The sequence below is a fragment of the Melospiza georgiana genome, chromosome 5, assembly GCF_028018845.1.
Source record: "Melospiza georgiana isolate bMelGeo1 chromosome 5, bMelGeo1.pri, whole genome shotgun sequence".
Lineage (NCBI taxonomy): Eukaryota > Metazoa > Chordata > Aves > Passeriformes > Passerellidae > Melospiza > Melospiza georgiana.
Window position 1 is genome coordinate 15,722,444 of NC_080434.1, and position 71,257 is coordinate 15,793,700.

General features: G+C 45.0%; 3 protein-coding genes across 5 annotated transcripts in view; 1 reads left to right on the forward strand and 2 right to left on the reverse strand.

Annotated features, from left to right (window-relative positions):
• TRMT10A (tRNA methyltransferase 10A) overlaps nt 1-5,128 on the reverse strand; it is a 7,402-nt gene extending 2,274 nt beyond the window's left edge. The window contains exons 1-6 of one of the 3 annotated variants that reach the window (XM_058025110.1): nt 5,083-5,128; nt 3,650-3,953; nt 2,492-2,654; nt 1,994-2,065; nt 1,509-1,583; nt 383-532 (exon numbers count right to left, since the gene is read on the reverse strand). In XM_058025110.1, the coding sequence (XP_057881093.1) occupies nt 383-532; nt 1,509-1,583; nt 1,994-2,065; nt 2,492-2,654; nt 3,650-3,924 (735 nt within the window). In that variant the 5' untranslated portion in view covers nt 3,925-3,953; nt 5,083-5,128. The other 2 variants (XM_058025108.1, XM_058025109.1) reach the window with 2 other exon arrangements.
• A 3,971-nt stretch (nt 5,129-9,099) lies between these two features.
• Nucleotides 9,100-34,433, forward strand: MTTP (microsomal triglyceride transfer protein). Its single transcript, XM_058024717.1, has 18 exons — nt 9,100-9,160; nt 13,430-13,617; nt 14,183-14,326; nt 16,317-16,424; nt 17,179-17,295; nt 18,345-18,484; nt 19,351-19,501; nt 22,814-22,971; nt 23,842-24,010; nt 24,602-24,709; nt 25,613-25,825; nt 26,837-27,048; nt 27,638-27,735; nt 27,837-27,958; nt 28,726-28,953; nt 32,728-32,852; nt 33,203-33,373; nt 34,265-34,433. The coding sequence occupies exons 1-18, from the start codon at nt 9,100-9,102 to the stop codon at nt 34,431-34,433; spliced, it is 2,682 nt and encodes an 893-aa protein (XP_057880700.1).
• Nucleotides 34,434-46,414: 11,981 nt separating this feature from the next.
• Nucleotides 46,415-50,830, reverse strand: C5H4orf54 (chromosome 5 C4orf54 homolog). Its single transcript, XM_058024282.1, has one exon. The coding sequence runs from the start codon at nt 50,828-50,830 to the stop codon at nt 46,415-46,417; it is 4,416 nt and encodes a 1,471-aa protein (XP_057880265.1).
• Between the last annotated feature and the right edge of the window lie 20,427 nt (nt 50,831-71,257).

A 71,257-nucleotide genomic window follows, 5' to 3' on the forward strand; every position in this document is an offset into this window, starting at 1 on the left:
ACCACTGGAAAACTCACTACTTTATATGTATTTCACATTGTGACCTGTGGTCAAAAGGATTGTAAATGAAATCTGTTCATGCAGCCGCAGCTCTAGAACCATCAGCTGTTGGCTGTTTTAAAGGCGAGCTTATGTTAAAGTACAAAGCTATTCAGGTTGTAGTCACTCAATATTTTTTTCAGAGGAAGAGTAAAGAATAAGAAAACTCTGGAACACAAGACACTGCTCCCACCACAATTGTTTTTCACATTTCTTCAACATTTTTTAAAATTCTTTTTTGAAGAAGATTTCTCATTATTAATTATGTTAGTTTACACATGAATAGCAATAATGTCAAATAAGGTGCCAAAAAAAGCTGCAAAGGAACAGACCCACAGCTTACCTTGTGGTGATTGTGATCCACCAGTCCTCCAATCACATAGGCTTTCTTCTCATCAAGCTCGCTGAGAACGTCTGGGGAATCTGAGGTAAGATATACTAGGTCTTCTTTCTTTATTAGCTCACTATAGTGCTCTGTTCTAATTTGGATATCCTCAAAAAAAGGTAGTCAAAAGAAGTTACATTCAACTGATGAATTGCTGGCCAAGCTTTACAGACCCAAGATGGGACTGGCAAAATAAATCCAACAGTATGTGGTCATTCCAAAGTCCTCCTTCACGTTCAAATACGTAGCACAGTGCAGACTGATTTTCTGTGTAAACAATCCAGTCTCTAGAGCACTGATTTGTAAAAATCAACATGAAATTTTCTGAAACCCAGAAGAACTTTACAAGTCCTTAAGTTCTTGTGATTCCCGTCAAATGTTGCCATATTTCTCCTATGGAGCCAAGTAGTTTTCAAGCCCATTAAAAAAGTGAACCCAGAAGCAAACGCTTAGTTAACATTACTTGTTCAGTAAGAGAAGTTTCTGCTAAGCTCTCATGGAGAAGCTATTGCACAAAAACTGCTGGAAACAGCACTGCTTTTATTTGTTCTAAGTGCTCCTCCTCTGCAGCTGTTGGAATAGTGGCTTAACAGGGAGTCACAAGGAAAACCAACAAGAGCTTGACCACAGGAGAAGCGACTTCTCTCCAGAACGCTTCAGCGCTGAGAGGCAAGGTGATGAAAGTGAAAGTGCCCACCAGAGAACCACATCCCAACTGGCTAGTCTTGTTTTGGACATGGATAAAAGAGCACTGCCAAGACAGACAACTGCTGGAACTGCCTAAATCAAGGAGTCCTGCTTAGTCTATCAAAAATGGAATTTGTTTAATAAAAATGAGTGAAAATGGATCTGTGTGTAGCTTTTCAAGCAAAAATCAAATCTAGATTCCAGAGAAGCAGTCTTTGGCTTATTAAAGTTAAATCAATTAAAAGGACAAAAAGCTACACTTTTTCAAATATGCTATTGCTCACATGTATTATTACAAAAACCCATGCGGAAAAAAATAATGTTCTTCACAACTAACAATATAGTTAACAACTACAATCAAGACTTTAACTTTTTACAGAAATACTCAAATATTCACCTTCCAATTCACCCATCCTTTGTCATTTTCATTCATGTTGGTCTTCAGCTGTCCCCCATGGCTGGTCAAGTAAAACTTCAAACAGAACAAACAAGAGGTACAAAATATAGAAACGTCAATTTGCCACAATCTGTTTCCTCTCTTTCTACCCTTAACTGTTAGCTAAAAGTCTTAATATTTTTAGATGGAAGTGGCACTAGGGCCATATTCATATAGTTACTGATACATTTAAAAGACAAATTCAGTGACTTTTTAAAAAATTTGCCAGAGCTAAAACCAAGAGTCTCTTACTGGCACACCTGGATCTGGCACTTTTCATCTGCTTGCACATACTGTTCTATATATAGGTGTATCCTTATAACATGTGGGTGTTACAATAGAAATAATTTTCTTATGAAAGAGGCAGCTCAAATATTTTCTTTTCCTACTACAGTTCTCATGTTTGGTACTTGGCAACAGTCAGCGTTCAGTTTGTTCAAACTCACCTGCACAGGATGAAATGCCTTGCGGTTTTCTGCGTAACATCTCTGAATCTGCTTGTGAAGCTTCTTAACATCCTGTACACAACACAGTTTGTTTTTATTTAGTCTTTTATACAGACCATCACAAAATGCTTTATCATGAGCCAGTCAGAAGCCAAAGAGAGAAAAAGGAAGCTTTTAACTGGCTAAAGTGACTGGAGAGTATGGGCATCAGATCCTGAGAGGAAAAGCACCCATTGTGAGGGGATTATGCTGACAAGGAGAAACACACATCTTCCACACAGGTGTACTTAGACACTTCTATGCATTGTGCTTGATTTACATTATTCTAGGGGAAAAAAATTCACGGGGATTTAATGAACATACAGAATTAATCTGAGGAATCAAACAGGTTTATCTCTGTGACAACACTCAGTCTGTAACCCATGGGAAAATCCTGAGAACATACAGTCTATATTTAAGAGAATTAAATATACCTAGTTAATCTGAAGTTTCTTTTACCTTTAACACCATCAGGTCATCAAAGCTGCAGTCCACGATGAGGCGAAGCGTGCTAGGAACAACTTCCCTGCGCATGCACTTTCTGCCATTCCCCTCACTACTGGAATCCAATTTTGACTGACGTTCTAGTTTTCTCTTCTGGCGTTTTTCTTTTCGTTTCTGCCTAAGTAAACAAACAAATCAATCCTCTAAAAGTGCTGCCAACTCTGCTGAGGTACTGTGTTGTGCACACAAATGCAGACTTCCAGGGCCAAAGTGGTTGTCCTGTGACTGTGATAGTTTAAACTCAGCCTGTTGCCTGCATTTGTGCCACACTGAGACCAGCACAAAACACACTCCCCCCACCTTTGTGAAGTTCTGTAAATATCTATAGACATCTGACACAAATTCAATTTGCTTAATTAACCAAATACTGGGAGTCTCATGGATTTAAAGGTGTTCTGAGTCAAGTCTCGTAACAGAACTAGCCAAAAAGTAGTTTACACATGAACAGCAATCACAGTATCAGGATCAGAATGAGGAAGACAATTTACATCCCGTTTCACTGCACAGTTTTTCAAAAGGCTTCTGAAGAAATTGTTCCATCCTCCTGTCCTCCTGACAGAAGCAGGCAGTTGGGAGATCAAATTTCAGAGACAGCAACAACCACTGTCTTGGGAAGGAGGACGTGGCAGTCAGTGGGATAAGAATAAACCACCATCAGCACACCTGCAGATACACTTTCTCTCAACACATCAAAACAGAAGCTCTATATAAGTCAGCGTAACTTGTAGCACAGCACTTCATGTCTCAAATGCGGCTACTTTTATTCAGTGTCTTTGTAAGAATCTCAAGTCTGACAGCACCAGGAAAAGAGGAACAAGGCCACACGTTCTGTCTCCCTTCTAACAAATAACAACATGCACGTTTGAATCCCCCCTCACATCCTCCTGAAGCCGAGGAACAATTCTAGTATGAGGAGGGGACGCTTACCTCTACAGCCTCTTCCAGTGCAGACCAAGTAGCCTGGGGCTACTGCTTTAAACCTGGTGTGGGAGAAAACTGGTTCAACTGCCTTGATTTGATGAAGCAATTCACAAGCACATTCTGCTGACACATCGTTATTATTAGCACTAAATATTACATGGGAACCATGGGAAGCTGCTTTGCAAACCATACCTCCGTAGATCTTTCTGTTCTTCCCACTGCTTCTGCTTCAACAGCTTCTTCCTTTGCCTCTTGGACATGGACTCAAGGCATTCTTCCTTGCCTGAGCCTGCCTCCAGTCTCTCTACTGGATTGTCATTTGACTTCACCTTTCCGTCCACATCAGGAACTTCAAGGAATGGGGTATTTTCCATTGGCACCTCTGGACTCTCTGTGGGTGACTCAGATGACATTAGCTTTTGGCTGGGTTTTCTGACTTGTTTGTCAGCACATGCCGGATATTTCATTAAAAACAATTCTTCTGCTCACCAGTTCTCTAGGAAACAAAGTGATATAAGTGTCATTAACAAGATGCTTAACTAGAATAAACACCACTCAACACCTACTATAAGCCTGAATAAAGAATAAGAGAAGGCCTTTTTTGTTTGTTTAAAGCCTGTGCAAATAATAACATGGAACATTCTAAAAAGATTGTAACCTATATTCTGAGAGTCTAAAATTCTGCCTGCTAGATCTGCAGGTGGTGAATAGCTTCTGATTAAAAACTTTGCAAAAGAACACCAGCATAAATTTAGGGAATCATACTGAATCAAATGCAATAGAACAAAAAGTATTAGCAGGACGTGTACACAAACACAAAAAATTAAGGACGTGTCTTACAATATAACTACAGCAGCATATTAGAGAAATATGTAATATAGAAGTATGTAATTTTAAAGTGACTAAAGCCATTTGGGGGGGAAAAAAAGAAGTATGAACGAGCTGTACTCCTTCAAAATTGATTTTTATTTCTCCCGAAAACAAAAGACACTGGCCACTAAAAGACACTGGCCACTGTCAGAAGACAAACACAAGTAAAAGGATGAACAACTGTTATTCAGCAAAATACTCTCAGTTCAAGCCAACTACAGTTATAACCACTCCTTTCCCATGGCTAGCACGATTTTTCCGCACTAGCAGCTCGTCTGTGCTCGACACTCACACAATTCCCCAAGGACAACTTCACCGGAGAACGCTGCATCTCCACCAGGCAGGAAACAGCAACCCCCTGCTGCCTGCAGCGGCAGCACAGACAGGACACACAGCGCAGCAGAAACCCAGCGGAGCTTTTGCTGGCACATCCCCATTTCCCTGTGTGAGGGCGTTCGCACACGGAGTCCTGCACACCTGCGCACACCTGCGTGCCTGCATACGGGCGCACAGACACACAGACACGCATACGCATACGCATACGCATACACACACACACACACACACGCAAGCACACGTGTATCTACACACGGACACGCCATACGGCCCTCATGACTGCAGAGGGCAGGCCGCAGGCCCGCGGAGGGCCGTGACCCACCCCGGCGGCGGGGCCGGGCCGGGCGCGGTGCGGGTCCGCGCTGAGGGCCCCTGGGGGCCGCCATGTTCCCCCCCGCCCCCGAGGGGCCGCAACGTACCCGCGAGCCGCCCCGCGCGCGCCCGGCGTGGGAAGGGGCGGAGCCGCGCACGCGCAGGCGCGCGCGAGAGGGAAGCAGAGCGGCGTCCGCGCGAGGCCGCCGGGCTGGGCGCCCCCCAGCGGCGGGCGGTGTCAGGGCGCGCGCCACCTCCCTCACACCCCCAGCCGTGGCTCTGGGGGCTCCGTGGGGATAAAGGGCAGCGAAAAGGAAGAGAAAAGCTTATTTTTATCTGATGGTTTGAGTTCAGGCAGGGGCCAGCGAAGTATTTTTGGCTGGTGGCATTCCTCCGGGCAGATCTGTAGCTGTCCCCGGCAGTGCCGCGCTCCCTCCGCCCCCGCGGGAGAGGGCCGCGCCTTCGCGCTTCCTATTTTTAAAGGCCGCCGACAATTAGGTTTTTAAACTCCGGTGTCAATGTCCAGCGAAGGCAGTGAAGTTCTTTCACTGCCAGATAACTTTACGAAAGAATGCTGCCCTGTTTCAGGAGTCGGTTTTGGAGACTGGGATGATATTCTACGGGAACAATGTATGTTGGGCAGCCTGAGTATGTAGATGTCTGTTTGCCCCCGGTTAACGAGGCACACAAAGTTAGCAAACACACGAGCGTGCGCTGCCATAATCCCCTTTCCGTGTGCATCAGTGTTTAGCTCAGGTTTCATGGGTGCCACATATACACACTCGGACAGTTTTAGTGCTGGTTTCGGGTTCGCCACAGCTGTGTTGCACTCACAAAACTGCGCGGTGTCACTATAGTGAGACACTGACCTTTCAACTGCTGCTGGAATTTAATATTTGCTGTAGTATTTGATCTAATTTGTGATTCCTGTTCAGTGCATTGCTTTAAAAATAGCTAGATTTGCATTTGCTGGGGTCTATTTAAAACCTCACTCACGTTACTATTAATATCTAGCTTGACACGCCAGCATCATAAAAGCCCAAATGCTCCAGTCTCCCTGTGGAGAATCCTTTGGTGTTTTTTGGTCACTGAAAGGGAGCAGATGAGTTACCAATAGAAGCCCTTTTTTTTGAAAAAAGCAAAAGACATCTGACAAAGTCATGTAATACTCAGATGTGCTTTTTCCTAGAATGAAGAAGCTGCTTACGCAGTTTGTTTTTCTCATAGTGCCCTCTGCAAAGCGTCAGTATTGCTCATCCAGCCCCCTGTGTCCTCAGACAACAACAGAGCATCATGCAATGTTTTCCAAAGTCTGCCAAGTGGTGACAAAGTGAAATGAAAAACTGAGCAGTCGCAAATATTGGGAAAGAGCTGTCTGTCTAAATTTCATTATTTTTATAGGGCCTTAACGTGACCTTTTCAAGATGCTGATCCCAATGGTGAGTCACCCTCTCTCCCAGCAACAGAAAGAACTCAATATTCCAGAGCTCAAAGCTGCAGCCCAAGAGGCAGACTATGGAGAAGAAAAAAGATACTCAGGGGAGGCTCGGGTGTGGGCAATGTCATTGCACCCTGTGGGCTGGGCCTGACTGCAGCACTCTTGAGGAAGGCTCAGGTTGCAAACTGGCTTTGGCCAGTGGCTTGGGTGGGCATCTCTGACCCCCTGCCCCCTGTGGCAGAAACAGGGGGTCTTATTCACCCAAAACCTGCGAGCTGGGGGCACATGGGCAGCAGCTGAAGGGTAAGGATGCACTGAGGTACTTTGGTTTGAGTTGAAGGGGTACTGAAGGTTTGAGTTGAAAAGCAAGATCTTTGTGCTGTTGCTTCAGAAGAGAAGGCAGAAAGAAACATTTTGTTGACTCAGAACACGGGAGGAAATCTCATTAGTTTTATTAGGCTGTATAAAGATATGAGCCCTATAGTTTGGACTCTGGAAAATGTGCAGCAGCAGGAATACTTTGACCCCAGTCTGTATGCCAGCATGGCGTGAGGCATCCATGAGGGGCTGAGCCCACAGCCTGTACGTGGAGTGGACTTTGGTGGGCACAGCGCCGTTTGCACGGGTGTAATCTGCCTGAAAGGAAGTCACTGCTGATTAACTCTGGCCATAACTGGGGTGAGGCTCAGGCCTCCTGTTTCTAAGATGTCTGAAGAGCACCCCAGCTCTGTGTTACAGGAAGCCTGTGGGTGTATAAATGTGTGTGCACGTGGAAATGTATGGACAAAATTCCTCTACGTGGCAGTTGTGCCCTTAGCTCTGCAATTGACACAGCTACAGTGGTATCCAAAGAGAGATGTGGATTTACATCAGCACGAGATCTGGCTAGGGATATTCTAACAGAGGCCTTTTTTTAAAAAAAAGTATTTTATTTGAAAGAAGAAATAAATTTCCTGTGTCTCAAGAGCACAGAAAGAGGACAATTGCTCTTCTTCAGATTTCAAACCAACGTCACCTCCCCCTTCTGAGTAAAATGTCAATGCTACTTTTCTGAAGCAGGACCATATCTCTGGTCTTTCTCTAGATGGAGTTGGTTTTGCACCAAGATAGTGTCCTTATTTTTTTCAAAACAGCACAGAAAGCCTGGAAAGCTCTTTGTTTACTAAATGCAGCAAAAGGAGGCCTCTGCCTCAGCCCCTTGAATTCGGGAGCATGCCACAACCTGTGCTGAGAAAGCAGCATAACCAACCACAAATGGGGAAGAAGCAAAGGCAGACCCTGGGGTTTCCTAATCTCCTCCCTCCCACGTGTGCACACACAACCAAAATACAGGAAGAGGCCCAGGGGGAACTTCACAAGGTGCAGATGAGCATGGGGGAGAAGCAGTGGCATGGGCCTGTTGTTTCCCACTGCTGGGCAATGATTGACATCCACAGGGTTTGCTCAACTTCTCTTTACCACAAAAAAAAAAAAAAACCAGAGGAGGCACTTATACCCCTCAAGGTGAAGGCTGCTCTCACTTTACCATCCCTCACAGAGAATGGGGCCCTCTGGGAGCGTCTAATTGCAGCCTGGGGTGGCACTTGCTCGGTTGGGGTGTGTGTAGATCGCAGTCACATGAAATCAACCTGAGGAAGTGAAGTGGAAGACTGTGTGGATGGCTCCCTTGTGTGTTTCATTTGCTGGCAGGAGCAGATCCTGCTTCCTCCCAGAGCTGGGAAGGCTTTGTGTGCTGGGGAGAGGCATGCAGCCTCGCAGGGCATGCTAAGAAACACGGAGGGTTGGCCTGCTGCCCCACTGACACCTGAGGGACAGCTGAAGGACATCCTTTAACCAGCCCTGTGGCCATGAGGTTAGTGTCAGAGGGCCTGGGATTTACGGTCAGAGCAAAAGGGAGGCATGTGGGTTAGTCAGGCAGGGCCTTTTCAAGGGAGGTGGTGAAGGAAGCACAAGAAAAAGGGGAAGGGCTTGGTTTGCCCTGCTCCCAGACCTTGCCAAGCTGGTACCCTTCATGGAGATGGGACAAAATGTCTTGTTTTATCTCATCTTTCAGGCTCTAACCTCTGCCACTGCAATGATATAAGATGGGGGCTGGGGATGCTGAAAGAAAGAACATTGATTTAGTATGGTGCAGTGCAACAGGCACTGACATCACATCTGAGTCTGTAATGAAGTAGGATCCATTTTTGGGATGGCACTGATAAATCCCATGTACTTCTGCTTCCTGGAAGACCCTTAAAAAACCTCTGCTTCTGTGGTTGCTCAGGGATGATGACAGATGATGCAAGACAGTGGAACCAGTGGTCAAGATCTGGCCCCTGGCAGAAACAGAGCTGATGGTCCTTTCATTCAGAGAGAGGAGTGGTGGCAGGATCTGGTTCTTCCAGCACTGGAGGTGGGCTCTGCTGCTCAGAAATGGGTCTGTGTGGGCTCAGTATTCAAAAATGAAAGCCGGGGTGATTGATAAAATGGGGTAGAAACTGCCAGTTACCTTAGTTCTTAATAATTAACTGGAAGTCCTTTAATGAACTTAGTACCTGAGTGTGGAATTTGGAATCTGACCTTTACTACATCTAGATAAACAGTGTGGCCAAGCCTGTGGCTCTCTCTGCAAGCTCCACTCTCAGCTCACTTCTTGGAGGTTCTCACACTTCATGCTGCAGTCAGGAGCTCGGCAGAGTCCAGCATGATTCTTCTTACCGTGCTGTTCCTTTGCATAATTTCCACCTACTCAGCCTCTGTGAAAGGTAGGTCTGTACTGGGCTTGGTTCAGCTTCTGCCTCAGCAGAGGCAAAACCAGTGTGTGTATGCAGATCTCTGTTTTGCTTCAGAAAATTATCAGCTTTACTCAGACATGCTTGAGTAATACAAGATGCATTTACTAGCTAGGTTTAAGTGCTTGTGGCATTCCTCTCAGCAGAGGTGATGGAGGAGATGATGTTTTCAAGTGCACAGGGCCAGTGGTGTGACCAGAAGATCAGAGATCTTGAACTTGCTTAATCAGGACATACTGTGGGGGCACTGACTTCAAAGGGACTTTTCACACGCTCAGAAGTTAAACACATGGAGTGTTCTGTGGAGCAGAGCCAGGAAGTGCTCAGGGCTGCCCAGGTTTCAGCTTCTGAGCAGTTGACTCAGCTACCACTGAAGTCAGTAAGAAGCATCCTGTTAATTTCATGAGAACGTTGCTCTGTAGTAAGTCTTGAAAGTCTGGATGTCTGCAGAAACCCGGTGAGCAGAGCTTTACTCAGGTGTCCTGACAAAGTCAAGGGTATGAAATCTTGGAGACTGTCTGCTTCAGCAGAGCCAATGTATGAAAAGGAAAGGTGTCTGTAGTAGTGACTCTTCATGTACAACTTCCCATTAAATTTAGAGGAGCAGTAACCTTATAAAATAAGCTGAGTTTTTTGGTTTAATGAGGATGTCTTCATCATGAAGGGAAGCAGGGGGAGCACAACATCCTGGGCTAAGCTCTTAAAAGGGCTGTAGAGATGTTCTCATGGGTGCCACCTCCTGCATTCTGCAGGGAATCCAGGACACTGTGTAAGCACTGAGAGCAACCTTCCTTCTTCCCTGCCTCTATACACCCTCATGACAGGAGTTATAAAGGAGGGAAATTTGCAAGCAGTGCCTTTACCTGTCAGTTTATTTCATGAGACTGCCACATTCTGTTTATGGCTAGGTACCAATGTGCCACATTTCTGGTGTCTGATCTTCCCAGCTTCCCCTTAATATCAATTAAGCAAAGCTTCTTGATGTGAAGTAGTATTTGCTTGTCACATTCCCCAGGATACTGAGCAAGCATTTTCCCTTTAATTAGTCATCCCTTCACCTCTGACAGATTTCCTCTCTCTTGTGCAGAGGGATTGAGAGCTAAATTACTGGCCCAAAGGCCACTTAGGGCCTCAGGATGAGAGCTGGGATTAGGATTAGTGTTTTACCTTTTCATCAGGCCACGCTGCCTTTTGGAAATATTGAAACATTATTCTGTTTGATTCAGGTAGGTCAGCACACGTAAAACTTTCCTACTGCAGTTCCACTTGAAAAATGTTTTCAAATAAGCGGATGGGGTTTGCTTTTTAAAGCTATCTGGTGTCAGAGATAGTGGCAAATATGATTTATGAAGGTAGAGCTGGCAAGTAGTTAGAGACACACATGCTGTGCATGCCATATGTATTAATAAAAGGCACAGGACTTGACAGCTGTCTCTGCTCATGCAGTGTAACCTTCTGTATTATACAGTATCATGATTTAATTATAGACTTGGCATGTTACCCTTAATGACAGACACTTAACGTTACTAGTCAAACTATGTGTTATGCACTCCACCTTGGAAGCAGCACTTCTGACCCCCAGAGAACTTGGCTGGGCTGCTGGCAGTCTGTGTGTCCGTCTCTCCTCCCTTCTCAGGCAGTGGGACACTTGCCATCAGCTGAAATGTCAATGGCTGCACAGGCAGCAAGGATCCCAGTGCTGTGCTGAATACAAAGGAAGGAGCTTCTAAAAGGGTCACTTTCTATTAAGAAAAGTTTTATCAGAAAGGTGTTGCAATATTCCTGTCAGAATAGTACTGGTGTTTTCTTCGTGGAAGTTGGCATGAAAATTTAGTTGTGTTGTTTTGAGTACTGGTTCTGCTCAGTGACCCTGTGCCTCTGTCTGTCATCTGTCATCTCTCAGCCTGACCACACTCTTCACTTGTCTCTCTTGGGTTCCCCATTTCCACAGGGATAAGTGCTAACTCTTTGGGACTGCTTTCAACACTGCCTTATCCCTGCTGCTTCTCTTATCATCATCCACTCTTGGCCTACCCTTGCCCAGTCTGGCAACTAAAGGTGTCTTCTGCCCTGGCTCCTGCAGTGTTTTCTATGTGTGAATTGGTAAAAGTTTTCAATACCTCATGTTCTTCTAGCTCCCAGGAATACTTTGCAATTATTCATTTCTTTCATGACACTTGCAAGAAGGTCCTGCATCATTTGCTCATTTGTTTCCTTTAGGATGGAACAGCTCTATTGTATGTGGGGATAAGCAAATGCTAAAAGGGAGGAGGAGGGAAGGAACTCTTACAAAAAAAGAATAAAACCATGTGTGTGTTCAGCTGTGGGGAAAGGAAGAGGGTAGGTGAAAGGTGCTTTTAACTGAGAATAGGAGGGAGCAAAACCACAACATGCACCTTAACTAATAAGACTTGTCTCTGAGCACCCAAATAATTTCTCTTGGATGTGCTATTCCCCTACTTTTTTCCTGTAGATGGGGCTGTGTTTAGAATGCACCTGATGGGTGGTATTCCTAAAATCTCAGCCAATACTAAGTCCTTTGCACTGCAGTTTCTGCTGCAAATCAAGGACATTTTGAACCAGGAAGCAACTGGCTCCAAGGCACTGCAGGGAATCTGTCCCTGAAAGGCATAGCCACCTCTGAGCAGGCACTGAGCACCCTCTACTCTCAGGGGTAAGGTAGCTTCAAAGCAAGGAACTGGGGAAGGAAATTGGCTAGGAAATTCACAGTAAACCTCCAAGAAGGGTTACATGCCTCTTGGTGACTTTGTTTGGAAACAGACACACAAGACATGAAAAACCAGACAGCCCCATTGTGCCAACATGAATCCTTCAACCTCCCTGGGAAAAAAATCAATAGTTATAGCTTTGGCCTCTCACGTGTGAGCAGGCTGAGCCCACTGGGATCACCAGACTTGCTGCACCACATCCCCAGCTGGCATAAAGTCTGTTTAGTTCTGTAACTTTGCCAGTTTACACAACTTGCAGATTAAACTTGCTGGAGTGTCCATTTTGCTCAGGGAAAGGTTTTTTGAAGCTGACCTTAATCCACTGCTATGGTATCTGAGTGAACAGGGAAACAATGTGATGCAAAGTCTTAATGAAGCAGGGGTTTTGAACTGCAGAATGTATCCATCCAGCCATGATGGAACTACCCTGTGCACCCACCTAAATGGGCTTTAAAATATTAAAGTGAAATAAGACTGATTTTCCTTTCTAACAATGCAGTGATTTGAAGCTTATTTAAGTGAGTCAGATAAAACAGAGGGGTATAATATAAATCAGGATAGCCTGATGAATCTCTGCAGGGGACTTTGAAGACACTGCTTCCATTACAGAATTTTTCTGAGCTGTTGTGGGAGATTTTTCTTCTTTCCTCTGCCCTTCCCTGCACTTGTCATAAGATTGAGATGCATCTCCTTGAGGACAGCACTTTGTGTTTCTTAGATTAACTCTGTTGTGAACTTGTTTCTGCTCTGTACCTCCTGAACTCCATGAAGAAATCTCCAGTGCATTCAGTGGTGCAGCATTTGGGTGTGTGAGGCTGGTGCTGTGCTGCTTACAGATAGCACCTAAGGTCACTCTGTGTGTGTTTGCTTTGAGAATGTTAAGAGCACTTAGTGTACAGCCAGCTTATTTCCCCTTCTCTTCCCTTTTACATTTCTTAAAAATATATAAATTAACAGAAGAGACACAGCTATGGGAACAATTATTTAGTTGAAAGAACAAGAGCTTAATTATTTTATCTAAAAAATACATTCTTAATGTTTTCATCACACTCATGTCACCCTTGGGCAAGTCTCTCCATGGAAAGATTCCCAATAAATGTGCAAGAGATGCAGAGAATTATTTGTGTTGGCCCCAACAAATCACATCAGTGCATTTCACATTGCTAAGCACACAAATTGTGTGATTATTAACAGTATTTTGAGTTGCAAATAATTTTGGATTAACTTGTAATGCTAACATAGCTGAAGAAAAGAATCTGACAGTCTTAAAGAGCTAGAAAAAGGATTTTGTCACCTTTCTTATGTTAAATATGTATGATCAGTGTCAACTAAATCACAAAAAACCCAGCTGCTTCAGTGAGACAGCCTCTGTAATCAGGAGTAGCAGGATCAGTCCCATAAATCTTTTGCTTGTAATTAAATTTTTAATTTTTCTAAAGGTTTCTTAGAGAAAACGGTAGATTATGAGAGTTAGTCAATACTAAAATGCTGTTTGTTTTTCCTTTCCAAACAGGGCACACTACTGGGCCCAGCCTAAATAATGACAAGCTATATAAGTTTGCTTACTCAGCTGAAGTCTATGTTGATCAGGTGAAAGCATCCCTGCAGAAAAGTGCAGGATATCGGATTTCTTCTGGTGTGGATGTCAACCTCTTATGGAGAAATCCTGACAATGATGATGACCAGCTGGTCAAAATTACGGTAATTATTGCCTTCAGACAACTTAAAACATACCCAATCTTTTCTGCACTTATCTAGCTGCTGATCTAATCTCAGAGAACTCACTTTCAGAACACAAGCTAAACCTTTTGTTCCCGAGGCTCATCAACTAAACCCAGCTGCTTTGATGATCTAATTCCTATAGAACAATATTTCACAAGCAACTATCTAACATCATAAGCCAGCACTTCAGAATGTCTCCTGTATTCAGGAAATGCTTCATAGAGCACCTATAGCTTCAAGCAACTGGTGTGCAAGCCCTTACCTGAGGGGCAATAGGTTGTCCTCAGTTGTAACTGCAAATATTTTTAAATAGAAACTGGGTTTGGTACTTAGCTTTCTGGTGACATTTTCTGGGACTTATTTCCCCAGTGGAGAGCACTGGCTTCTTTTGTAAACTTTGACATAGTAATCATGGAAGATTAATAATCAGAACCAGAAATGAAGAAAGAAAGAACATTGATTATGTGATTTAGTCTATCTACTCTACTCCAGGCCAATTCTACACTGCTCTCTACATTAATTTTCTCTGCTTTTGTTTTGCTAGATGAAAGATGTTCAGGTTGAAAATGTGAATGAGCGTCCAGCTGATAAAAACATCTTCAAAGGAAAAAGCACAGAGAAGATCATCGGGAAAGAGTATCTGGAGGCTTTGCAGAGGCCCATAATGGTTGAGCTAGTCCGTGGAAAGGTAAGAGTCTTTTAAAATTCAGTCCCTAAGGAAACATGACAGAAATCTTTTGTAACAGACTTGAAGAATTTACCAGTTCACTATTCACTCAGTGTTTTTAATAAGCCATTGTGTCCTATCATTCTGTGTGCAATACAGTAGTTGAGAACAGACTGTAATTTACCTTCTAGCCCAAGCCTAGAAGAACACCACACAGTGGGGAAGTAAAGAGCAGATTGTCCACAAAGATAGGTACACATTGGATATATGCACAATTGCTGTGTGGGATTTGTGCTATTGATTTCAGCCAGGGCAGGATTTTGTCCAAGATCTGAAGGCAGAAAAGCAGATACAATTTGTCATGAGGGATGTTCTACTGAGTCTGTGAGGAACTCAGTAGAGTGTTAATCACTTTTTAAACCCTTATCAAGTATTTTACCAGGATTGCTTTTCCTAGCTCCTTGGTTTTCTTATTTATTTCTGTGTCACCTGCCAAGTTAATGAGCTTGATGCTGAAAGACCTACAGCCTTTTATGTTTTTCCCCCACTGGGAGACAGTCTCCAAAAATCAGAAGAGAAGGGTCAGAGAGCCGATGTGTCTCAACACGTGCCTGGGTTTTATATCCTATCCTGGGAGAACAGCAAAGTGCTGTCCCAGCACAGGAGCACCCATGTCCATTTGTGTCCCCCTTTCTCTAACACACTTTCTCTGAGAAGGGGATTCAAGTACATCCATCCCACTCTCTTTTCCCCTGCAGAGCTGCTTATGAGAGCTACCCTTGTACTCAGCCTACTCTTGTGGCCAGAGAGTGGTGGGGCTCAAGCCATGGCTGCTTCTGCCTCCTGCCCCTGGTCCTTCACCCTCCTGTTGCTTGTGGCATTGGGCCAAGAGCCCCATTTTCCCCTCTGCAGCCCAAGCAATGCTCAGCAGGTGGGGCAGGAGGGGCTGTGAGAAAGGAGGAAGGTTGAAGGTCACACTCCCTTTTCCCGTCTGCAGAGCGCAGTGAGAGCTGTGACACTCTATCCCAGCAGGATCTTTACCTCCTGCTGTAAATAGGCACTGAGCACATACCCTGGCTGCCAGCTCAGCCTGCTGAATTGCAGCTGCTATCAGACCTGCTCAGTAACTTTCAGACTCAGCCTTGTCATCAGTTTTACACAACATAAAAAGAAACAGGACAGCGCTGGCTGTGAACTGCACACATCCCTACATGAGAACAGAGGTACCAGAAGAACACAGAATGCATCTGCTCCTCATACATTGCACACTTTCATATGCTAAGGCTAAGATGTAGTATTAAAACTTGAGCTTTTTCTCAGGTGGTAGGGTCTATATGCTCCTTTTATGATTTCTTTGTGGTATGACAATTTCAACCCTGGCACAGTAAATTTCACTTTTCAGGGTTACCCCAAGATAACATACTGGTTGTACTTACAGTTCCAGATAAAGGGGCATTTCTAAAGCACCTTGAATGCAGAGTGGAGGTGCAAAGTCTTGTTACCAGAGGAGAGGCTCAAGCACAATAGTTGACCCATGAAGTGCAAAGGTTGTGATATGTTTGACACGTCATTGAAGTCATTCTATCTGTGATTTATCTATGATTCATCCTGAGTTTTTGTAACCTGTGATTAAAGTGCAACAGATATTATGCCCCTGTGGGGAGTGATTACCTGAGGATTATGCAGAAAAATGAGTCGCCTGTGGAAGTATGAAAAGTTTCCCATTTCCCATCTAAATTCTCTCTAATTCCAGGAGGAGAGATGCTCACTGCACTGAAACTGTACTTAGGTTCAGCTGAAGGCCAAAATGTGTTTGTACAGTTATTGCCAGGCCCTGCAGCCTCTGCAGTTTGCTCAAAATAAGCAAATAACAGATCCAAATTCAAAGTAAAGGTTTTTCTAGAGTGGATCCTCCCTATTCCTTTCTAATTTAACCAGATTTGTTACACACTTTTGAATGCTTACTATGTATTTGTTTTTGTTGTTTTTTTTTTTTTTTCAATTCCTACAGATCAAAACCTTCTACTCATATCAAAATGAACCTGGTTTTACTCAGAACATTAAGAGAGGTCTGGCCAGCCTTTTCCAGCTGCAGCTGCACTCTGGCTCTTCCCGTGAGGTATGGTGCTCTATCATGCAAGATTATCATCACATGAGGAACAGGCAGAGCCTGATCTCCTCTGGAAGGCAGACCTGTGGTTCCTGCTGACTTCAGAAAGAGTGAACTGTGATAGAAATCAGTCCTTTGATAACATTTGAGGTTAGGGACTTAAGGACAGTCTTCTGCATATTTGGTGGCACCAATCAAATCGCTGCAATTAGCATAAAGAAGTAGTGCAATCCATTTGATTTAAAATGCCTTTATAAATCTAGCACAATTTGGTAATAAACCACCTTAAACCAGGTCACTATAAAAGTGATTATACTGCTCTTTAAAGTTGGCTGATTCCTAAATTCAGTTTAGGGGAATCCCATTCTAAATCCAAGTACCCGCACAAAGTCAGCACTGATTTAGCTGCATCCATTTAAGTTGCCTTCCATTGTTATATTTCTAAACCTGTCCCCTTAAACAAAGCTCAAATTTAACTAAAACTTGTGAGTATAGTGTAAGCTGCCTGGTATTTCCTAATTATTTTGTTTAAACAGCCATTGTTACTTTTCTTCCTAGCCATCTAATGAATAGTACCCCTGCCAATCCAAAGCAGATAGTTAGAACCACTGACATCCTCAAAACTGTTGAATAAACCCAAGCAGTACAGCATCTCAGGTACAGGATTCCAGCAGTGGAGAAAATGCTTCATCTTTGGAAGGTGTTGGGGGGTGTCCCAAAGATAAATTCAAGAAATTGTCCTAATCTAACTCTCTTTTCCAAGGTGGACATTTCTGGGAAATGTGATACTACTTACAATGTGCGGCAAGATCAAGTGACTAAAATAAAAGACCTGGACTCCTGTGAAATAGAAAAGAAAGGATTTACCAGCCACAACAAGGTATGATTTCTTTAACAAAATAAAATCTATTCTTTCTATTTAAAATATATTCTTAGCAGCCCCTACTCATCTTCTCAGAAGTCCTTCTAGCATTAGAGGAAGCAAATTCTATATGTAAATTTTGTAGTTTTGCTAGCCCAAATGTCACATGTAGTTCCCATGGAGAGAACAGGGAATGGATTCTCCTGTGGTGTAAACCACTTTGGCTCAGCTGATACAGATACAGTCATAGTGTTAATAGTAAGTTTTTCCCCATCTGCTGTAAATGCCAGGCAAGATGCTGACTCCTGAATGGAGCCTGGTCAAGCTTGCCTAGAAGGTCAAAGGCTTCCCTCATGCACAGGTGTAATACAGGAGATGTGCCATAGGGGTAAATGAAGCCCTACTACAGCCCTAGAGGTCCTCCACTGTTAGTAAAGACTTTCTAAGTAGTCACTGCTGAGGACAGGCTGGACACCTGCTGTAGGCACTGGGATTCTCCACATCAGAAACTGACCTTTCTCAGCTCAGAGAAGTACAAAGACACCACACACTCTCTTAATAACTGCCTTAACACTATGACTGGGTTGCCCATTTTCACACTACAAAGACATCTTCTTGATTACAAAACAAGAAGCAAAGACAGCCACCTTGTTTCATCTGTGAACATGACAATCTGTTCATTGATCTGTTTGTGAACATGACAATCTTATTCACAAGATATTTCTCTGGAAAAGAATTTTGTCTTATTTAAAGCATATCTTAAACTAAATGTAGTACTGGGTCTTTTCTCAGTTGCAGCCTGCTCCACATCTTTCTCCCCTGCTCCTACTGTCCTTTACCCTGGTACATACTAAATTTGAAGCACATGGTGTAGAAGTGAGTGGCTACTTACTGCAGAGGGAATACTTGAAAACCTGGTTCATAGGCTTGAGATGCCTGCCTATATGCGCCTTCCTCATATGGCTCTGCTTCATTCCAAGTCTTGCCCTCATTTGGAACAGTGAGCTCTTTTTGTATGTTGTTTGTTGTATAACCCGCTTTCTGTTTTATTTTTTAATTATTTTCAGATCTTGGATATCAGTACAAAAGCCACATCTGCTACAGTTTATGTGCTGGAAGACAGTTTCATTAAATCCATTAAGGCAGAAGAAAATTTCGTTTTTGCTCTGAATTACCGACGAAAAACAGGTGCCAAAATAGTTTCAAAGTAAGTTGGGCAATTGGGCTGTCATTGATGGTGGAGGACTAGTGCTTCAAGTTAGGTTACATGTGTAGGTTTTATAGAATTAAGATCTAACACTGTGAACTCTCCAGGATTTAGGTCTCTTTTTTATCCATATACAGGTCCAACTGTGCCAGGTACCAGGTCCAACTTGGATTAAGGGTTCTACCACACCACAAATAATAAATAATGGCTTTTATAAGAAGTTAACAGGCAACATCAGGAATTGGCCAAACCCTCTTAATCTACCCATTAGTGCTATAGGTGTTCTGTCATCTCATTTCTCAAGAAATACTTCTGATGGATTTCCATTTCTAGCATATGAGAGTTTGGAAGCATAGAAAATAAAATCTACTGCATAGAAAGGAAACAACAGTGAAACCTAGATCTGTGTTAGACTCCAGACTCCAAAACACTGAAAGTGTGGACATACTCATACAAGATAAATAGCTCAGGCAACTCGGTAATAATAGATATTTAAAAGAAAAAGTACATTCAAAAATTTCACTTTCCAGATCTTTTAAGAACAAATATATGAAACCTTTCAGAATGTATGTGAATACTGAAGGCTGTTTATCAAGTATAACAAATCTGTGCTTTAGAAAGTCTCTCACATAGGTATTTTATTGCGCATAACTCTAGCAGTAATTTTGCTGGTATCAATTACTTCTGTTACCTTAAAAGCCCCACAGACTTGCCATGTTCTGAACAGTTTAAAATAAGAATTTAGTCAGTCTGCATTCTACATTTTTTAGTCTGTGGAGGGTTTTTTTGTTTCCCCTTGGTGTGATTTCTGCATCTGTGTGCTGATGGTTGGGCTCTGATGGTGTCCTCACTGTGTGGATGTGCAGGCAGAGGCTGGAGCTGAAGTCAGTCCAAGCTGGGACGGGACTGATCGCTGCAAAGCAAGTCGCTGGTGTGATCAAGACCTTGGACCCCAATTATGTTGCCATTGCCCTGGAAGCAGAGCCAGTGAAATCTGAATGCAAAAAGTGCCCTTCAGTAAGTAAACACAGGTTCATTGGACATCAGGTTGCTTAGCTGAGCAGGACAAGTGTGAAAGCAAATTTTCTGTCCAAGCAGAACTAGGACAGGTCCAGCATAGCAATATAAAATGCACCCTGGAGTAGGGAGTACAGAAGTGTTGCAATGGTGCTCACCCCACAAGAGTGTCGTAAGATCTACCACTAAAAGTACCAACCTTTTTGCTCTCTTTTAAAGACTGCAATATTTCTCCAGATCACTAGAAAATACAGCACCCTGTTGTTTTATCTCACCTTGCCAGCCTTTAGCTGGGTGTGCCTTATTTCCTCTGGGGGAAAATTAATTTTAAGATTGCTGACTGGTGTTTGTAAACAGTTTTATCATGGAGGAGCTGATCTGTTCCTAGGATTCAAGTTCTTTAGCCATTCCTCAGGCAGGCTAAGCATTTGTTGGTGGTATATTTAACGTCTTCTTACTACCTGACCCCGAGGAAGTCTTTTGTTAGGATTTTATAGGTATTTTGCAAGTATAAAATGGGGCTTTAGTGTTCTTGGGGAGTCCAATAATGTTCTCATTTTTCCCTGGGAAAAACATTGCCTTGTTTTTTTATATTTAAGACATCTGAAGGCTAAGAGCATGACAGTGTAAATGCATCATCTTTTGTTTTACTAATTACTAAATAGATTACTACAGTGACTTTTAGCAAACAGTATTAATGCTATTACCATTGAGGAATGAATGGGAACATTAAGGATCATTATTCTCCAGTGTTGATAAGCAAGATATAGTTTCTATTCAGCACACAGAATTTTAGTCCTCCCGAGATACTCCTTATGAGCACAAATATGTTCCTGTATTGGTACTTTTGCTTTTTATTATTATTTGGAAGTAGCATTACACTGTAATAATTTTTCTTATCTAATGCTTGTTGAGCCACAGGGAAGACCAAAAACACATATTTGGAGAATATAGAAATGATGCTGCCCATGTGCTAGGGCAGTTCTAACAGGGAATATCAAGGCATCTTAAACAGAGTAGGGACAGGTGGTTTTTCCTTGACTCTGCCTGTCGGGGTTTGTGCTGACCAGTTTGTCACTTGGGACTGAGTTTGTCATAACAGTTATAATTTTCAGACCAAGATAACAAACACAGGGTATAATTCCAGAGCACTGCCTGGGGACTGACCTATGTCATTATAAACCTAATGGCACGGGGAGAATGAAGTTCTGCTTTCTCACTGTATTTTTCAGTAACTGCTATGAAAAGATGGGCTCTATAAACAGAACACTGTATCCAAAGCAGCAACATAGCATATGCTACTTATATTTCATGGTATACATTAATGCCCTGCTGACATGCTATGCCTTAGGGTTTTACATTCTCAAAGCCCTTTTTAAATTGTAACAGGTCTTATCTCTATCTTTATGAATTTGATAAAATAATCATTACTACCCTCATTTTCAGATGGCAGCACTAGCTTCTCTGAGGTTATGGCAAATGTTTGCACTTAAAATCAGGTCTAGATTTCTATGTTAAGACAACATAAAGCATGCTCTTTTCAGAAGAGCTCATGTATCTTACACTCTTTTATGCTCATGGTTACTATGGGGAAGGATTCACCTTCTGAAGGTGAGATGGGTTTGTTCTGTCTTGTGCAGCCACCCTTTGTACATTGGTAAGCAGCTGTCATATACAGACATTCAAAACCAACTCCTGCTCAGTTTAGAACCTCTTGGTTTCATTGGAGTTTTCCTAGAGTGCCCACAAGACCTCTGTTCTGATCTCTCTGTCAGAGAAACACAGGTCTGTGTCCACGCTGAATTGCCATGTGGAAGTGTGTGCATCTTGTGCCTGAATGTTTGGGTTTTTAAATCCAAACTGCCTGACATTCACATCAGGAGAATGAGGGCCCTCAGAAAAGTCAACTGTGAATGGTGTTTTTAATGCCATGGTCACTGCAGGAGATGGCAGCTGCTCCTGAGCACCCACCAAGGAAGACCTGGTCTCCACTCTCTTTTTCTTGAGATAGCTCCAGCTTGCATCTCCCACCTTGCTTGTCTCTAGGGTATGGGCCAAACTGCCTAAGAGCAGCCCACACAGCTGGGCTCTGCACAGGAGAAAATGTAGGAGTAATGAGGTTAGAGGGTTTTTTTTTGCTGGACTGTGGTGCAACTTCAACAGGGGGAATAAAAAGTGACCTATATATTTATCCAATTTCAGTTAATAATAGCTACACTGACCTTGGTGCTAAGCACTAATTACCAGTGGAGGTTAAAAGACCCATCTGTGCCTCAGAACATGAGCCCCTCCCAGCTGGTTATTAATCCTCAGGAAATATCCTATGTCTCAATCATTGTTGCCTAATTATTGTTTGTTACAGTCAATAGAAGTTGCACTCTGTACTGATGAATGATACTTCTAATTGCCAGCAGGTTCAAGTGCTATTGCCCAACACAAAATCCACAGAGTGGAACTATTTTAGTGAAGGTCAGAAGGGTGCTACTTTTATTTCCCACTCAGGAAAACTGCAGTAAAGGCTGTTGCAAAGAACAGCTGAATTTTCACCAAGGAATGTTCTCGATAACTTGAGATAACAGAGGCAAAGGCAAGGGAGAGAAGAAAGGTCAAAATACTGGCACCAGTTTCTAATGGGAGTGTATCTGGAAGGACAGATATGGGTGCTTTGCTACCATGTTGGCTTGTTCAGGTAAAAAATGTGATGTGGGAATAAATACAGCAACCATCATCTCACCTTTTATTTTGTACAATAGCTACAAATCCCTTTTTATGAAATTTTATGAAAAAAAAAAACTGGGAATAACTTCTTGGATATTTAATCCTGTTCTGTACTAACCCAAAATTACCATCTTCTCAAAAAACATGATTAATTAGCGGATTGGGGATTGTGCATCTCCCCTTTTTTTTTTTTTTTAAGTCTACTTAGGAAAAAATGGGAACATAAGGCAAACACAATATTCACCAGAAAGCACAGTAAATTTGCAAGAGAAGAGATTTCCCTTTATTCCAGTTACAGTATAAATAAATTTTATTGTTCCAAAAGAGGTTGCAGTGAAGGTCATGTACAACATCAGGAAAATAATAAAGAGTTGGAAGAGAGACAGCTATAGAAAGATTTCTAAGATATTTGTGCTGGGATATCATAAATTACCTAATACTGAGCTAAAGGATCATAGGTCTGTTGGATTTCAGCTACTTTGAGCAACAGCATTTGCTCAAAGTAGCTGAAATCATATCAGCATTTATTTAGTCTGGTTTTGAGAACTGAAGCTATAATCTGAGAGATTTCACATAATATGAATTGTTTTGCAGCTTTCTGAGCACTGGAAGAACATCAGAGAACAAATGCATCCTGACAAACTTTCCAAACCTGATGCAGCAAAAAGCTTTTTGTCCTTCATTCAGAACATCAGGAAAGCTACGAAGGAGGAGATACTGAAAATTATTAGAAGTGAAAATAAAGAGCTTCTGTAAGTTACCATGAACAAGCTTTTAAAAGGTTTAAATTACTGAAAAATGCAGAAGGGCAGATTGCATACAAAGAGATTGAGTTCTGCTGGTGATGTCCTAGCAATGCAAACCCAGTGTTCAGTACTGTCTACAGGAAAAGGATTTTTTTTAAAGTTATGTTTGTTCTTGTAATATAATAAATTTTCAGCACACCCTTCAGCCACCAGGGTTGTATCTACAGTGCAAGGCCAACATGGTTTGTAGTTTAGCCAAAGGTTCTCAAACCAAATGGTTGTTCTGAAACACCTTATAACTTGTTCTTGACTTCCCATTGGTTTCCTTCAATAGGAAATACAACAAAGAAGTATTCCCAGGCAATGTTGATGCCTGGGAATTGTCCGAGTATTAGAGTTTGGTTGTGAACAGCATGCACACTGAAACTTGAGAGTTGAAAAGCATTTCTGAATCATGTGGTTGGGATCTTTCAAATAAATTGTAGCAGTTGTTAGCAATGGAGATAAACCTGAGAGTCACTCAGGAAGCATAGAAACCTTTTCTCTATGTTTCGTTGTGCATGCAGTACTAAAACACTTCTTTAAAACTACAGCCTTTTCCTGTAAACTTTAATACACTTGTGATGGTTGGGTTTTTAAACTTTTTTTGTCTCTTACTTGCATAAATTAAAATACTATCCATGGATATGAATCTGTGTGCCATTTTGAGGTGAAAGTTCAGGGACACTTTTTCCAACAAGAGTAAAAGATTCTCTTACTTGCAATGAAGAGCTGTTTCAGTACATAAGCTTCTTTCTCTCAATATGCAGCCAAGTCTTTTCAGTATTGACTGGCTCATTGCAAGGATGTGTTCATTTAATTTGCCCTTCTTTGTAGTCCACAGGTAGTGGATGCTGTAACCTCGGCTCAGACCCCAGAATCACTGGAGGCCATGCTGGAGTTTCTTGACTTTAAGGATGCAAGCACTTTTATCCTGCAGGAGCGGTTCCTGTATGCCTGTGGATTTGCTTCTCACCCCAGTGAAACTCTCCTGAAATCATTAACTGTAAGTCCAACAAAAAAAACCAAAAAAAAACACAACAGAGCTAATATTCTTATGCCTTGTCCCAGTCAAAGGGGAAGAGAAGAAGAAACAACTGTTGCTCTTTCTAATTTTCCTTTCTTTATGCCTTCCAGGGTTTCCAATAAGTGTGCTATTAACACAAAGCCTGCAAGCAACAAATATTCCTATGCCCAGGCTGAAAGTCTAATTACTTTGTAAAATATTACCAAAATCCATTACTTGAAAAAGAAACATAATACTGAATGTTAAGAAAATAATTTGAGGATTGTTTGATTGTTGCATTATGAAAGTTCTGTAATCAGAACTGTAAATCCCCCCTTTTTTTTCCAAATGAATCTACTTGAGACACTGAATGTAACTGAAGGTGAAAATGACACTGAGTTATTATTATATGTAATATATATGTAATGATAGAGCTGTGCTGTGCTTGGCCTGAGCCCAGGCCATCGTGGTAATCACTGCCCTTGCATTGCATTATTGTTCACAGAAATTGAGGGAACCTGTTGAACCCACAGCAGTGTGGCTCGTCGTGTTTACTCTGAGACACTAAACAGCTTTGCTTTTGCATGACAGGAGAAGTTCAAGGGAGATGTCGCCAGTCAAGAAATCAGAGAAACTCTTGTCATTGTCATGGGAGCACTCATTAGAAAGCTGTGTGACAGGGATGGCTGCAAGCTGCCAGTGAGTATCTGATGGTCACTGCTGCCCAAATTCTGGTCTGCAACACACAGGACCGATCCCTGGTGACATTACTGGGGGAGCATGACAGACATGGGAAGCAGATTCTCCCACTTAAAATAAGTCCATGAATTCCTATGTTTGATAGAGGATTGTATTTTTTTTTTAATAATGACCTCTACTTTGTCAGATTTAGGCTTTAATCTTGTCTCTTCCTATTTCTGTGGCTGAACCTGTCAGCTGAAGCAGTACTTGTGCTGCCTTGTCCAAAAGCTTTGCATATCCTCAGAGAAACACTGGCCAACTCAGGGTCTGTTTATTATTTGCAATCATCTTAGGTTATTTCACCTCTGTAAAGAAAATTCATTGATTCAAATATTCAACTGTGCCCTGAACATCCATAGAAGGAGGAAGGCTTTTACTCTGAGCATGAACTGAGTAGATGCTGGTGTTAGAGGATGAGAATGATCAGACAAGGCTGCTGGATCTGTGTTGTTCAGCACTGCAGCACAGCACTGAAAACTTACAGAGCCCTTTTAATTACCTGAACAGGCCCTTTTAATGTCCCTTGTTAATTGCCAAGTAGTTTTATAACATCATGTTCTGAGGTACTGAAGAACACTTCCCTTGCCTTTTTTTGTGGGAACTTGTTGGCCCCACAAGGAGGACCTGTGAAGTCCCTGAATCAGGTCAGGAGCAGCTGGCAAGTGCTAACACTCTGGATCAGGTGTCACTGTGGCTGCAGTCACTTTGGTTATGCTTGAAGGAAGCCATCAACGTACAAATGAAATCTTTCCTAGCCCGGTGCCACAAAACATGCCAGAACCCTGCCCTGCCCCTTCTGCTCCTGCAAGGGGAAAAAGGGAGGTTTATGATCACCATTTAATGTGCTGTTGATTTTCTTAGGCTGTTGTGGAAGCCAAAAGGTTGATTCTGAATAGGCTGGAGAAGGCCAGCAAAGACGACAACGTGCAGATGTACCTGCTGGCACTGAAGAACGCACTCCTTCCCGAAGCAATTCCAGTGCTCCTGAAGTATGCTGAGTCAGGAGAAGGGCCCATCAGCAGCCTTGCTGCCACTGCCTTGCAGAGATATGATCCTTCTTTTCTCACCAAAGAGGTAAGAAAATTTGCTGCCCAAGAAAAGAAATTCAGGAGACTGTAGTAAAAATAAAGGGTAAATTCACAGAATTCATTTCTTGTCATCACCAACATGGACAGTGAGGTTGAGTCCAATCTCAGTAAGTTTGCTGATGGCACCAAACTGTGTGGTGCAGTCAACATGCTGAAGGCAAGGAATGGACTGGTGGACACATGCTAGTCAGCCCTTGGCTCCAGGGTCACACACAGCCACCAAAGGCAGCCTGCAGTCTGCAGGGAGAACCGGGCTCTGCTCGCCAGAGGGAGCACTTGGGCACCTGTGCAGCTCTGTTCTTCCTTGTGCTTTCACACAGGGAGAGCACACAAAGTAAGAGAAGAGTAAAATAGCTGCATTTTACCCTGCAGCCTCTAAGAATAGGAAAAGACATAGAAAACAGTGGGACAAGAGGTCCTTCCTCTGCTGCATTACCTTGTATTCCATTTCATACCTGCTGGCCATCAGGATTGAGGCTGTCCGGGTGCTGCTCTGCAATGAGCATATAGGAGGCCATTCAGTGGGACTACATGGCTTTCCACAAATTCCCCCGTGACAAAGATGTGTCACAATCTTCTCAGGGACACGCCACCACAGGCACTATCTAGAAAATTAAAATAACAATATCCTTGGTTTTTAAAGTACATGTTTCCTTAACAGTCAAGAAAATCTCTGTCTTACCACTGCTGCATTTGTTCTTAGTGCTGCTACTTATTTACAGCCCTGCTTTAAAACCAGTGTGTAAGACTGTATTTGGTCTGTGGCTGAGAGAACATAACAGATGTCCCACTTGTCCTTGTGGTCACTGAGCTATACATGTCTCAACATTCCAAAAGGACCATGAAAAACATGATGCTGAAAATATATCCTTATGTATTAGCCTTAGCTATGGAGCTAACTAATCTAACTTAAGCTGATATTATAAACGACATTCCAACCTGTACTTTGCCCAGTCATCTGCATGAGCACTGAGTGAATAATGTGTTTCCTGACCAGGTGAAGGAAACAATGAACAGGATATACCACCAGACTCGCAAAATCCACGAAAAGACAGTGAGAACCACAGCAGCTGCCATCCTCTTAAACAGTAACCCATCCTACATGGAAGTGAAAAACATCCTGCTCTCCATTGGGGAACTGCCTATGGAGATGAACAAGTACATGCTGTCCATGATCCAAGATATACTGCGCTTTGAAATGCCTTCCAGGTACATTAAGTTCAGTGTAAATAAATACAGCCCTTCCTTACAGAGAACAAACAGGTTCTCATTAATTACTAAAACTTAAGGAGAGTATAAAGGAATATCTTATTTTTATGTCCCTTGTATTGTTATTTCAGAATAAATCCCTTAATTTCAATGTCATTATTTTAATAGCTATTCACATTTTCACAGGTACAAAAAATAATTGGGCATCTGACTTGCATTACTGTGAAAAATGTCTTCTGTCTCTCAAATGGTCCCTTGCTTCTGTATTTTCAAAACCAGCGATGTGGAAAAATTTTAAACATCAGAGTGTGAGAATGAAAATAATCAATATATATCTTCTTAAAAACATTAATTTTCAAGCAAGATCTTTGCTTGCCTTTCTTCCTATGACTGCAGGGAGTACCTGAAATTGAAAGAGAGACTGGGTTAGGGCAGATTTTTAGTGGGAAAAGGTTAGGGTTTGGAAGACCCTCTTTCCAACTGGGAAATTCACCCTCTCAAATTTGATCTTTCTATGAAAAAGTAATGCATGGTACTGTAACATTTTTGTATCTCAGTGGGTTTGTTTGTTTGTTTTGAAATCCCACAGCAAAACAGTTCGGCAAGTTCTGAAGGACATGCGTGCCCATAACTACGATCGCTTCTCCAAGATGGGCTCTTCCTCTGCCTACACTGGATATATCACACGTATGTAACCATGAAACTGCCTTTGAACCCTCTTTGTATTCCCAAACATTTCATTAATCCACTAGTGTAGTCACAGGTACCTTCTTTCTTTTTCAATTAAGGTGGTCCTGATGTGTCATCCACATACAGCCTCGACATCCTCTACTCCGGCTCTGGCATTTTACGGAGAAGTAACATGAACATCCGTGTTTTTGACAGAAGCACTGACCTTCATGCCATCCAGGTAACAGCCACACTGTGCACAATAACTTAGCCAGTATGTGGAACTTTTCTTACAGCTTCAAAATCACTTCAGCTAATGCTTAAGACCATAAGGCTTGCTGCACTGGGCAGACAACAAGCCAATAACGGGGGAAAACCAATAACAGGGGAAAGCCCCACAATGTGGCATAAGTTGCCATAAACAAAACAAGTGTTTTGTTTTTCATCATACATTGTGGTCTGTGTCTGTGTAAAGCCTATGCTGTTTCTCTGATGTAATCAATAAAAGCTTTGTGAGTTTGTAAAATCAGGTACCAGTTCAGGTTCAAAGAGTAGATCATATGTACAAATCAAAGAGATTTTAATGTCTGTATTTTAGAATTTTTTTGATATCGGCAAGAATCTTCAGTATTATAACTCTCCTAAATTTATACAGGACAAAAATATTGCAGTGGAACACCTCTGGCCTTTCCTCCCAACTGTCCCTGAAAAATAGTTATATGCACTAAGGAAAATGTGTTTGAAAGAAAACTAGTCTTAGGATTATGATCTGCAGGTGGGTAAATCCTGCTCAGCACCTAAAGGGCAAAAACATGGCAAGAGATTATTTTATTTTCCATTTTTCTAAGTACTCTTCCTAGTTCCATTAAGTCTCACCCTCATAGCTTTTCCACTACAACTACATAAATTAGAATTAGGCATTTAGACATCAAGAAAATAAGTGGTGTTGTTAGTAGTCTGAGTCAGGCAGGATTTTCTCATTGATTCTGTATCACTGTTCCTTCGTAGGTGGTTCTCGAAGCTCAGGGTCTGGAGTCCATAATAGCTGCAACTCCTGATGAAGGCGAGGAAAACCTGGACTCCTTTGCTGGCATGTCAGCCATTCTGTTTGGTTTCCAGCTGAGGCCAGTGACATTTTTCCAAGGGTATGGTGATTTAATGTCTAAAATGCTCTCGGCAACTGGAGATCCCATGAATGTGGTGAAAGGACTTGTCCTCCTCACAGATTTCTTACAGGTACTAACAGCACACTGTTTGCTTCTTTTTCTGTCTCTTAAGCACAGATGGTTCCTCCCCCACACTGCTATTGTAGGACACCTTATTTTCTTTATTCTCAATGCTGAAACTTGACCAGTGTTACACAGGTTACCTTTACTAGGAGAGCAATGGAAAAGTCATGGGTATTTAAAACCAGAATGAAATAACATGAAAAGCAACCTAGAACAAAGGTAAGAACAGATATTCTAGAAAATAAACCAGAAACTTAACAAAAGCAAATGCAACTGAGTTTCCTGTTGCAAACTCATATTGCTCTCAGCTATGACCTCCCCTCCCACATTTCTTGCAATACACTCTTGTCCCATATGACCACCTAAGTTTTCCTCTTCACAAATTGTCCAGGGACCTTGTGTCCAGTTAGGCAATAATTGTCAGGTGAATGAATCAGAGAACTATCCTTCAAAGAACAATGCTAAGAGGTCCAAATTTCAACTGTTTATTTCTAGGTAAAACAAGCAATTAAAATGAGGATTACACAGTTTTTATGCAACTGTCATCCCAAATGATTTGCTAATTTTGTGCTTAAATAGATTTACATAGAAATATAACTGGCTACATAATGTGTTATTGGAGGACTAAGAATCTAGACATCTCTCTCAAAGTGCAGGGTCAGCATCTTTGCTCTTCCCAAGCTGGGATCTCCTTAGGACCTGTGGATTTAACAGCTGTACTCAGCTCACAAAACATCTGCAGTCTCAAACTTTACTTTTGGCTTTTCCCATTTAATTCTTGGCCAAAGAAAATGCCAGAAGTAGATGATAAGACGATCCACTCTGCTCAAAATTACGCAGAAACACCCTCTGCACATGACAGGTTTTCCCATCCAGAACCCAGCTCAGCTCCTTCTAATGGTATTTTAAGTCCAGAGGGCTTCCCAAGTAGTGCCCAAATTGGCTAACTAAAGCTCATTCCAGCAGTGCTTTACAGTTCACACGCAGATTATGGGCAAAAACTTTGCTGTGACCTATTTAACAAACAGACCGCAGAGGTGAGAAAGATAATCATGTCTAGTCCTGAGCACAGGGAGCATTTAGAGAACTAAATATTTCCAACTGCTGTGCATGCACGAAGCTCCAGACATACTCTGGCTGAATCAGCTGGCTGGGCACCCCTAGAGCTCTGCTCGCCAGCAAATTCTCCACTCCTTGCCTTTGGAGAGCCTCTCAAAAGTCTGGGGCAGCCAGGCTGGGACTGTGGGCCATTTTTAACAATATCAGGGTGCAGGGTTTTCAGTCAGTCACTGCCTTTTTGGATGCCTTGGCAGCAGTGTCTTACCTCCACACCCCACAAAAGCAGGAATGGTTTAAAGCACTGTTGAACACAGCTTCAGGCTGAGCTCCCTTTTAAGCACAGCCCATCTTTCTAAGAATGGTCTTATAGCTACACTCCAACTCAACAGCACATCAACAAGGTTTTGGCACTTCCCTGTGGCCACAGTGTTGTTTGAGGGCTAAGAATAACCCAGAAGTTATATTCCTGCTGAAAAATAAACAGCTCTCATAAAACTATTTTTGAGACTCCTAGGTCACCTGCATTAAAGTTCAGCAGTGTTAATAGTTCTCCTAGGCAACACACCTGCCAGAAGCCCAGAGAAATGAAATACTGTATTGATAGGTCAGAGAAGCCATTTGAAAGCCAGACCCCAGTGGAAGGTAGCCAGTTCCCAGAGAAGTGCTTGTTGCAGCCATCTCTATGTTGCATTACAGTAAGATTGCATTACAGTGCAATACATAAAGATACTTTAAAGACACTTTCTTATTAATACATGGCACATTTCAGCATTTTAAACAGTAAAAAATGACTGATTCTGATCTTTTGGGTCACATTTTCCACTGCAAATGGGACACAAAGCTTAAAATAGGAAAGCAAAGGAAAATACTTCTCCTTAGGAGGCTGGGTCCCTGTGATTTACACCTCCCATCAGCCTGGATTGGATTTGCACATGAGACGAGGGACGGGGCTGAGCTATAAATAAGGAAATAGATGAGCTAGTAAAACACAAGACAAGTGCTCTTTAACTTCTCTGCTGGTTTCAGTGACAAATACAGCTTAATTCTAGGTAGCATTAAAGTCTTGAACCGTGCAGCCTTTGTAAACCCAGCCTACTTTAATATTCTTGGATGCAATGTGACAATACATCTAAAAATATCTGCTCCTCTGGTTGTGTGTACTATCTCTGCCAGCATGTATACTGTTACCTCCTCACTCATTAGCAGCTACCCACCAATCCAGTCCCAATTAAGAGCAAAGTAAAATAAAGTAAAACAAGCTTTATGTCTACACCTAAACAGACCAACAAGGGAAGTATTTTATGTCTCATTGCAGTCAATATAAAAACTCCCTTTGATTTCAGAAAGGTTTCAATTTCAATCCATGATTTTAACTTGGGTGAAAATAAGAAATCAGAGCATCATATGACCACACTTGCTGGGGTCACGCTGGATTTATAAGCCACAGCCAGCCCACTGCATTCTTTAAATCTCAAGCCCACTTTAGCAGCAACTGACTGCCAAGATGGCTCTGCCAAGCTGGTTCTGTCAAGGAAATAATTTCAAGGATAATTAACTTACCCTAAAAGGTGAAGTAAGCATGTACAGCTACCATAATTATCCGAGTCTTCGATTACAGCCAGATAACTTTAATGTTCTGAACAAAACCCTTCCCTGATGTTGCTCCTTGCTATAGGGATTAGGAAGCTAGACTGACTCTCTGCTTGCTTCTTTCTTAAATCTTGGGACAGCATTAGTTGGAGCCACTGGACTACTGAATAGCTAAGAAGAGAATAGAGACTTCTAGGGTGCCTGGACATCAAAAAGGGACAGGAAATTCATATTCCCACATATCCTCTAAAGGCCTGAAACATTACAGGTGCTGAGAATACCACAGGCACAGAAACCTGAGAGGAGAGAGAAAACCATCTGTGACACTGAAGAAGGTGTCCTGTATATGAGGCACATGATCAAAAGAAGCTTTTCCCAAATTAATATTTCTTTTTAAATGGTGAATTAATCCACTAGTTCTTAGGGAAGCAGGACAAATATATAGAGATAGATTGCCAAGCTGGGTAAACCCTGAAATCTTGGCTGTGTGTCAAACCTTAAAAGGAATGAACTGCCATGACCCTGAGCTATATTACCACTTCCGAAATTGACTTCATGGATGTGTTTCCAGTCCAGCCTTACAGGTTTCATGAAGCCATGAGCACATTTGATATTTGATAGAAAATGCATTTAATGACAATTAAGGTGCATTAGCTGATGGATTTGGCCACCCAGCCACTGAAGAGGTAATTCCTGTCATATGGTGGGTTTGCAGCCACTGCACAAGTGGCAGCATCCCACTGCCAGTACAGGGGTGCTGGTCACTCTGCACTGCACCTGTGCTGGGCTTCCAGCAAGGAGTTCAATCTGATTTAGCTGGATTGCTGTCACAGCCTCCGTGGGGCTTGTGCGGTAGCTCTTGGAGACATGATATTCCCTGCAGTGACACTCTGTGCAGAAATGATGCCAGCTGGCACACAGGGAGAGGGGAAGGATGCAAGGTGCCTTGCTGTAGCTTCATCCCATTTCTGGGGGAGGGAGGTGCATCAGGATGGTTTTTCCATCCTTTCAGAACAGCCCTCTATTCCTTTTTGTTCCTGCAAAATGGCAAGTGGTGTGAGTGCAGGACCAAAGGGAATAAGGAAACCTCAGAGGTGTGCAGTCAGTAACCTGTGCTTTGCCATGGCTCCAGGAAATCCAGCTGCAGTCTGGGCCCACAGCCAGTGCAGAGTTCATGGGTGGGCTGGCCATCGACATCTCCGGAGGGATGGAGTTCAGCCTGTGGTACCGGGAATCCAAAACCAACGTCAAGAACCGGTGAGATACCCCCAGCACACGCTGTAGCTGTAGGCACCTTAGGCTTCTGAGCCAAGGTAGCACCAATGACACAAATTTAAATATAAAAGACCTTGCAGATGAGTTAGAATTAAGCAACTAAATAAATAGAATGAAATAGTTATGTGCATGGGAGAATGTCTGTACTTCTCTATTCCTTTCCACCTGGATAATACCAGTTCCCATTGGTCTCGCATGAATTTATATACCTTTAGGTGGAGAACAGGCTGCTTTGAGGGCAGTTTTTGTTTGTGTGGTAGGACTATTTGTAATTCAATTTCCTCTTTTTTAATGTGTTTTGAAACAATTGTAATGCCTAATTTTTTTTGTAGGGTAGCCATGTTTGTAGCTGGTAACACCGAGGTGGATTCCTTCTTTGTAAAAACTGGTATGGAAACCACTTTGGAAACAGAAACAGCTTTAGACTTCATCTCCACAGTGCAGTTTTCACAGTACCCATTTTTGGTCTGTATGCAGATGGATAGAGTGGACTCTCCATTCAGGTAAGAACTAAGAGCACACACTTTCTGAAGTGTCTTTCCAGCTAGCTGCTGGAACATTTGGTTTTCACAGACAGGAGATTATCCACTGAGGCCAAATTCCAGCCTAACATGATGAGGTGCAGTGCAGGCTGTTACACACACTGACCTCTCTGCTAACCCAGTCCTCCCTGAGATTCAGAAATAACTTTTCTGAAGATCACAACTGATCAGCTCTGAATGTGCACTTCAGTCCAATTTTTTAATTTGATTTTGCAAGTGAATTAACTGAAGTGGCGGGACAGTAGTGCCCTTGTGTGCAATCAGTTCTGATGGCAACCTCAGGTTTTGCCAGCAGTAGTTCTCTATTATACTATTGAGAAAGGAAGTGCAAAGCGATACATGAGCTGAAGTGGAAAGCTCTCTTCATCATCTGCTATTTACTCATGTCAACAAAAGTACCTGGTCTGGTACTCCTGCAGCCATTGTGTTCTATCATACTTTATTAAGGCACCAGTTTTCCTGAAAACTAAACAACTGTGGAATAAGGTTAAAAAGATGTTCTTCAGTAGCCAAAGAATAGTAATTAAATTTGCTTTATTTGGTATATTGCTCTCTTCTAATCCCTATTTGCTAAGACCTAAGGAAGGTAACATTTGTAGAGCCTGTGCCAGATTTCCATTCAGGTTATTCTCATCCAAAAGCGGTTAAAAACCTGAGAGTGTTTTAAGACTTTGAGAACCTTCAGGAAATCCTAAGAAAACAGTGTCTGCTATTCTGCAGCTACTAAAACATCTGCTGCTTCTGTCTGCTGACTGTGGAAGGGCCACCTGGCCTGTGTGCTAGGGTTTGGTAGCGGGGTGCAAGCTGTGCCCAGACCTGCTGGTGGCAGAGGCCGGTGCTGTGTCTTTGCAGGACGCACATGAGCAAGTACGAGAGCCTGGCCTCCGGCAGGCGCTACACGGCCCGGAGGGGCAAGGCAGCCACGCTGGCCGGGAACGAGTACCCCCTGCACCAGGAGAACTCCAACATGTGCAAGAAGGTGTTCGGCGCCAAGTCGGACTCTGCTGGCGGCTGGTTTTGAAAGCAGCGCCTGGGCTCCTGCTTTCCTGCACCCCTCAATGACTTCGGCCTGCACACACCTTACCAGCGTGGAGCTTGACCCTGCACTGCTGCATTAATGGGAAATTTGCCATTGATTTCAACGGGCCAGCATCAAACTCTCAGTGTGTGCACAGTGTTTACATATTAACCTGTATTTAAAACTTTTGTAAAAAAAAAGCCCTAAGGCAAATAAAGACCAATTTGGTAGCTTTTCATGCACTTCCATAAGGGTGGTGCTTGTTCTTCATTTTTACTTTTTTGTGCCAAAAGCAAAAGTAATCCTTCATTTTTTTTCTTGGGGAATACAGAAGTCTGTGTTTTTGATGTGTGGAAAGAACAATTATGATGTATAAAGAATGATTATTTATAAATATATTTTAAAGTATTTAGGTATTTTAGGCCTATGACCGATCCCTGTTCAAATATTCGAGTACAATTAACATCCAGATAGGACCATGAATTCCTGCTTACTCAGTATTGCCTGTTTACAAAAAAGCAGGTTTTATTTTACATGATTTTAAAGCATTTTGTGGGTTTTATTAAGCAGGGAGAACTTGATTATTGTTATTTATCTTTTGGAGTTTTTTTATTAACTGCTGTAGTTAAATACAATTGATTAACAGTGTGGGGTTATGTTTCCAGGAGGAACTTACAGTTGCCTTAATTCTGTTCTCATTGAAATCAATGGTGTAATTTCTGTAGCTACCAGAAGCTAGAGCAGAGTTAAGCCAATACTGGCAGCTCATCAAAATTTGTCTCCCTGTGTGTAATCAAGGCAGGTGCATTTCAAAATATGAGCATTCACTAAGGCAATTCAGAACTACGAAGAAGGAAAGGATCTTGAAAGAAATAGATTTTGGATGCACAGTCTAGCAAAGCCTGTGCTGAGCCAGAACATTTTCTTCTAGGTAAGTTAGGCTTGTATTTCAATGCAAAAAATGATCACTACTCAGACAAGTCCTCTGATTAAAATTACTTAGACACTTCAAGCAGTGTCTTCATAGGATATATGAAAAAATAAAAAAAAGTTTTACATCAGCATTGCAGATTAAAAAAGAATATACCCCATCCCAGCTCAGCTGATCACTCTGATCCATCTGATTTCATTTTTATAAGACAAGGTGGGCAAGTGCTGTTCACAAAAAAAAAAAAAAAAAAAAAAAAAAGTAAAATAAAAAGGCAAGAACAATTGTTTATTTTTAAAATCCCAAACCCAAAAGCAGCCGAGAAAAACTCATAAATTGTCATGAAAAAAATTTCTTACGAAATTAAGGAAAAAATCCAAACTCTTTTGTGTTGTAAAAGCCAAGAGTGCAGAAATCTGCAAAAATCAAACTGTTAGTGGGATGAAATGGTCTGCTTGTTGTCTTTCCTGAAAATGCTGTCACATTTCTAGTCAAAGCCTAAATAAAACAGGTAAAACTATAGTGTGAAGAAGTTGTTTCCAGTCTTATTGTCTGTTACTTTCTGGGTGGGGAAAGCCTCTCATTGGGGAAGGAATGCTGTTGATGGGGGTAAGAGGAACCATTTTACTCACCTTCACAATATGAAGCAATAATTTAAATTGGCACTCAGGTCCTGGGCTCCCTCTCTAATCAGGGGACCTCCTGATTAGATGAGGATGCACCACAGGCTGGAGGTGCCTGCCCAAGCCCTCTGCCCAGAGGAGAGCTAAGACCCAGCCACTCCTCCTCAGCATCCACTCACAGTCTGCTCGCTGTTGTAGACACTCTGATACCTCCACTGCTGTTTCAGGAACAAACTGAAGACAAACCTTTGTATTTGTTATTAATACTTGTTCTTGGTGTCACACAAAACAAAAAGAAGAGCAGAGCTACTTACTCACCTGACAAGAGGCAGTCTCCTCCTGCAGAGACCGGACACCCTAAATACAGAAGGTGCACAATGAAATTGCTGCCATCACTCTTCTACTTGCAAAGAGTTATCAACAGATGACTTAGGCTTGCCTATCAATTTACAACCCAAAATCAGATTTAAAAGGTTCTAGATAATGCAGTTTATATCTGTAAGATCTTTGTCTGATACCAGCAATCCTTACACCATACCAGCAAAGCTTACCCCTTCTCAATTGTGTCAAATTGAAGACCCAGCCAGTGAAGGGACATTGTGGACCTCCCACAGCTTTGACATTTAAACAGAGCCCCTGGGACCCCCACTGCTCCTTCAGAAGGGATACGTGTCTTTGTGGATACCCCCTGGCATGGCAGCAGATGCTTCTGAAGCTATCTGACCCCAACAGCTGGACATAATGGGGATTCCAGGAGAGGTTTAGTCCAGCAGCTGGGTAATGGAAGGCCATGGCTTCCTTACTGGGGCTCCATAGCTACGGAAACAACAAAAGTAACAAACTTCTAAAAATATGGTGAAATGAATACATTGCTCCAGCCTGCATTTGAAGGGAAAACACATTTAGGGTTATAAACAAAGCAAATGCTCTATTTATCCAATTAGTGGGGGTTAATCAAGATGTAAAATACGTATTTAATAGTGGTATTACATATACTTTTAAGTAATCAGCAGTGGTAGCAATTAATAATTCATACCTGGGGTTCAGAGAAGGAAACAAATGCTCAGTCTTTTCTAATTGGAAGCCACAGAAGGAATAGTGCAATGAAAATCCAGCTAAGTCCAAAAAGCAACCCACTTGCAATAGAGACTTGGAAACTTTCCCCTTCATGTTTTTTGAACTACTCTTAAAAAAATATTCATATATATAGAGATACAGTTTGGGTTTGGCAGGCAAATTACACGTTCTCAATAGCAACAAGCCTATGGGTCAGCAATTCTAATGTAGGTGCCATTTTTTTGGGGCGGGGTTTTAGGCTTTTTTAGCGTTATGTTCTATGTTTGGGTAACTTGTTTAGATCTGACATCAGGGAATTATTTGCTTCTCATTTTACTTTGTTCCTACTCTTTTTCACAATAGAGTTGCACTTCTACTGTCATTCCGACCACTTTTACCGTCATTACAAGTGACATTTTAATGACTATGTAGAAACTTATAAGATTTTCTCCAGTAATCCTTGAAAATCCCAGACATATTCCACCTTTCAGTTCATTTAAAGTATCATAAGAAATCCTCATACTTTAATTTCAGTAGATTCATGTGGTGTGAAGCAGTTTGTGTCTGGACAAACACTGGTTGCATTACTGAGCTTCTTAAGGAAGGGTTAAAGTTCATGTCTCTCAGTTTATTTACTTTTGACCTCTCTTTTGTGGAGGTTTCAGCTTCATTTTTCCATCTATTGTGAGAAACCAGCAGTGCAGTGACAATCTTGTAACAGATCTCCACTGAAATCAGGCTTCAGGAGCTCTCCTTCAAGAAAAGCAGAGTTCCCAAATTTTCCAGTTGACAACCCCAGGTCCCTTTGCAATTTTGGACTTCTCTGCTTTTAATAAAGTGATCCAAGGCCATTCTCTCTGCTCTACATGCCCACTATTATTTTGTGTCTGTTTTGGTCACCCTTTATCTCCTGGTAGCCCAACTTGCTTCAGTTTTCCTTTAAGTGAAAGTGTTCTTTTAAAATGCAAAAGCAATACTTCAGTTTTCCAGTCTATTTTGAGATTTTCTGGTGTTTGACTCATGCTTTTTTAAACACTTGGACTTAACAATAGAAACCTTTTCAGTCTCCATGAAGATAGAAGGAAAACATTAAAGCAGCAAAAGATTTTTCCTAGTTATAGTTCAAGCAATAATGCTATCCACTAATAAACTCATCTTGTGTATGCTTGTATGCATATGTTAGGCAATGAAGATAACATGGAGAGCGAGCAGAAAAAAGTTATTTACTCCACCAATTGCTCTCTCTGAACACGTTACAACAGACAAAGATGCAGTTCTTTGGATACCCAAACCCATTCACCAGTCAAAGTTAGTTCACTGAAACTGGGGAGTTTTTTCTTAAATTATACTTGGGTAAAAAATATAAGCAATGCCAACTTCCCTTTGTTGTAAGAGGAAAGAATAAAGAGAGATCGGGTCAGAAGGAGACTGGGACAAACTCAGGGAGACTCTGAGTGTGGGGGTTTTGATCAGCTCTCTGGTGTAATCCCTTCTTCTGTTGCTGTTTACATGTTGAACCAAGTAGTGCCTCTGTTTTCACTTGTTCTGCACAACCCCCAAGGCAACTTTGCAAATATACAACCAGGCAGGACTGCAGACTTACTTGCAGTGTGTCTTTTACTGAAAAATACATTTTATTTATCATAACATTCAAGAGAAAAAACAAAACCAAAAACAACAACCCCCAACATAATACAAATGCCAACTCATTCAGTTACAAACTTTGGAACTTGGCAGTTTCAGACGCTCTGTTCTCCCATGGCAGTGACGTTCCGAACTTCCCGCCGTGCAATTCCCAGAGCCCCGACGCCGTCCTTCAATCCCAGGCCCACGGCACCCTGCAGTGGGATCACTTTGGGTTTCAGCTACACACTTGCCACAGTGTTGTCTCCATTGAGAGCAGCTCAAAGAGTCCATTTCTCTCCAGTTTTACATCTTCTGTTTCTTAATTCTTCCTCCACAGGCAACAGTCATCAACAGTTCATGGCGTTTTCCCCTTTGCCTTACAGCCCACCTCTCTCTCATCAGACATACCACCCACATCCTCTTAACAATCATTATGCTTACTTCACATTTGCACTTTTAAATATCTTTACATCAATAACTAACTCACCCCTTTAAAAATGAGAGGAAAAAGAAAGGGGCAGGGAGGAAAAAAAAAAAAAAGAAGAAATAAAAAAAAAGAAATAGGTGAAAAAAAGCACAAGCATTTTTGAAGTATGTGTTCTCAGGTAGCCACAAGTTAATGGCAACATATAAGCATAAGGAATGACACTTTGGCCATCAACACTAAAGAATAAAGGTAGCACTGAATACAGACAAGGGGGAAAAACACCCCACACAACCCATAAATACATTTCAAATCATTCACCAGTTGATTCACCAAGGGTTAAATTTGATACTGAGTGAAACCAACCCTGTTGCAAAGGACCAGAACAACATTCTGGTGCATCACTCCAGTCCCGCTCAAACTTTTCATTGGATCCTGACCTAAAATGCATGGACAGTTGGCTGGTGCAGCCCTCAAAACCCCAACAGCAGGGTTGGGAGGGAACTTGAGTGGTGCACAGGATTTTGCCCTGCTTTGCACATGGGGTAAATTTCAGCTGTAACATACTATGACTGCACCGTGAAACATATAATACTAGCAGCTTGTGAGCCCTGACATGGAGGGCTTGACTCTAATCCAAGATATGTGGTTACACATCACCCCATCCACTGGAGAAATTCACCACTGGGCATACATGGAGGAGCACCATATTACCAGAGCTTTTTTCTGGTGACCTTTTGTGGCATTATCTGCTGGGTCCAGCTTGACTCAAGCCCAGAGATCGGGTTCTGTAAAGGGAAGAACCTGGTGCTCAGGTCTGCAAGGCATTCAGCACTCTGGGATGAGTTCAGCAAAGCTTTGCATAGATGGGTGAAAGAAAAAATCCTTCCACTGAAGTCCCCAGGAATCTGCTTAAGTATCTGAAGTTGGAGATGCATGTGAAGGCTTTGCTGGGTTATCGAAGCACCTTGCAAAACTGACCCCTTGATGCAAACAAGAAGTCTTTTTAGTAATAGACAAAATCAAGTAAACACTGTTTGACATTAGGATTGACACATTCCACTGAAGTAAACTCCCCTGAGAAAATAAATAGCTGTTGGAATTCCCTCATTTCATTGCTTTCATCTCCACAGACAGTAAAAAAAAAAACAAAACCCTGCAAAATTTACCTCCAACAAACACATGTTGAAATCCTGGGCAGTTGTTTTCTTTCTATGCTTTTTTCTTTTCCTTTCAAGTACACCGGGTGAAACTGTAAACCTGAGGTTGTGTGTGCAAACCTATATCTTGTAAACCGCAAAGGGAAACTCCTCTCCAAGCACCGATACAGGAAAAGGTAGGACGGGACCATTGTGGAACAGGGATGCTAGTATTATACTGAACATTCTGCACATGTGTATGTCACAGGGAACCAGCCACTCTGGTACCTGCACTGTCCTGCAGTCCCAAGTACTGTTCTGTCTAACACTGATACTCGAATCACAACACCTACGGACCTAGCAGTCATGAGAGAGGGGGAGAAGCATTCATCTCCTTTAAGAGGCAGTCAGCCCCAATCCCAGAGGGCAGGTAAAGCTTGTCATGCAGACTGTACAGCTGAAGAGCACAGGGATAAGCCTTACAAAATCTGTGCTCTTTAAAAAGGGTCAGAATATTCACTGGATTTGCACAATGATGAAAATTAGTGAGAAGGCACATAAGAAATCACTCGCTATCTGCACAGTTGTAGTGCATTTCATCCTGAGGGCAATTACAACTTGTGCCTGTAAACAAATAAATTGCATTGAAATACCATCTCCCACACATGGTTGAAGACAGTTCTACCTGAGTTTTCTGTACGTCATGAGTTACTCAGGAAAATGAAAACCCAGGGCTTATTTTAAAAATGGGAAACATTGAAACTTTCCTAGCTGCAGAAAGCCTTGAGAACAGGGGGAGAAAAATCCTGCCTGCTGGCAAATGCTAAAATAAAGACTTTTGAGATTTGCATTTAGACTTTAAAATTCTAATCTGTTACTTCAAGAAAGCTTTATGTAATATAATTTAGGTTTGGTCTTACATTTATTTGCTTCCCAAAGTGCTTCACTTAGCCAAAATTTTGGGCAGGGAAGAGACTACTGAATTTTAGATTTGGTTTCATAATAACTTTTGCTGAGACAAACTAGTTGCTGGTAACAAGAAACAATCAGTTTGAGCAGAGTTGGACATATAAATCACTGCAGTGTCAGTAATCTTATTGTATATTTTTTGTTCAAAAGGTAAATATTTTCTTTGTAATTGTAATTGTAGCCCTCAGATAAACCTGTCAAACAGCTAAAGAAACAACTTCATAGTACTGAGGCTGTAACAGTTAAAAATTATTCTCACTGGGCAGTGACTAGGATTATGTTTTCAACAATGTTGCAATTTAAGGAAGAATAGACTGCAGTCTTAAAGGAAAATAAATGCTGTTCTCTCCTTTAGAACCAGGATTTTAAAATATTACATTCAATTTCTGGTTTCCCAGTATTTAAACACTGTCCTAATTAAGGCAACTTGTGATATTCAACACAGTACAGAGGAGCAAACAAAAAATGAAAGCAATCAAATGTGTTTTCTGACATTTACACAGCTTGTTTTGAACCATGGCAAAAAATAAACACTAAGGATAAATTTAACACTACAGCTCTCTTCCTTTGCAATTCCAACACTACAGCTCTCTTTCTTTGCAATTCCAAGTGAGAAGTAGAGAATACAAAAAACCATCTGATTGCAAATTGTGCCTAAAATCCATATGGAAGACCCTAATTTAATGCAATTGGAGAGAGCTGAGGGCTTTATTTCCTTTTTGAAGAGCTGCAAGGCTGCACTGGATCATCACAACACATTCCAGGGATCTGAATGAAGCTGTGTGGTGATCCACACTGAAACACTGCTGCATTTACACCCTGCATTTTATAAACAGCTGCAGTGGCATCACTGCCATTAGCTACCAGCACAGAGCAATGCCTAAAGCCTGCAGATTGGCTTCAGCACAAAAAGAACTTTGCACAAACTAATGCAGTAATTTAGTGCTGCTCACATAATTAAAAGTAAGCATACTCCAAAGGAGGGGGGCATTTAGGAGAAAACAAGAAACTTACATGCTTGTTTTGCATGATGAAGCAAAAAAATTGAGAAAACTGTAGAAGCAGTTTTTAGGATTGATGTTGAAGAGTTACCAAGTGTATTTCAAATTAAAGAAGCATAATTCTTCTTCCTTATCCCTGTGGAAAAACAAACAAACAAAACCAGAAAAGCATCATTAATATAGATTGTTAGAGAGCTGAACAATCTTTAGTCCTCCAGAGAGGTGCATAAATGCCTCCTTTGTCCCCACACTACTCTTGCTCCTCATTTCCTGAGCCCCTGCCAAGGATCAGCCAAGGGCACCTAGGTTTTCAAACTGAGTCAGTTTTGGGCAGCCCTGGTGTTTTGAGCAGAACCCATCTTGCTGCTCAAGGTGTGGAACATGCTGTGCCTTCCAGCCCCACAGCTCCCAGCAGACAGGTCCTGGGGAACCCCATGGACACAGGTGGAAAGAGGCCAATGTGACCCGTGTGGAATTTCAGTGATCCATCTGCTCAGTTAAAGACCTTCCCTTACCAGCACAGCATCCAGCATGGAACACATCAGGAAAGGGGAAACAACCCACCCCCAGTGCTCTAAGAACACTTCAATACTGGCTCAGGAAATCATCCTGGGCAGGAGGAGTCATTAAGGCCACCAGGAACTTATATTGGTACCAAGGCTCAGCACTATTGAAAAGTTTCCTAAATAGTCACAGTTTTGAGCACAAAGTCACACTTATTTCCATTTGTAGACTTATTTACTAGGTCCAATGTTAGAGCCTGTTTGGTTCTTGGAATATTCCAATATTTCCCATGAAAACTGGATAAATTCTTTACTAAATTCTCAGCAAAGGCATCACTATAAATAAGTCCTATCCATACTACACTGTAAGTTGACTTCTTGGCTTAGTAATGTGGAGCATACATCCTGCTGAACAGGGAACAACTAAAACAAAGTTGGTAAAAATTCCAGTGTATGAGCCTTTAAAATAATTTTTACATACTATCCACACAAAATTAATTTTTAAAGGAAAGCAAAGATTATGTGATAGCAGTTAGGAAGAAAACACAACTGATAAGTATATTTGCATACACATTCCTGTACCTGTAAGGTGTTCATGCTCATGGTTTAAACAGAACAATAAAAGTACCCTTCTAATATTGGCAGTACAATTTACTACAGTTACTTTTTACTTTGCTACCTGTTCTTTTCTCACTTATTTACCTAACACGTGGCAGCAACTCCAGAGGGTAAAATACGGGAACAGATACAAAAGTTAAAACCACGTTTTCGTTCACTCATACTGGGAATGAGCTCCTGTCAGGCAGTTCATTCTCTTACAGGTCAGTTCTGTCAAGCTCTGGATGCAAGTTTATTTGAACTGAAAACTAGCATCAAGGAAGAAGTGCAGCAGGAAAGGATGATGTTGTTAAAGCTCCCCATTTACTGTGAGTGAAGAAGAGGAGGGAGAGAAGCAACCATAAGATATCACTCAGAAATATGCACGTATTTTCCACTATTTTCTGCATATCAAAAACTTAAGAATAGTTCAGAAACGGCAGCTTGGATTTTGTCAGAACACAAACTGCTGGGATCTATTTTATCCCAATGATTATGCAGGAAAGAGCACCAGATACAAGGGGAAGTGCAGCAGATGTGCAGGGGATTTGGTGTCAATCCACCACAGGCATCACACCTTCAGCAAAACTTCAGGTCCCACTGACCTCCCACAGGTGACAGAGACCAAGATGGAGCAGTCCTTAACACAGTGATACATTTGTGAATGAAGATGTGAAAGAAATAGAGCAAAGAAAGGAAGAAGAGAGCATGTGCAGTGCAGAAAGGAATTCAGGAGTGGAGAAAAAGAGCATTCATTCGGCTCATTTTGCCTAGTAAAAAAAGGGGACCTGAAAAGACAGTACTTTATTCAATTTTTGCACTAAAAGGATGAAATCTGGCTGGTTTCAAATCCATGTTAGCATCTGCACAGCATTGCTGCAATCAAAAAACCCTGGTCTGGTGTGAAAGCAACTAACTGGAATTAAGAAATTTAACAACAGCTCACCATTACATTCACATGAAATTATACTGATGTTCCTGGGGAAAAACACCATAGTGTTAGGGGAAAAACACTACACTGAGCAAACAAAGACTTTTGATTGGGAATGGAATGACAAAAGATAAAGGAAAATAATGGAAAACAAAAGTAGACATCAAAAGAGAGAAGAAGAGGAAAAATTATCCACAGGGACATGAAAGTTATGTAGGTGAATGAAAATAACAGGAAGAAGAAGGCTACAGATGTGATTCCTCAGTGGCATATACCTAATTTTCCACAGAGACATAAGATGGTAAGAAATAACCAAAGTCTAATGACAAGTTAAACACATCCTGAGCATGCACCACCAGCGTTTTGGGGCAGCTTTCACACAGTTCTGCCGTGTAGAGCTCTGACACAGCACAACAAAGCAGGGCTGCTGTTTTAACTTCACCAGGGAGGAAGAGCAATTTGGTGAGAGCATCACCTGCCTCACCAGGCGCTGAAGGCAAGCTAAAAACATGATAACAGGATAACCCTTTGGGAACTGAGGGGCAGGGCACACCAGGAAATATGATGTTTTTCACTTTTAAAGAGTGAAGAAGACATAAGAAAAGCTGGAGGGTTTTGTTTAGTTACTGTTACAAATACATGTACTATGCACCCTATCTTTTCAAAAACATCACATCTCTAATCTGAAATCTAACAAATTCCTTCTGCTAGCCATCTCAATCCAGCCTCCAGACTAAAGGGAAAATAATGAACTACTTTTTGCCATTTCATCTAGGTTCTAGATTTTACTGGCAAGATGAACTCTTGCAGCACAGCAGAGCTCAAGTTAAACTGGCATATTGCCTGTCCTGAGTGATCCGTAAGGGCCAACGAAAACAACTTCCTCCACAGCCAGGATAAAAGAATGGAACTTTCAACATAAAATAATTACAAGCAGAGAAGCGAGTGTATAAATCACATCAATAAGGTTTCATTCAACAAATGATCTACTATGTAGTAGATGATGCAAGCTAAAAAAACAATATATATTTTAAAGCAAAATAAATAACCCAAGTGCTGGAAGACAAAATTTGCCCTCAAGCATGCAACTGGGCAAAGCTCAGCCCAAACTGGTAACAAAACCAAATTTCTGGCTGTTGCCACTCTTCCACTCTTTCTCCTTGCCTTTTCATATACACCAAAAAACTAACTCTGTGAGTTCTTGGTAAGCCATGGAAGATTTGGCAGTTCTGCCTAATACTGCACGTGATAAAGATGAGCCATGCATTCTAATGCACGAGGCAGAAGGAGCAGCGACACCAGTCCTGAAGGCACTTCTGTAACATTTCAGGTCTTTTAAAATGAAATGCCATCATTCCTTGGTTGTTTTGCACAGGACATACCGCGCCACTGGTTTCAGTGCATGCTGTGTGCACAGTCCTGTTCTCCAGGACACGAACTCAGTGTCCCTGCAGGCACATCCCTGAATCTGGAGGCTGGCCCTGGGTCACAGCCCCAGGTAGCTGGGCACTGTCAGGACTCTGGCACTACAAGCTCAGAGCTGCTGTGTGAAACCGTGCTTTGCACCTGTGGGCACCTCTGCCCCAGCCAGCAGCCCCATGGCTCCAGGAGAGCTCACCTGGGCCTGCTCCATGCATCCTGCTCCCTCATCCCACTAACAAGAAGGACCCAAAATAAGGGTTTGCTTCCATTAGACCCCTCTTCCACTCCTCTTGAGCTTGGGGAGAAACAGGTACAGGGGAAAGAGAGGTGCCCACCTCCCCGTGGGAGGAAGAGGTGAGAGGTGAGATAAGAGGAGAATGTGATGCCAAGGTGAAGGGGATCTTTCATGGCTTGCAAGGTGGGTCCAGATGATGGATCCAGAGATGCCCAACCACACTGCCATCCCCGGGAGCAATGGGAGGTGCCCCGGCCATAGGGCTGCACAAACACAGGCTGTGTGATGAGCGGCTATGGTGTGCTTCTCTGAAACTGCCAAAAAAAGAAGCTCCAAGTTTTACCGAACTGCACCAAGGGGTGTGCCTGACCTCTCTATATTCTACACCCCAGTGAGGGCCCCCTCGGTGAACCCTCTCCCCTGAGCAGAAGCTGTGGCACTGCTGTCACTTGGCCATTAACCCGCTCTCCCTGCCCACCCGCGGTGACTGCCGTGCCCGGCAGGCAGCACCCACCCACTCACCGCGCTCTTCACCGGTGCTCCACCACGAAGCGCATGGTGGTGCCGTCGAAGGAGGGCGGCGCGACGATGCGCGGCCCGGTGGCCGGCGCGGTGATGCTGATGACGGGCTTCGCCTCGGCCGGCCCGTGTCGCGGCGGCGGCGGGCCCTTGCTGCTGGCCACGTAGTAGGGGCTGTCGGGGAACGCCGCCTCCGGCGCGGCGGGGCTGCCGGGCTCTGCGGGGGCGCTGCCGTCGCTGCCCGAGTGCGACAGCGGGCGCTGCAGGGCTCCGGCGGGCAGCACGGCGGCGGCGGGCAGCAGCCCGGGGTACAGCATGTACGTGGCGCCGTAGGCACCGGCATTGAGGGCGAGGGGCGAGAGAGGCAGCGGGACGGGAGCCACGGCCGGCTGCTGGGGCACCGGCACCTCCACGTACTGCCCGGTCTCGGGGTCGAAGAGGCGCCGCTTGAGGGGCTGCTGCACGGGCGTGTCCACCAGGTAGTACTGCCCGGTGCTCACGTCCAGCAGCACCTTGCGCTGCGTCTGCGGGAAGGGCTCGGCCGCGGTGGCGGCGGCGGGCACGGAGGGCGAGAAGCAGAGCAGCGGCGGCGGCGCGGCGCCGGGCAGGGCGGCGAAGGGCAGCGGCGGGCGGTACAGGGCGGCGGGCGCACCCTCGGCGGGCGGCGGGGCGGCGGCGGGGGGCTCCTCGGCGGGCGGGGGTCCGGGCGGCGGTCTGGGGCTGCCGGGGGGCTTGGGGGCGCCGAAGGGCTGCAGGCCGCACAGCGCTGCCGCCGCCGCTGACGCCGACACCGGGCTGGGCCGGACGCCGCCGCCCTCCGTGGCCGCCGCGGCCGGGGGGGAGCCGGGCTCGGCGGCCTTCAGCGGCAGGGACAGATAGTTCCCGCAGTCGGGGCCGCGCTCCGCATCGCCGCCGCCGCCGCCGCCCGCGGGCAGCCGAGGGGAGCGCGGCGGTGCCGGGGCCCGCGGGCCGCCCTCGGGGGGGAGCTTGGCGGGCGCGGGGGCCGCGGCTCCGCCCGCCCCGCGGAGCGTGAGGAGGGCGCGGGGGGCGGCGGGCGGCTCGGTGCGGGGCGGCGGCGGGCCGCGCTGCCGCTGCCGGGCCAGGCTCTCGAAGGCGGCCGCCTTGGCCGAGACCTTGTCGGCGGCGCAGTTGGAGGGGCGGCGGGGCAGCCGCTCGCTGCTCGGGCCCTTGCCCCCCGACGGCTCCTCCGCCTTGTCCGCCGGCGGCGGCGGGGGCGCGGCGGCGGCGGGTCGGGAGCCGGCACCCCGCTCCTGGCTGGCGATAAGGGAGAGGACGTGGCTGTCGGTGATGGGCAGAGGGTCGCTCTTGCGCTTCCACTCGCGCTTGTTGAAGCTGTAGAGCTCCTCCATGCTCCGCACCGCCGCCGTCAGCTTCTCCAGCGCGTTCTGCACCGGCGCCGCCTTGCTCTCCTCCCGCGGGTCCTCCTCCGGTCCCCGGCCCCTCTCGGGAGGCGGCGGCGGCTGGTGCCGCCAGGGCGCGGAGGATTTGGAAACGATCTTGAGCACAGCGGGCTGGCGAGCATCGCTCTTGTTGGGGGCGATGGTGGCCACTGGCAGCCTGCCCGAGGTGCGGTGCACCAGCACGGTGCCCTCCGGGGGGCAGGCGGGCGCCTTGCCCGCCGCCTTTGCCCCCGCCTCGGTGGGCTTGGCCCCGGTGTGGCCGACCGCCTGGCAGGTGATGACCACGGGGGAGAGCGCCCGGGGCACACCGGCGATGACCAGCTGCTGCCGGGGCTTCTGCTCCGCGCCGCCTTGCTCGGAGGCGCCGCTGCCCTTGTCGCTGCTGTTATCTCCCGAGTCAGCGCTGTAGGAGCTTTTGATGAGCTTCCGCACGTCCCGCACCTGGTGGAGGATCCCCTGCGCTCTGTACTTGCTGTCCCTCACGTCGCGCACCAGGAACTGCGGCACTTTGTCGGTGCCGTCGCCGGCCTTGAGAGGCTTGAGCGGCTGCCCCCTGCCCTCCTCCGGCGGCCGGCCTGCGATCTGCGGCGTCAGCAGCTGCGCGATGCTGAAAGCGGCGTCCCGGGGCTGCTGCACGCTGCCCAGGCTGATCTTGATCTCGGGCGCTTTGGGCTTGGCGGCGGGGGGCGAGGCGGCGGCCGAGGACACGGCGGAGGCGGCGGAACACTTGGTCGCCCTCTTGCCGGGATCCTTCTCGCGAGGGGTGTGCTGAATGGCGGGCACGAACAGGCGGGACATCTTGGTGGCCTTGCCGGCAGAGATCTCACCCAGGTCGGCTCGCCAGTCGTTCTTGGGAGAAAGTTTCAGCTTGCCGACGGGCGCCCTCTCCTCCTTCCTTTCCGCCTCCCGCTCCTTCCAGGACCTGAAGGCGCTGTTCTGGCTGCGGAGGAAGGTGGCCTTGATGGCCTCCGAGGCGCTGCGCTTCACCTCGCACAGCTCCTCGGACAGCGCCCGGTCCAGGCTGCGGTTCCCCTCGCGGGCCGGCGACGCCTTGGAGGCCGGGGAGCGGCCCCCGCCGCCCTCGCCCGCATCCTCCGCCGGCGCCGCGGCGCCGTCCGAGCCGCCTTCCGAGTGCCGCGAGTTCTGCCGCTGCACGCCACCCTCCCGGTGCCGCTCCCGGCCGCCGCCGCCGCCGGGGGGTTCGGGCTCCCGGCCCGCGCCCGGCCCGGTGTAGGAGGTGTCGGTGATCTCACCCCGCTCCATCTTGAACTCGTGCTCCAGCTGCATCTTCTTGGAGATTACGTTTTTGAGGAGGCTGGAGGCGAACCTGGACTTCTTGCTGGAGCCCTTCCCGCCGCCCTCCGCCGCCGGCGGCTCCCCGGCCTCGGCGGCATCGCCGAGGTCCAGCAGGGTCACCACCCGGGAGCCCGCCCGCAGCCGCCGCGGCGTTTCGACGTGGGCGATCTCCCCGTCGAGCTTGCTGACCACGAACTCGAGGGCTTTGGTCTGCGAGCGGCCGGAGCGCAGCAGGCTGGGCTCGGCTCTCGGCCCCAGAGTGCCGCACTTGAGGTCCAGGTAGGTGGACCAGCGGTTGATGCCCAGGGCATTGTCGGACAGGGAGGCGGAGGAGGCGCGGGAGCCGGGGCGCAGGGTGTCGAAATAGGGGTACGCCAGGCTGCGGAAAGCCCTGGCCGTAAGGTTTCGCACCTCTTTGTCGGCATCGTCCAGCTCGCTGACGGCGCTGGAGGCGCCGCTCGAGTGCTCCCCTGCCCTGGCGGCCCCGCAGCGCGTCTGCAGCCGCGCGGGCACCGCGATGAACTTTTTCGCGTGGTCGCGGAGCGCATCCTGTTTTAAACTCGCACTGCGGTCGGGAGCCGCGGCGACACGGAGACTCATGTCGCCTTCATGCTTGGCAGCGTAAACAGTGTTTTGCTTTCCGTGCACGTTGCTAGACTCATTTATAGCCCGGGAAGCGGCTTTGATTGATAGGAGAAGCTGGGCGCCCGGGCTCCCGCCGGGGCGGCCGGGCTGCTTGGACCGGCTTTCCCCCGAGCTGGCGCGCTTGTCCGCGCCGGGGGTGTCGTGTTCGGAGGTAAGGCTGACGATCTCGGTGCTGCTGGTGTTGTCGATGCTGTCCGTCTGGTTGTTGGGGTCGCTGGTGGTCGTGCTAAGGTAGCAGCTATTCTCCTCCTCCTCCGTCAGCGTGTCCCCCGGGGTCTCGTCGCTCCCGAAGGAGGCGTAGTCAACGAAGGAGTAGATCACGTTGTTATCCTCGAAGTCCCAGCGGGCGGCCAGCCCCGCGTCGAAGTCCATGTCGTGGTCCACCTCGCTGAGCTGGATCTCCTGCGTGCTGATATAGTGCGCCTCGTCGCGGCCGCCGCCGGGAGGGGAGCCCGGGGGGGCGCCGGGGGGAGTCGCCTTGCGCCCCGCGACCTCATCCTCCACTTCGCTTTCGTAGCCGAAGGACGACGAGGAAGTTTTGCCCTCCGTCGACACCGGGTCGCCCGTTGCGGGAGAGTCGTCCGCCTTGGTCACGGGCGAAGGGCAGGAGGAGGAGGAGGACTCGGGGCAGCCCCCCGCCTCCGGCGTCCCGCCGCTCCCCGCCGCTCCCACGGAGCCGGGGCCGGTGTCAGCCCCGCATTCCGCCGCCGCCGCCGGGGAAGGAGGGCGATCCCGCCCGCGGTCCGAGGATGCTGGCCCCGCTTCCTCCGCCGGGGGTCCGCCGCTCGCCGAGTCGCCATCCCGGGTCCCGCCGGCTCCGCTGTCCGGTGCGGGACCGGACGCTCCCTCCGCGCCGCCGGCCGGGGCCAGTTCGGGCTTCTGGCGGCTCTCCTCCGGCCCCTGCGGCGAGCCGCGGATCTCCACGTACGCCGCCTCCCTCTCCTCCTGGACGGGCGCCTCCGGGCCGGGGTTCGGGCTCGGGTTTGGGGTCGGGTCCCGCTCCGCCGCCGCCGCGCCCTCCGGGCCGGCTCGGGGGCTGGCGGGCCGCTGGCCGGGCGCGTCCATGCCGGGGCCGTCGGGGCGCGGCAGTGGCCAGCGGGGGCGGGCAGGCACGTGCCGGCGGGACGGGGGGGCGGCGGCGCCCACGCCCTGCCCTCCCCTCCCCTCCGTGCCCTCCCCTCCTTGCCCTGCCCTCCCCTCCGCTCCTCTCCCGTCCCCTCCTCTCCCGTGCCCTCCTCCGCCCGGCGCGCCGGCTCCCGGCCCGGGCGGGCATCGCCGCCGGGGGGCGGAGGGGTCGGGCCGGGCTCAGCTCCCCCCGCGGCACAGGGCAGCCGCTCCGGACACCGCGGGGGAGCTGGCCCTGCACATCCCGGCACGGGCCCCGGTCCTGCGGGCTTTCCGAGACGCGGACTATACATAGAGCCGGCGTCACTTAGGCCGTCTGAAATTCTATTTTAAACATCTGTGTTTCCCCGTAATAAAGGCGCCCGGACCCCTCTTGGAAGGGGAGAGCTGCCCATGCCTACAGAGATGCTGCCCAGCTCCCCGGGGAGCCGGCGGCACCGGCTGCAGGAGACGCCTCCCGGGGCTCTCACTGGCTGAGCACGCAGCGTGTCAGCGGCGAGCGCACCCTCCTCGTTCTACACGCAGCAGTGGCTAAACAGCTGTTTTCTTCCCTAAGCTATCCCCCTGCACCCTGCGTCCCCAGTCGCAGGAGGCGTCGTTGCACAGGGACACTCTGTGGATGGCAGTCTGGCCCTGCACCTTTACAGCAGTCCAGAGAGCCACCGGCCTCCAAGAAATATTTCTCTTTCCAAGAAATGCTGGTTTAGACACAACCAGCACCTAAGGCCTATTAATAGGCATTTCTATGGCATGCCTGACCTTTGGCAGCTGAGAGCTTCACTGAGCGGTCCCCAAGATGACAAACCAAAAATCAGTCCAGCACCATGGGAGTTTTGAAAAGCCAAGCTGTTAAACACGGAGGAGGAGAAACAAAGGAAAGCCGGAAATGTTGAGGAGCAGCCCACAGGTATACAATACAAACAATAACTCAAATTCACAGCTTAAAAAACAGTATCCCAAATTTAAAGTACTTGAACACTAAGGTGAGCAAGCTGGCATTGGGCTGGTAACACTGAACTGAGGTGCAGGAGAGCTGTGGAAATCCCTAAAGTGATTAGCAGGATCCAGGACCTTCCAGCTGTATGGGGTGGCATGGTGTGCAGCTCTGCCAGGTATGCCACAGGAATAGAGGAGCCAAGATGCAAAGGTGACACTACCCTAGAAGCACTGTCCATGTCAAAACAAGGGTTTCCCAGTGCTCCCAGCTCCTCATCCCACCTTGTAGCCAGGAGGCCCTGCTGCCATCCTCCCACTCTTCCTGCTGCCTCCAGGAAAAATGACCTGCCTTCTTTACTGAGCCCAAGTGGAGTCCTGTGAGGCTCCCTGCAGCAAGGGCAGGTTTGTAGCCTGTTCCACATAAGGGTCTCTGCTGCCTGGAGGAAAACAAGTGAGGTGGCTCCAGCTTTTAGTACTGTACATAAATACATGGTCATTTCTTAGGCTGTAGATTGACAGGATGGAGAATATTACTGAAGCACCCTGTGATATTTTAACAAAAGGACACATCCTCCAAACCTGGAGGGTTTGGAGCGAGTCAGGTCACGTGCAGTGAGGCTCTCCCAGGCAGCAGGGATAACTGCTTCCCATCCTTACTGAGTCTGTCCTGCCCCCAGTGTGCTGTTAGGGAGAAGCTAGGCAGCAGCTTTTGTGGGCACTAGGCTTCCTCAGCCTCAATCTTAGCCCAGGCTTATGTAGCTTCACTCCCCTGGTGCACACAGTGACTGCAGTTCTCCACAGAGCTGTGGTTAAGTGGCATCTTCATCCCCAAACAACTTCACTGGGTCTTGTGTCCCAGCCACATATATTACAGGCTTGCCCCTCAAGCAGCACAATGAAATCTCAAACAGCACAATAAAATCACAACATACCTAAAGAAAGACAATATTTTAGCACATTATTAAGAGACATCTTAGTTTTAATTGGTGATGGGCTAAGAGTAGATCCTCCAATACAGTCCTTTCCAAATGCCTGGGATGCCAAGAAATGCACTTTAAACCCTGATCATTCATTGTACTTGGGTGACTGCTGGCAGCTGTAGCAGCCTGGCCTTCTGCTCTGCCTTCTGCCAGATGCCTCCTCTCAAGCAAGGTCTCTACCCCAGGTTCTCAGTGTCCCTCACTCTGATCTCCCTAAACAGGGTCTCAGGTGTCAGTCTCTCACACTTCACTCTCCCCTCTAATGTTTGGTTTTCCTGCATTAAGAGTACACAATGAATCAGATCTTTGCTCCCCAAACCTGCACATTTGAGAGTGGTGTTTTTTTGAGTAACAGTTGTTCATGTATTCCTGCCAAGATCCCCACCCAAATGAGCATCGAAACTTGACTCTTTATTTATCAATTTTCACAGTCCACTTTCTAGCTATGGTCCTGAGATGTTTTTTTCTGCCCTTTTCCTTTGGTGCTATCTTGAACTAAATCTACTCAATCTTACAAACCCGGGCAATGACTCTCCCAACTGAGGCAGAAACCACAATGGAGCACTCATACATGTATGTTTGCATACATTAACATACTGATGTCTCCAGCACAGGGAATTTATGCCCCTGGTGACAAAAATACATACATAAAATCCACACCTGTTCCTCTCCACTTTCAGTCAGGGCTAGTCCTGGAGGCCTGCATGCCTTAGGCTGTCAGAGCAGGGTATTTCCCATGGCACTAGGACACTGCTGCAGGGTACAGAGCCACAAAAATCCTAATGCCATTTGTAAAAATTGAGTCTCTGACACACAGCTTAAGTGCTCTAATCACTGTGTGTTGTTAGAAGAGTGGGGGAAAATGAGAAGGATTTCCTCCTCTCTTTTTTGTGTCACAGATTTCTGCTCTGATGCCGTGCCAGCTCCTCAGAGACGCTTTGCTGCGAGTCTGGCCTCGAGCAAAGCGTAAAATTCCATGGGGTTTAGGCTTAATGCCTTCTTCCCAGCCTTTCCTCTTAGCTACCACAGTGTCAGCTTTTGTAAAGCCTGCTTTGGAGGTGTCTAATAGCCTCCATGCATTGCATCCAAAGCTTGGGTGTACAGCTTGGACCCAGAGCTGGCTCCCCAGCACTGCTCTCCTGTGGCACTGCCTCACAAGGGATCAGAAAGCTTCAACAGCTTTGCAAAGGGGTGGATGATTTTGGGTTTATGGTTTTTCTGTATCTACTACAGTTGCCAGAAAAGCTCTACAGCAAGCAAAGTGTTAGACCTGTTTGGTTACAGTCAAAAGTACACAGGAAAAGTGCAGCTCCATCACATCTTCTTGCAAATAGCAATTTCTTGCTCTGTGCTGGCAAGACATCTCCACTGATTAATAATCAGATCAATGTGATTTGGTTAATAATGTGGGATATCAGTAAATAACATGTCATCCTGATGATTCTAGCAATACTCAGCTGAGGCATGCATCAGCATCAATTACTCTCCTGTGGTTTCCACCTTTAAATCTCTCTCACTCACTAAAGGTACCAAAGTCTAAGATTTCTGCGTCCAGATCTGTCATGAAGTGTTACTGGACCTGTCCTCAGAATCACAGAGAGCCTGTGTGTTTAAAGCCTTTTGTAACACAGTAGGTACTCCACTTTTAAACTCTTTCTGGTAAAAATAACAACATGCACTCTTTAACCACATTCTGTCCTTTGCTCCTAGAGCTTAGGTCAGACAGGTAAAGGCGATGGGGAAAATGTAGAGAGGCTGAATTTGCTCTGCACCTTAAAATACATTACTCATGGAAGTAGCAGGGAAGTGGGATTTAAAAGGGATTTGAGAAGAGGCACTTAAAACTGAAATCAAGAGATGAAGAATTAGGAAGACTGTAACTATACAGTTACACAGGAGACCATACAGAGGAAGGCATAGGGTTTTTTCCCCTTTAAATGAGACAGACAAGGAAGTGAACAATTGGTGGGGGAGCATTTAGTTGAGCTTTCTCTGACTAGGGAAAGGTAAAATATTAATCTGTTAATTTAACCTTAGGAAACTTTAGTACCGCTCTACATATTTTAGTTATTGCAGTGTTAAGTCATCACAAAGGAGTTATAAGAATTAGACTCATACAGAAGAAAAATCAAAATATTATTTTCATGGAGAAGACAAACACTCTTCCAATAACTAAGATGGCCTGCAGGAAAGGTTATGCTTCTTGCATGGGAAGTGATGTCTTTCACAAAAATATAAGGAAACTGCACAAGGATTCTGTTGAATTCTGTGCTCACAGCAAAAAACACTTATTATAGGTTCAGAGAAGTGAAGAATGATAGAGTGATAGGGAGAAGATTTAATTTTTGGCTGATTATTTTCTTGAGTAGTATTTGAATACTGCTGGATTAAGTTTTTCTCTCAGTAGTTTTCTGGTAACATTGCACATTGTCAGGGTGAGCTCTGTGGTAACTTTGAAATCAAAGCAAAAAAATACAATACTGGAATTTAGATGTGTGTGTGTGTTAAAGAGAAGGGAAAACTGAAAGCAGCACCCTGATTTTATCTGAGGACTAGTACCCAAGAAGGAGGGAGCAAACTCCACTTTGGAAAGGAAGAGGTGGATTTGTGGCTTAGCAATAAACAGTGCAGCCCAGCACGCATTATACATCTCCAAGTGCTACCAGATATACTGAGAGGAAATACAATAACCACACATGTGCGTTGGTATGGAAGATTTCTAGCAAAACCCAGTGGATATAAAATGAGATTTTTGTAGCTTGCACTAAAAGGGTGTTTCTTACAGCATTTAGCAAGGGTCTGACTGAAAAAGTACTAAGCAAAAACTAAGTGAAAACCAACACCTGGATGGCTCAATCCTTTCTCTCACAAAGACTATGCTAGTCAAGGGGATCTTTCTTTATTTCCTTTTCCATCCGAGCCTGTAGAAGAGATTGAGGGGCTCTTCTTAACACTCAACCTGCAAATGGAAACCAAATGTGCACTCCCTCCTGGCAGAGCTCTCCCTCTCAGTGAGTGTCAGCCCTTTCTGAAGAAACTCCAGACCTGGGTGGATTTCACAAGACCCTAACCCTGAGTGCTTGAGCTTGAATGATGCAAAGACCCTGGCATGGCTCTCTGACTGGGGGGCTGCTTTTCCTCCTAGGATGGGACAGGATCAGGTTCTGGCCGCTGCCCTGTGCATTCCCGTGTCCCTGGAGCGGCAGCCCCAGCCCTGCCCGCAGCTCCCCCGGCCCTTGCTGTTCTCAGCTCCTGCCGGGTGCCTTACAAGGGCTGCAGAAGATATAGATGTTTTTAAACCAGATCCTCCCCCTCGCTACCCATCCTTCTCTTCCAGACCCCAAAATCTCATGCCAAAACAAACAGGCAGGAACATAATCCCAGAAGGAGTTTAGATTTCAGCCCTGCTTTTCAGTAGTGCTGCAAATGCAGTCTAAATATGTGTTCGTGTATTTATATGGGGTGTCTGCTCCTCAGACAAAATAAATCAAATACTTGCTGAATTTTGTGCATGACAGATTAAACTGCGTCTACAATGTCAGTGACACAAGAGAATGTTCTGGTGGCTATTACACGTAGACAGCAATAGCACATGCAAACTGTGAGAATCTGTTGAATAAGACTAATTATAAACACTTTATTGCTTTCACAAACATCCTGGCAGGTGCCTGCCCAGCCTGCACTGACAAACTTCTGCTTGCAGAGGCTTCGTGGCTTCCCCAGGCCAATTCCCTGGTACCTGATTGTCCATTGATCAGAAAGATGATCCTCAGGTCTATCTGGCTTCTCCTTGCTGTCAATCCATTATTTCTGCCACAGATGGAGGAAGAAGATGATTCCCGCCCTGTGCTAGAGTGTTTTTCATAACTAAGGGTGAACAGTGTGCTTCCTTCAATCTCCAGCTTTCCCTAGGCCTAGGTGTACATTATCTTTACCCATGGGACACAGCAGCTGCATCTCCCATCTGCTCTTCAGATGTCCTTTAGCCCATCTGTAGGGCAGACAGAAGTGGTGCCTACAAGATACCAGGTGGACCCTCTCCCACAGTTGTTTTCATGTTGGCATGACTGTGTCCTTCAGCTTAGGCTCCATGCTTTCTATTCTTCTGCCAGGTACCAATGAAAATACTGAACAAACACAATGGTGTTGACCCCCATAAATTCACTACTAACATAAATGATGCAGTACTTGTAATTGACCTTCAAGCACAATCCAAACAGGCTTTTCTCACCTCATAATTTCACCATCACAGTGCTTTCCTACCTGGCTAACAGAAGAGAATCACACCCTGGGAAAGGCAAACACCATTTCTGCTCTCTCTGCAAAGCCCATTGACCCATTTTAGAAGGACTCACAAAGAACAAATCCTATCAAACTCACATTATTTATCTGTTCTTTATGTTTCTCTCTCTTTATGTTTCTCTCTTGCCTACAGAGTGCAAGTTTAAGCCCACATTTCTCCAGGAACTGAAGTTACATTGACTGATTTCAACTTTACTGCCCCTTCCCCCAGGTCCCTTAAAGTCCCTTTCCACAGGAGCAACCCTCCCAGGTGGCTGGGTCTGCTCAAATCTCCAATCATGGACCTGCTTTGGGAATGAACTTTCCTCAGTGACCCTATTCTTTGTACAGTATTATTGGGTAACCCGAGAACCACAGATGTATCTGATTATTGGAACTCTGGAGATGATTGCCAAAAAACCCGAAACCATGACCTTTCCTTGAGTTGTTATCAGCCAAGCTGGTGAGGGGAAAGAGACATGATTTATGACCATTCATTAAAACTACACAAAACTGATTATAGAGATAGATTTCAGCTGAGAAGTTCAGGCTAAAAACCTCCCTGCAAAGTTCAGGGTATTTGGACATGAAAAAACAAGGCATTATCTCTTGAAGCAATGTGGATTATATTTTTATGATGTTTTGTGTTATATTTTACAATACAACTTATTTGTACTCAAGGTATTTTTCTTAATTTTCTCATGGTTTGTTAATTTCTTATTTTTATCACTAGATTTTGTTAAATCTAGTTTTATTATTTTAATATTTTAAAAAGTCCATCTTTTAACTGGCCAGGGGCCATCACACAAAACCACAAAGCGGTATCAGTTTTTTTCCCCACTAACTTTAGATTTAAAAATGCAAGCAGTCAGTCTGGATTTTATATGGGATAATACCATTGCTTGATGCAACCAACTGCTTTGCAAAGGGGTTCTGAACTCTGGCAACAATTTGTTGACAAAGAAGAGCTCCTACAGGGGAATGTGCGCTCCAGCAGTCAATTGCAAACCTGCTCTGAGACTGTACCATGAAATTGCCATGCTTTGGAGAGCAGCCAGCGTGGGATTGGGATTAATTTGCTCCCAGTGTCCAATAGGTAATGTCGGGAGGCCCTGTGGAAAGCGATCCCTGCTGGTTCCACACAGCTCCTGCCGCGGGGCTATGTTTGGTCACTGGCTGGGTGCGTGCGGCCGCCGTGCCCTGGCATTTCTCACTGGGCTCACAGCAGAAGGCAGCTAAAGTGCCTCCCACCCCTGGCACTGACAAGGGGGATCAAGCAGCCCCCTGGGCAGAGCTCCCTCGGGATGGAGGGGCTAAATATAGGGCAGCTCAATAAACACCATTATGATCCGCATGCGGCGCGCCTGCCCAGAATTAAGGTCACATCCACGCTTTTGTGTGTGCTTCTCCACGGCTCCCTTGGCTTACAAATTAAAGAACTGCAGGTGAGGAGCTGGCTGCCTCATGGGGACTTAGGAATCCAGCCAGTTTCCATCTGACAAAACCTTTTAGTCAGTACATGAGGCAACTGCAGAGCAAAGTAAGAATAAGATTTTTAAATCCACATGTAAAATCCATTGTAAAGGTCAGGTTTATAAGGAGACCATCCCAAAATGCTAATGACATGACAGTTTTATGAGACTGGAAAATGATAGCTTGGCAGAAGCTGAGTAATACTAGAGCTAGGGATTTATTTAAATTGGACTACTTTTTTTAAATTAATTTTTTTTTGTTTTGCCCTTGATCCTTCCAGATCTCACAGGGATGAAAAATGTGTAAGTAGCTCTCCACATTCAGCTGACAAGCGAGGTAAGAAAAGGTTATTTATGTGAGGCATTATTCTGTAATTTTACCCTCCAAAGGTTTTACATATTTTTCTGCAGAATATGTTATTGAAAGTTACACAAATTTTAATGCCTATGCTTTGCAAAAAGAACCATAAAACATCAACTCTTAATAGCTAGCCTCAGAAATAGAAATAGTAGGAGTTTCTACAGGAAGTTTTAACTTAGAGAAACTGCATTTCTCCATAGAACAGGAGGACAACCTGTCCAGAAGAGCTTGTAGTCAAATATATACATTTAACAGAGGTGCATGTGCACTCTAAGAGTAAGAGAGTAAGCCTTTGTGTATCTAACCAGAGCAAAAGTACTTTTTAATTTGCAATATAAAAATCTCTCTCATCTTAATACTGTTTCTCCAAAAAGCAGTTCAACACCAAGTTAGATTTGTTGGCTTTTTTTTTACCTTGTGCAATGAGTTAATTCACCCTCTAGAACACTGTGAGCACCTGAACACATCCTTCATCAACTGAGCAGTTCTTGTCATGCTGAAGCTTAATGCAATTTTCATTAAACTGCAGTTTCAAGTTTTGCCTCAACACATACAATATCTCTCAATCAAAACATAGCTGTAGATATGCTATAGCATATTATCTATAGTTACACAAAACATACAATATTTATCTACAGCTAAACTAGTGATTTGCTTATCCACTTCAGTGTTTCCCACAACTCCTTTAATCAACAGTGAAAAATAGGAATATTTTAAAAAATAGGAAAAATAGGAATACTTTGAGCACAAAAATGGTGTATTCTCTATTCTGCAAGGAGGCTGAGGCTCTCTCTCCAGGTCTGCTACTTCCCTTGGCCACAGCATGTTGAGAACACAGGTGGTGCCTCGGCACCCAGGGCTGTGGGGTTTAGTAGGGTGCTCTGCACAGGGTGTGCAGGCCTGCTCCTGGGAGGTGATGAGTGCTTCCCAGGAAGCGATGAGCCCTCTGAAATCCCTGAGACTTACATCCCCAGGCTGGGCAGCCACTGAGCACATCTCCCCCGACACCCTCCTGGGAATCCTCCTCTCTGCAGCATGCACCAGCCTGCTCCTCAAGTGCCGCCCTTGTGGAGGCTCTCCATTAATAAATTGATCATCCTGCTAATGAGGCAGGGTGGATTTTGGGCAAATACTGGCTGCTGTGGAGTTCATTCTGGCAAAATACTGAAGTATTTGTCCACTTTGTGACTCAAGTCTGTAGCTGCTCAGCAATGAGGGCTGGTGTGCAAACCCTCTGGGGCGATGGGCTCCCCATAGAGCCCAGCTGGATGCTGCAGGTCACTCCTCTTCCCCAGCTCCAGAGCCCAGGGCCAAACCAACCCCCATGGGGCAGCATTCCTTCTCCAAAGAAGCCTCTTTTGCTCAGAGGCTCTTGCAGTTGCCAAGTGGCTTCTTATCCCTCCCCCTGCACCAGCACATCATGGCTGGGGGGTCATGGAACTGAGCATGGATCGTATCCTGCTTTGGATACCTCTCAAGGATGAGGAAAATAAAAAAGAAAGCCTTCCCCTTCCTGTCTCTGAATGGTTTCCAAACCTCTCTGTGCATCAAGTTTGGGAAAAGAAAGCAAAAAACTCGCTCTGTTTCAGATAATTTGAACACTTAACAACTCTTTCTCCTCTTATGAACCATTTGCTGAGCTTAAACCCAAATTAACAGATAGGTCTGAATTGTTCAGTTAGTGAAGTGACCAGCTGGAATTTGTATTTGGCCACACTCTGGTAATTGTTTTCTTTTACTAGCAGTACAAGCCTAGATGGCACAAAAGGTTGCTAGCCGGTGACACAAGTGACAACTGTATTAGCTGCTGGCTGCAGGGCAGCACCAGCACAGGAATTCCTGAGACAACTTTAAAGTGGCTAGCTGGGGTGGTCGCCACTTGTTCACCTGCAAAAGCAGAGCAGTTAAGTTGGGGCATCTCATCTCTGCATGTCTTTACGTGAGCATTTTCCCCTCATCATCGCAACACAGTCCTTTTTGCAACAGTGAAGACCCTTCAAGGGCCAAACCTGAGAATGTGCTCCTTGTCAGAGAGATTTTGTTTGTTTTAGCGTTTGTGGTGAGAAAGAGATTAAAAATTATTCTAAAAGAAGACAGACTCTAGATTTATTTTTTTCTCCAATAGCTATTTCACACCTGCTACTCCGTACTTTAGAAGACAGAAAAAGTACAACTTTACTGAGTTTTAGTTTTATCCCTTTACATATTTACATTCCTATGTCCTGACCCTGCCAAGACTAAGCTCAGAAAGGAGAAAAGGCTTCTAGAGTATAACTTTTCACCAAAACTTTAAAAACAACCAGCAAAGGGAGAGTTCAACCCACCTAAAGTCCCAGCTGGTCTGTCATTAGCAGACAGCAATCAGCTTTTTTCTTCAGATGAGTCACTTTGGTGCATAAAGGCATGTATTGTACACATAATCATGTGTGCTATGGGGTCTCAATAAAAAGATCTGCCTGATGGATTGCTCTGTCCAAACTGGGATCAGTGATCTGGCTGAGCCTATATAGTTAAAGGGAAAGCAAATAAAATCTACTTTGCGCTTTGCGCTGTTTTATTGAATGGTGTAAACCCACATGAGTGGGTCTGTGTGGAAAAAATGTAGTTATATATAAGCTTCGTGCCTGATACCTTGACAGCACTGCAGGGATATTTTTAGCTTGAATGAACTCCTGAGCCCTGGTTGAAATGCATTCAACTAGGGCATGTTCCTCTTCATGCTGGAAAAAGAGGAGTCCATTAAGGTCTCATTCTGGTGCACCAGCAGCTCAAGCCACTTAACTTTCCGTGCAGTAAGTCACATGAACTGAATATATAAAGCAAGCAGAGAACACAGCGGAATGATTTTTTATCCCTGACTGATGAAAGAAAGCACATGCTGATCTTTTTGGACAAATCACTGCTCTCTGCTGAAACCTCCATGCCTCCTCCCGTGGATATGTTGAAGAGGATGGGCACTTAAAGTGGTTGGGCAAAAATCCAGCATCACTTGACAACAAAGCCTTACTTAACGCGTATCCTGTTGCGGCCGTACAGTTGTTTTAGCCATCAGACAGAGCCAAAAGCAGTTACAGGGATGTGATGGCAACCTGAGAAGAGCTGTGCAGCCATGGAGAGAGTACAGGCCATAGACTGAGCCCAGCAGACCCAGGCTGATCTCTACTGTACGTGGCCAGGCTCTCAGGTTACGTGGTTGAGGCCACTGCTTACCGGGCGTGATAGAACTGATCACGTAGGTTTGGGGCAAAGGCACGATTTATCAGATCCTAATCCACAGGTTCATGTTCTCTCCCTTTACCCAGAAATGATGGTCATCCAAGGTTACAGGAGAAGTAGCTGGGAGATCAGCAGCAGCTCTCCTGGCAGCTGCCTTCGTGTGTTAGACAGCTTTGCCACCCCGCAGCACACGCTTTTGCAGCTGGCACAAGAGACAGACAAGGCACAGGCACTCGTACAAAACCTTTCTGCCCCCATGTGCATTAATGCCCGCTGAAAGTGAGCCACACTGGGCTTTCACAGAGAGCTCTCTGGGTACCAGTGTGGAAGAAAGTAATGACGTTCTTGTTTTTAACAAAGCAGTTTGGTTCCTAAACTTGGTTACTCAGGAGATGGCTGGGGAGCTGAATATTCAGTCCTGTCACAGTATGCTGCTGCAAGAGGTGATGACATGCTTGTCCTTAATCACATTCTGCCCATATCTTATTTTCAGATGTCATTCTTACAAAGTTATGTACTAAAAGTAGTGAAAAAAATACTTAGTAAGAGTATATTAAAAATGCACCTGTGTTAAAAGAATATCTCAAAAAGGAAACCACTAAAAGTTAAAAAAATAGCTTTTCCTATTGTGCTTGTCAGAAGATGATAAAACCTGTGACTGAAGCCAAAAACTGTGGCTTTATTTTGGGAGGACACCATCCCACTCTTCCATTAGCAATCAGAAAAGTCAACAGAGCTATTAGTATTCCTTATAATGCTCTAATTCACTAATTCATGGAAGATTCTGAGTTGGAAGGAACCCACAAGGATCATCGAGTCCAAAGTTTTCTGGAATTCTATACCCTTGCTGTTCTTTTTGTGCAGAGCATTTCCCTGCAAATGAGTATCATTTACAGAAGTGAAATGCAACGTACTTTTAACAAAAAAGTTTATCCCATTTTTTGTATTTGCAAACTAGAGATATAAAACTCTATCCTGGGCTCGTATCTGGTACTTTCCATTGAGCAGGTGCCGCTGAATGTGAACTTTCTCCCATTTTGACCAAAGGAACAGCTGTTCTGTTGGTTTTACAGCACAGATTTACACCAGCATGAAAGCACAACTGCATACTCACTCCACCTGCTGAATAACCTGCAGCACTGGCTGCCCCAGCGCTTTCACCAGGCACCAGGTGGAGATTCCCACCCAGCTGGACATCACCTGACCTAAGTTTCTAATCAAAAAGAGCATGGCATTGTACCGTGTTGGATTTGTATTGACCAGGCAGCATTTTAGCAGCTCTACTCAGTCTAATTTTTAATGCAGTGTACCACAGCAAGAATCCTCATTATCTCCTTTGTGCTGGACAGGACCAAAATATATCTCAATAGAAGACAGGAGTAATAATAAGAAGTGAGACATATGAAATTTTTTGCCTTAAGAACCTGGTATTGTCCATGGACAATTTTTTTTAGTCACATTAATGTGGTTTTGACACCCAAGTGTTGAGGCGGGGATGCAATAGCTGCATTAGCTATTTATAGAGGCACTGTGTAAAGATCAACAGATGTTTTCAGCACAGCTCTGTACTTCAAAGGTTACTAGCAAAGTCAGGGCAGTATAAAAAACCTTAATTCATAAATTCACAATAAAAGCCCTGAATTGTTGTTTTCTAGAGGATCCACCAGTTGTTAGGCTAATTGCTGTGGCAGTCTGACTGTTAGGGGTTACTTCCATTTTGATCAATATTAGTTTAAAATAATATTGAAGGGGAAAGTGTGGAAAGGCAGGCCAAAGTTTTATTCCATAAAACAATATGGATGTGTGGAAAAAGCAACCAAAGTTTGTGATGCTATCAATAATCATAGCAACACCTCAGACAAGGTACATGTTCAATTCTTGGCTCTTGATTAGAAGTTAATTTTTTTGCCAATCCCAAACATTTAAAATTGAAAATTAATCAGATTTTTTTAAAACAGTGTAGATAGATGTACTGATCTGGAGCATCCATTGGTCATGGTCAAATTCTAGTATTAAATCACAGTTTTTAATGAGAGCTGATGCTGAAAACCAACCTACATACCAGAACACAACACCAATTCTACCTCATCATGGCAAAGTTGCAGTGCAGCTTTGGGTTTTTTACTAAAATCATACAGTAAGTACAAAAGTTCCCTTTCAAAATACAGCACATTTTGGTGACAGACTGATTGCAGTATGCTTCCAAGGCAAGTTTCAGCTAAGTCACTACAAGTGTATAATTATTGGTTTTCTCTTGGAAAACTTCTTTTTCTTTGGGTTTATTTTACCCACATTTGTTTAGTGCTAAAGACTCTTGCCAAATTTGCAAGGTGAGCTGTCTAAGCAGTGAGTTACTTCAGAGTGATTTAATCTGCAGGGTAAGTAGATGCACCATGTCTGCACAAAAGCATAGGCAGTGCAGGCTGAGCAGCCCTCAGGCATCCCCATGGTCAAGGATTTTTTATAGGGACTGGGAGCTAAGCGTAAAAATGATCATCATTATCACTGTTAATGAAGGATGAAGAGCTCAAGCTAACCATGTGGTAGAGCCATCAGGAAGGATGTCAAAAATTGGCTAATAAAATTTAGTAAGTGTGAAGTTCGTTTGACCTTTCCATATGGAAAGTGAGCTCTCCATACAGAGAGCGCTCTCAGAGCTGCCAGATGGGAGGAAATATCTGCCACAATCCCTTCTCTGCTCTCACTTTAGCCTGTTGAGCAGAACAGAGCCTGTGCTTTCACACATCTCTTGTTACATCTGACCAGCAGCATGGATAACCATCAGGGAGAATACTCTGACCTTCATTAGACATTCACAGGGCCCTGAGCCAGAAGCAGTCAACTTCACCAGCATCCTGATAAAATTTAAAATTCACCTCCTGCACCCAAAGGCAGCCCAGAACAAGGCTGTGCTTGGGTCCTTTGTGTGGTCTGCTTGTGCTGTGGCACAGAGGAGAGGCAATTTCTGTCCAGAAGGTCCCAGTGAGACTTCAGTAGCCTTCACCAGCTGGTCACTATCCTTCCACTGTGCTGGGCCTAAATTACAGTCCTTGTTGCCTTAAAACATTCCAAATGGCACAAAGAGAAGGCACAGCTTCTCACTGAGGGATTAGAAGTGACCTCTGTCCAAAATGCTTGATTGCTTTTGCCTAGAATGAGGCAAAGCTGAGCTGCTTTTGCTTTTGCAGGGTGCAGATGGGAACTTGATTTATTTGAATTTTTTCAAGCTGATCTGACAGTCTCATGTAAAGTCCCAGAAAAATTCAGGTTGCTGTGGATTTTTCCAACATCTTCTTGCCTCCCAGCTGTAATTTATGGCTTATGTTCCGTTTAGATGTTCGCCTCTTACAGGCAAATTATTGCAATACTGCATGATGCAACCACATTTTGAACAAGCTAACACCTGGAATTCTCCTGGATGGGGCTAGTGTCTGCAGGGACCTTGCAGCAACAAGGGAGGTGCATGTAGGGGCACCTAAGGGGCAGAGGAGACATCTGTTGTGCCCATATTTTAGCAGCTCTAATCCAGGTCAGGAAGAGCAGGTTCAAAGCCCTCAGGGTCTGAGTCAATCATACTGAAATGCTGTGGGTGGTAGACGGTCTAATCAAGCTCTGCATGGGTCATGTTCATTCAGGGCAGGAGACCTTTGGGAATTTTAAGGAAAGTGAAGCCCTTGCCAGCCGTGCCTGGCTGAAGTAGGTGGCAAAGGGGAAGAGAGATCAGTTGCAGCTGTCTTGTCTTAGTGCAGGAGTGTGGGGGTGGCTGTGCAGCTCCCAGGAGCTATTTGAGAGGCTCTGGCACACAGGAGCAGTGTGCATGGCAGGAGGTACCCAAGGACACCCAGAACGTGCCCACTCCGTGCAGGGCGGCTCAGGATGAGTGTGTCCCCATCCTTACACATTCCTGACCTTGCTGGGCAGCAGCACAGACCCCAGGGACAAGGACTGCATCCCACTGTGCCCACGTGCATTCAGCCAGGGCAGCTCCCTCCTGCACAGGGCTTGGTGTGGAGCCTGCACTGCCGCTGACTCCAGAGCCAGCTCACCTGATGTTAACTCTGGCACCCCGACACGCTGCTGCCTTGCACGTGTGCTCTGCACTCACTGGAAACCCTGAATTTACTGCCACTGCAACAGCCTCAGAGGCTCACAGAGACATGGAGCTCATGCTGCTTTCCTCCCTGTGGCCAGGGAAACCGTGCCACATCCTGACTTGCCTTCCACTCCCTTTTCTACGGGACCAATCTATTTCTTAGCATGCCCCTGAGCATTCAGCAGGGCAGCGTGGCTGAGTAAATGCTACTATAATAACACCCAGCACTGTTAGCATCCAAGGGCATTGAAAAGTATCGAGTTTCTGCAGCTCTGAGGTAGAGACATTTATGATCCTTGTATCTCTAGGTTGTAAATTATTTCTGAATATGGCAAAATGCATGCAGAAATAATTGAAGAGATTATGGCTATAAAGCCACTAGCAGTTTGGGGAAGAATATAACACATAAAAGTTCTCTCTGGAAGTAATAGAACAGACCAGCTTTGACCCCATTTTGATGAGAAAAGCCTGTATGTCTTTGTACAGAAATATCCTTTTCACTGCTCCTTTGGTTTATGGATATGATCGCATTTCATTCATTTCCTTTACAGGCCACAGGGTGGCAAAGATTGCTTGGTGCCTGGCTTCTGCACAGTGAGATCACAATCTGGAAACTGAGGTCCTCAGCACTTGGATTGGTGGAGCCAAAGGGAGCTGCCTCTGCCCTGGAGTGACCAGAAACTGCAGCCACAGCAGCATGAACTCCATCATTTGGAGATGCAGGTTACAGGCCCTTCCCACAGGAGGGATGCAGGACGAGGAGCAAAAGAAAGATTCAGATGCTTCAGCAGAAGAAGGGCTTCCAGGTGGAGTCCATAAAAGGCCAGGTCTTCATGTGTTCCAGGTCTTCAGAGCCTAAAATGGACTGATGGCACTTCAAGGCCCCGCTGATGATTCATGCTGCAAATAAACTTCAGGAGGCAGCAGGTGCCAGCACTCATCAGAGGGTGAAGTGCAATTGTTTTCTAGTCAACAGAGTAATTTGAAAAGTATTTGTGCCATCTTGCTAAAAACACAAACTGTGTCACATTTATTTTTAGGAGCAGATATCTGTCCAGGAAGAAATCACAACCAGTTATGTCACACATCAATAAGAGCTACCTGCTGACAGCATCACAGGGTTCACTGTGGTGCTTTTTAAAATGGCCAACTACCCAAATCCAAGGTTATGGTTTTCCTTGCCACATAGCAAGGTATCTAAACTTTAATTTACATCTCAAGCAACCTGCTTTCTCAGGAAGTAAAATGCTCCCTGGGATGGAGGTGTTGGGCAGGGAAGAGAGTCTATGAGGAGCAGGATTGCAGCCCTCTACTCCTTCTATCCCACACTTCTGTCTTTTTAATCATAAAATTATCCCACACTTCTTTAAATCATAAAAACCCCCAAGCAACTCCTATATCATCAGCAAAGCTAGTGCTACAAAGCAGACATGTATCTTAAAAAATGATGTGTGAATCTACTTGTATACAAATGAGGAGGGTTATGTCAAAAAAGGAACTTTCTGAAAGACTTCCTTAAAATTTTCTTTTTCTTCTTGTGTCGTATAGTATTGACAGTACTGACAGTACCAGTACAATGGTTATCCATTGTCTCACACTTCCAGTCCTAAAAGGCTGTTTGACCCTCAGTTCTTTCTGAAAATAACCATACCATTCATTGTGCTAGAAATTATGCTTTCACTATTGTCACCAAAAAAAATTAGCCTTTTTCTACATCCTCTTCACTTTTTTGAAAATTAGGTCAGCAAACCCAATGTGAACAAGCACTACTTAATTCAGTAAGGCCATATGTGTTCTGACTACATAAATAATTTTGAATGCATATTTGAATACTTAACCAAAAGACCAGATGCAAACCCACACATATCCATGGGTAACATTCCAGATTCATAGTTGTGGTTTAACTCTGATGTTAATTCTGGGGGAATTAAGAGTTAAGAGCTCTGATGTCATTTTGTCTTCTTTTTCCTCTGAATTCTTATCAACAATCTCACTTTTATGGCTATCTAATGAGATAATTATGATATAATTACTGCACTGACAAAAACTATTTTTAAAAACTCATACAACTGCCCTTGATAGGGGCACAGAGAGTGGGCAACAGACTTGTGGATGGAAGTTGGACTGGATGACCTCCACAGGCTGTTCTGACTTTAATTTTCCCCTAATGTTTTATATACTTGTTTATATGCCAAAATTTAACAACATTACCCTTCTGCACATCAGTTCACCCAAATGGAAATACCCCCACAGGGCAGGCAGGCCCTGGAGGATGACGTTGCTGCACTGCCCTTGTCAGCCCAAGCTCTGAGGAGGGCACTGTGCTGTTCTCTGAGTCCCACAGGGGCCACATCCCTGGGGAGCCAGCAGCCGTGGCACTGGGGAGGATGGGCACACAGACCTGGCAGCTCCTGGCATGCAAAGACCTGCAGAGAGAGCCTGCTCCTCCAGACATTGAGCCTTTCTCTGTCCTTGCAGGGCAAGGATGAGGGGCTGCTGTGCATCATCAGCACACGTCCTCCACACTGGGAGGAAATTCTCCAGCTTGGGGGATGCTCATGATGAGGAGCGCTGAGCAGGATCTCCCCAGCTTGCCCCCTGTCATCATACACCTCTTGTCTTCTACCTGTGTCTCTGTCACTTCACAGCTCTCAGTGGCCTCCTGAGCCTCCTTCTGATTGAGTCTCACATTTCTGGAATCCCTTGTTCTTTCACTCCAGCCCATAAAACAATAGAGATAAACCATTAGTTCTTTGGCACTGAGAAAAGGAAGAGCTCCCTTCCCTCTGACTGTTCTCTCAAATAGGCTCTTCTGCAGGCTGGTATGGAGAATGGTGGCACTGTGTCCAGCAAATGCCATCCCTGTCCTGCTTCCCAACAGTGCCAACAATGTATAGTTCCTGTGTTTTCCAAAGCACAGTCCATCTTGGACACAAAACTATAAAACCAGCAAATTCTCCTGTGCCAAATACCCACCAGCTTACCACCTGGCCAGCACCCAGGCAGCACTGTACAGGTAGGCTGTTACACCTGCTTCTCCCTCAGACAGCTTTCTCCAGCTCCTGCCTGCTGGTGTTTCCCTCCTCCTGGGTACACACACACATTAATGCATCATAGGGACTTCTTTGTTATACTTCTTTGTTATACTTCATCTTTTGGGAGCTACAGATTGCAATGGAACCTCAGTTTCTCTATCACAGATTGTGTAAGATCCAGAGACACTTAGTGTTAAGGTTAAAGAATTATATCATTTTAATTAAACCAAAGATTAAGATTTTAATTCTCATTCTAATGAAAATATATATTCCCTACCACCATTCTTAAAGCAGTAATACAATTCCCCACTTAAACCCAGGAGAATATCCATCAGATATCCTTGACATATAGGTTGCATTAGGATCCCCGAGACTGACACATGTTTACAAATTCCCTTTTTTATTTCTCCTCAATGATATTAGCTTTGAGGAGGAGCAGGTGCTTATACCATGGCCCATAGGTACTGTAAGCTATTTAAATACAGTCTGCAAAAAGTAATTGCTAGGACTACAACTACAACCAACAGTGAAGCTCTGGGCTTTCTCTTTTATTACCTGCCTCTCACCTCTCCACTCCAGGTTGTTTCTTTCCTCCATTTTTCCTTTTTCATTACTTCTACCCTGTAGATAGTTCCTATCTACCTTGTCATTACTCTTTTACATCTTCTCTGGCTCCCTGAACATTTGCCTGCAAGTTTGGTGGTGCATGTCCTGTGCCGCAAGAAAACCTCTGAGCTTTCCTTTGCTCTCATGTTTCCCAAGAGTTCACAAACTGCTTTCAGCACCCAAGCCCCCCAAGTGTGTTATTATGCTGCTTCAGTGCCTGGGGCTACTCTCATCCATCTTTCCTCTGCTGGCATGATGGAAACACTTGCCCATCATTTCCATCCCCAAACACAGAAAGCTTCAGTGGTTAAAAGGCTCTTTCCCCATGTGGTATATCAAAGGATTTTTTCCCCCCTAGTGATATCTCAAAGCATATATCAAATGCACATCATTTTCTTACCCAACAGTTCAGAATTAGATATATTTTACCTACTCTAAAGTAACTAGGAACAAAAGACTGTTCTGATGCTTAGTTTTATAAAAGGTATGAGATTGCCTGCATTTTTCTTTTGGTTACAATTTTCTCCTTCACTGCTGCTTTAGTGTAAGTGGTAAAAGCATTTAGAATACTGTGAACTTGTTGGTTATGAAGTCAAAATGGTAGGAAAAAGGACTGTTTTCTGCCCTCATAACTTCTGCACTCCTTTACATCCTCTCATGGTATTATTCTTTTCCTTCTTTTCCTAGTGCCACAGAAACGCTCAAAGTCTTTGATTTTGATGAATGGCACCTCCAGAAGCCTGTGACCACTCTCCAGGGATGCCTGTGACTGGTTTCCCTGCTCAGGTGCCTGTTTGCAAAAGCAGAGGTGGTTGAATCACGACTGTCTTAAAGCTGTGCTCTGTGCCACTTGGAGAGGAGCCAGTTCTGCCCAAAATAAACAGTGTGGTAGCAAGTCCATCATGATTTGTACTCTCCTTCACTGCTATAGGGGCAGCAAGCCTTATAGCCCATCTCTGTCATGGCACAGCTCAAAACAATGCTGGCAGCAACAAAAGAGGTTTGTCCCAGGGTTGTCCCAGTTTCCCTCAGTGTACATGCAAGCACTGAATCCCAAGGTGGGAGCTCAGCAGTGGGAGAATTCATGGTGTCAGAAAGCATCTCAGAATTCTCCCAGCACAGAAACCCATTGCTAACCCATATTAGTGCCATCCTGGGGCCTGTCAGGACAGTGACAGGAGTGACAGATCGCTGTCTGGCAGTATTTACACCCCAGCCAGCCCTGCAGTATCTGGGGAGTGTGGTATAAATACAGAGCCAGCAATAGCCAGGGAAGCCCAAAGGGTGGGCAAGGAGGGTGAGTGGCCAAGGCAGCTGAGAGATGTGTTGGTGACATGCAGCTCCCTCAGCTGTCTCCAGCACCAGGTTGCCATGGATTAGAAATTGG

Excerpts from the sequence above, each read along its gene's own strand:
- MTTP (XM_058024717.1), top strand. The coding sequence starts at position 9,100 with ATGATTCTTCTTACCGTGCTGTTCCTTTGCATAATTTCCACCTACTCA. Across the intron at positions 22,972-23,841 it reads AGTGAAAATAAAGAGCTTCT|TCCACAGGTAGTGGATGCTG; the intron begins GTAAGTTACCAT and ends CCTTCTTTGTAG. Across the intron at positions 32,853-33,202 it reads AAAACCAACGTCAAGAACCG|GGTAGCCATGTTTGTAGCTG; the intron begins GTGAGATACCCC and ends TTTTTTTTGTAG.
- C5H4orf54 (XM_058024282.1), bottom strand. The coding sequence starts at position 50,830 with ATGGACGCGCCCGGCCAGCGGCCCGCCAGCCCCCGAGCCGGCCCGGAG.